The sequence below is a fragment of the Nicotiana attenuata genome, unplaced genomic scaffold (assembly GCF_001879085.1).
Source record: "Nicotiana attenuata strain UT unplaced genomic scaffold, NIATTr2, whole genome shotgun sequence".
In the NCBI taxonomy this organism is placed as follows: Eukaryota; Viridiplantae; Streptophyta; class Magnoliopsida; order Solanales; family Solanaceae; genus Nicotiana; species Nicotiana attenuata.
In genome coordinates, this window is record NW_017671836.1 from 178327 (window position 1) to 240402 (window position 62076).

The 62076-nt window shown below is 39.8% G+C and overlaps 1 protein-coding gene and 1 pseudogene across 1 annotated transcript; both read right to left on the bottom strand.

Annotated features, from left to right (window-relative positions):
• Window positions 1–28354: 28354 nt before the first annotated feature.
• On the bottom strand, window positions 28355–31462 carry LOC109210480 (14-3-3-like protein GF14 iota). The gene is made up of 7 exons (XM_019373903.1): window positions 31298–31462; window positions 29913–30219; window positions 29729–29816; window positions 29404–29513; window positions 29158–29306; window positions 28789–28880; window positions 28355–28711 (listed from the first exon to the last, which is right to left on the bottom strand). The coding sequence occupies exons 1-7, from the start codon at window positions 31368–31370 to the stop codon at window positions 28706–28708; spliced, it is 825 nt and encodes a 274-aa protein (XP_019229448.1). The 5' UTR covers window positions 31371–31462; the 3' UTR covers window positions 28355–28705.
• A 4796-nt stretch (window positions 31463–36258) lies between these two features.
• LOC109210478 lies at window positions 36259–40672 on the bottom strand (annotated as a pseudogene).
• Between the last annotated feature and the right edge of the window lie 21404 nt (window positions 40673–62076).

The following is a 62076-nucleotide window of genomic DNA, read 5'->3' on the forward strand; positions in this document are numbered from 1 at the left end:
AAGACCCTATTCCTTGCAAAGAGTTCACACATTCCACAAAGCCATCCATCTCGTCATCATCAAAGTTGAGCAAGACGGCCTCCAACATATCACCAACATTTATCACATCATTTGTTTCTTCCATAATCACATCTGTCACCAAGTCCACGAAAGAGCACAACCTATTGCTATTGGGTTGCCTCATGGACTTACACACATGGAAAACCACTTTTTCATCACCAAACTGGAAAGTAAGTTCTCATGCTTCAACATCACAATGAGCCTTCCCCGTAGCAAGGAAAGGTCTACGAAGAATAATCGGCACCTCATAATCAACCACACAATCTAGAATGACAAAATCCGCTGGAAGAACGAATTTATCAACACGAACCAAGACATCCTCAATCACTCCCAAAGGTCTCTTCATAGTATGATCAGTCATTTGCAATCTCATAGATGTAGGCCTTGGTTGCCCAATTCCTAATGTCTTGAAATTCGAATAGGGCATCAAATTTATTCTTTCCCCAAGATCACAACGAGCTTTTGCAAACTTGGCACTTCCAATTGTACAAGGAATCGTGAAAGCACTGGGATCCTCCAACTTAGGAGTCATTGAATGCACAATTGCACTTACTTGATGAGTGACTTTTTTAGTTTCAAAATTCATCGATTGTTTCTTTGTCACAAGATCCTTCATGAACTTTGCATAACCGGGCATTTGCTCCAAGTCTTCAACTAATGGAACATTGATTGAGAGACTTTTCATCATTTGGATAAACTTCTTGAATTGGTTTTCACTATTTTCCTTTGCAAGTTTTGAGGGTATGGGTGGAGGCTTAGGCAATGGTGCCTTATCATTTTGCACTACCGGTTCCGGCATATCAATAATGTGATCCCTAGATGGGTTCACCTCCTCTTGAGTGTCTTCCACACTATCATCAATATCAATCTGAACCTCATCATTAGGTTGCTTAGCATTGTTCAGGATCTCCTCTTCTTGCACTACTTGATCTTCATCCACAAGTTGCCTTTGGCTTGAGGTGGGTGCATTCCCACCTTTTTCACTTCTTGTAGTAACAGCCATGGCATGCCCCGTGTTGTTTCCACCCTTTGGGCTCACCATCGTGTCACTTGGTAGTGCCCCCTTAGGATGAGTATTTAGAGCTTGAGAGATTTACCCCACTTGAACTTCCAAGTTACGAAGTGATGTATTGTGTGAGGCAAGTTGGGCATCAGCATCGGCATTCTTCTCCATCATTTGCTTGAACATATTTTCAATACGCCTCATTTCATTGTTGGAAGAACTAGGACCATGGGAAGGATAAGGAGGCGGGTTGCTCGGTTGTTGATACATCGAGGACCTTTAAAAACCCGAGCCCCAGTTGCCTTGATTATTGTTCAATCCCCCTTGATTGTTAACTCCCCAATTTCCTTGATTGTTGCCACTCCAATCACCTTGATTATTTCCACCACTCTAACATCCTTGATGATTGTTGTTATGCCAATTCCCTTTATTGTTGCCACCACCCCAATTACCTTGGTCGTTAGATTTCTATTTATCTTGATTGCTTTGAGGTCCCCATTATTGTTGATCCGGGCCTTGAGAGTTGTTTCTTTGCCCTTGGTAGTTGTTCACATGTTGCACCTCCTCCTCTTATTCATTGTAAAATTCATCTTGATCAAACCCACTATCTTCTTGTACATAATTTTCCACTCGGTTTTGCACTTGTGAACCCTTGGTCCTTCTTTTATTCACCATCATGCGTACTCCCTCCATGGAATTGACTTGGTTAGGACTTTGCACTTGTTGAAGTTGAGCATGTGCTAATTGATGCAAAATGGGGTCGATTCGGCAATGGCTTGCCATGGTCATGCAACTCTTTATGGAGGTGAATGACGTTCGGATCACCTTGTGGAACATTATCCCGGGATTGCCATTTCGATGATGTGTCCGCTATTTCATCCAAAATCTCACAAGCTTCCGCACAGGAGTTGTCATGAAATTTCCACCGGCAAGTTGATTCACCATGCATTGGTTGGTCGTATTAATCCCACGATAGAAAGTTTGTTGAATAATATTCTCCGTCGTGTTGTTATTGGGACACTCTTTGATCATTGTTCTATACCCCTCCCATATCTCATGTATCGGCTCATTATGCTCTTTCTTGAATGCTAGAATCGCATCTCTAAGAGTAGCCATATGCCTGTGAGAGAAGAACATGGCAATAAATTTCTCCGCCAACTCATCCCAAGTGCGAATGGAATGGTTTGGCAATCTTTCCAACCAATCTAACGCTTTCCCCCCTAGAGAGAGGGAAAACGCCTTAGCCGTAAAGCATCCTCGAAGAAGTTTATTTGTTTACTCCCCCAACAAGTGTCCACAAACCCCTTCAAGTGTTTGTATGCATTTTGACTTGGAGCCCCAGTGAAAAAACCTCGTTGCTCTAGCAAAGTGAGCATTACATTGGTGATTTGAAAGATGCCTGACCGAGTCCAAGCCTGCACTACTATTGAGTAGCGAGGATGGTCGGTGCAGTTTTACCCAACTAGGTCGGTATCGAATCGACGGGGAGTTAATTTGTTTGGATTAGATTTATATCCAAGTCTAGATGCGGGTTTTTCTCTTAATTACACTTCCACAAATGGTTGGTTTGTTTTCTACTTCTACTTCTATTCTGTAGCATGCAATATTTGAAACTAAGTATAATGTTTTTGTTGTTGATTTTCAAGGTTTTAAAGGGACTAGGGTAGTGACATCTACCTAGGTTGATATCTAACGGGTAGCAAGAATCTGGGGCAATTATGTGATAAATTGGGATCGTAATATAGCTATCACACCTGGGTACTCACTCTATACCTCTCGGTAGTTTGAGTGATTTTGCCCAATTTGACTTTCTCAAGTCCAAATGGTTATTCATGCAATTCAAGTGATTTTAGCTCAAGTCTGGTATTACTATCTCTAGGTTTAATCCTTTAATTGGGGCTATCAATTTCTTGAGTTCACCTAATTCTTTGTTAGCCTAGTTTTCCTAGACTTAGTCCCTTCTTCTCAAGTAGAGACTAAGTCATAAAGGCGTAAATCAGTGTTTGCAACCACTAATTCAATAGTTCTAGCAAGAACACGACTAAATATCGCTAACCCATACATATTCAAGCCCTAAAATTCAAGAATCAAATACCCACACTAGGGTTGGGTCACAACCTTAGCTATGGGTTTAGCTACTCATGGAAATAATAATAAATCAAAGATAAAATAAAGATAAAATCCATATTACTAGATTAAAAGATGAAAATCTAATGTTGAGAGATAATTCTAGTACAAAATTGCCCAAAAAGGAATTTATAGTCGTCTCAGGTGCTCAGCTAAAACATAACTTGACCTAAAAATGTCAAAAAGATATATTTATACTAAGCTGAAATTCCCGAACAAAAATACTCCTGCGGAGGTTTTGCGGTTGCGTAATTCTTACAGCGGCTGCACTCTTGCTTTCGCGTACGCGTAATACTGACCGCGGTCCGCGTTTTTAACTTTGGGATTTGGGCTGAGGTTTGTTATGCGGGCCGCATAATTTCTATCGCGGCCGCATAGTGGATTTTCGCGGCCGCGTAATTCTACTGCGGACCGAACTCCTTGTTTTGTTTGAAATTTGAACTCTGTGAACCTCGGCAACCGCGGTTTGCATAATTCCAGTCGCGGACGCGGTGAGACTTTCGCGGCCGCACATTTCTGGCGCGGACCTTGCTTAACATTTGGCCTGAAAATGCACTTCTCTGATTCTTCACTTCGAGTACCGCGTATTTGTGATCGCGGCCACTTTGTGGCTTCTGCGGCCGCACAATATTTGTGCGGACAGTATTTCAGGTCTCTTGGCCCAGTCTTTATTTTTGTTCCAGTTTTGACTCATTTATGAGTTGATTATGCCTCCTTTGGATCATTTTGATCAATTCCTGCAAGCAAGCATATTACATTAGTTTCTGGGAATACCTTCATGCATTTAAGGCCCAAAACGCAAGTAAAAGAGAGCAAATAATAGGTTAAATCCCCACTTATCAACTCCCCCAAACTTAAGCTTTTGCTTGTCCTTAAGCAAATAAGGTAATTCCTACCTCCACTAAAACAAAACAGAAGGATATTTCAGCTGCCCTAATATGAATCAATCATGCATCAATTGGGACTAACAATTACCTTCAACAAAAATGAATAATCAACAACACAATACCTTTTCAGTGCCATAGTTCTAATATGACATTAGAGCATCAAGAGTTGACTTAATTCACCAAGGAAGCTCGCTCTATTACGTAGGTCATTGTTGAACCCAAACTCTTTCTCCTCTACTCTTCATAAGCAAATTTTACTTTAGATTGTAGCCCTCAAAACAAGGATTGTGGAGAAGTACGCTCATCTCTCTCAAGGGAATGCCACAAGTTCGGCTCTAAGTACGATAAGCTCGCCCCTTATGCAAATCACTACTAATGTAAGCTTACTCAACTTGAAGTCATATAGGGATTTTGCGGGAATATAATGAAGGCTTTTGGATCAAGGTAGGACTTATTGGCATATGATGGTTTTATCTTTTCTTAAGCACTCTATTTTCTCATTTCGGCTCATACTTTCTTGACTCTTTGAGTCATTTTCTTCTTCCTTAGGGAACTAGAGAGACACACTATCACTCTTTCTTGCTCATGACAATCATTTTTTTTCCTTTTCTAATCATTCCATGCCTTTCATCATTGCTTTCTTTGAATCCCTTCACTTTTCTATCTTATTCACTTTCTTTTTGACATATTTCATTTTGGCTTTTCTTTCTTTTCTTTTTGCCTTTCCTTTTCTTCATTTCTTTTGTTCTCTTTACCTTTTATCACTTTCACATTCCTCGTCTCTCCCCCAAACTTATGCTTTTGCTACTTGTCTATCAAGAATCTCAAGGAAAGATCTGGTGCCAAGAGAGGGTCATTATAGAACGGATAAAGGCTTGTAACGTGGTTATTAAAAGAAAAAAGGCTTTGGCTCAAAGGGGTTGACTAGGGATATCATATTGGTAGGCTAAGAAAGCTTTCAAGTTTCAAATTGGATCAAGGAGAGCCTACAATCATTTCTCAAGTCGAGCTACACTTAGAATTTCGCCTAGAAAAATATTCAGGGCAAGTTATAGACTTATTGGCACGGAACTTGGACTTGCAATTCAATACCTCACCTCACAAGCTGTTGGATTGTTAAAGAGAACAAAGTCGAAGGCCCACAACAACCCTAGCTAAGATTGAGCATCACAAATGGCTCCAAGAAGCCACTCGATGATTGTTTTAGTTAACACAAGAGTGTAAAGGTCACGACTAGAGCTATTCTTTGCAAATCAACTTGTTTCTAACCATAAGGTCGAAGGTAAATGTGTTAGGCCCAAGTGAAGCCTGCCTGAGACACTTTTATTCATTACTACTATTTACACCAAAACATAAAGAAAACAGACTCAATCCCTTAAGAAGGTTGTCACGACATTCATCGTTGGGAAGAGCCACCCGGCTCACACAACATACACCTTTGGAAAGAACTGTGGCATTAAGAAAACCAAAGGCTTATTGTCAACATAAAACTTAAGAATAAACTACTAAAGGAAAGAATAAGCTATGAAGTAAAATTGCGAAATAAGTTATGAAGTAAACTACGCAAATCAAACTGAATATATTCAAACTTGAAGTAAAGAGAATATATACATAAATGAAAATGAATATATACATCAAATGGTAAAAATATATACATACCAAAATGTGAAAGTAACGAATATATACATACCAAAAGTGAAAATAAAGAGAAGTAAAGATAAAGAAAAATAGTATCACAGTTATTACAGACCAATGTCATCAAATCATCACCAAATCAAAATGGACCCACCCTCCCCCCCCCCCCCGAACTAAACGATAGCATTGTCCTCAATGCTAATAGCAAAATAAGATCAGGGAATTAGAGAGTAAAAAAACTCCCTATGTGGTCTTTGTCTGCATCGGGTGAGGCACATGAGTGAGGTCCTCAGACTGCATAGTATCGTCAGCTCCCTCCGGGTCCTCTAACTGGATCTCCAAATCCTCTGACTGGGGGACCACAAGTTGCGGAGCATATGGATCATCTCCTCAGCACTATGTGTAGTGGCAGCTGGCTCCTCAGATTGGCCAGCTGCTGGTGCCTCAAGCTGTGCTGTCTGTGCTGCTGGGGCTTGCCCCTCCATGAGCAAGTCTAGTGGGAGGTCTCCAGCAAATGTAAACTTCTTTACCTCCTCCTTCAGCAACTCCTCTGACTTCTTTGAAGCCTGAGTCTTCTTCATCTTCTTCACTTGCTTGCCCAGATCCTTGATAACCTTTCCATGTGTATCTAGAGTATCTGGGATCTTCTTCTGTTTGTCCAGGAGCTTCTTCTGGTTGTCCAGAAGCTCCTTCAATGAATCCTCCACTGATGGAGGTACCAGAAGTTGTGCTGGGGCTAACTGTGCTGCTACGGCACTGGAAAAGACAGACAACTTTGATGTAGCTGCTTGCATCCAATTGTTGATGCTGGATAATGTTTGAGAAACCCGCAGTGCAGTCTGAGGGTAAGTGAAAAATGAGGGCACAGATAATGGCACGGTGATGGATGGCCCGGATGAAGGAGGAGGTATGGCAGTTGAAGATCCCGCTGTAGTGGAAGGCTCTGACCCGGTGGCCACTACCCTTGGCTCTTCAGACTGGCCAGTGGAGGTGGTCAATTTACCCTCTGCTTTAGGGTTGCCCGGTCCTTGCAGGCTATACTAGGAGAAAGGCTTTTTTGGCTTCATCTTTGTGCCATAGTTCTTCTTCTCGACCCCTTGGTCCTTGAAATACATAGTGAGGAAGTTGGGGTAGGGGTAGGATTTTTCCTCTTTTCCAATTGCCTTGGAGATGTGGTAGTACATGAGGTTCCCCACATTGATTGGATACCCCGCCATTATGGAAGCTATTAAGATCTCCCGGGTGAGTGGGAGGACATTATCATGCTGGCACGGGTCCAGCCGGGTGCACACAAATGTGGACCACCCTTTGGCTTCAACACTAAGGGTGTTTCTGGCTATTGGGACTCCAGTTGTAAGCCATGCTGGTGTCGTCCATGGAATGGCTAATATCTCTGTTAGCCATGGACGGTCTGCTTCATCTAGGGACAGCTTCTCTAAGTATTGCATGGCTTCCACATCCTCAAAACTGGCATATTCGTTCAAAGTGTGGCCATCAAACGAGATCTTCAAGTTCCGGACCTTTGTCACAGTGGTGCCCTCTTTTATATGGGCAACATTTGTGTAGAACTCTTTGACAAGGTACTCATATGCATCCACCAGTTTGCTGGTGAAGAACTTCCATCATTTTCTCTCCTCAAACTGCCTCTTGACATTTGGATTGTGGGGAAGAAGGTCTCTCTCTATGAACTGTCATTCAAGGGTGAGCGACCTTTGGGGATACCATTCCCGGAATTTCAGATATGCTTTCTCGCTCACGAATCTATCAGCCCACACCTCGGGCTTTCTTTACCTGGCCTACCCCCCTACATTGATATCACCCCCTCTTCCGTCATCCGGAACCTCGTCATCATTATCAAGATTAATAGGAGCTGGGAAAGCATGTGCAGAAGAGGGTTCATAATTTGGACTACCCTCTCCCGAGCCTTCGGATGAACCTTCATAGGAGGTGGGCTCATCAACTAAATGCATTTTCCCGGGAATTGTGTGGGGATATGTGTTGGCACGGAGTCTCCTTCTAAAGCTTCCCGGGAAGGGACATACTCACTGGTGTCAGAATGGTCCGCGACTTTATCCGCAGCTTTGATGTAGGCTCTTAACTTGCCGATATACTTTTGCACTGCTAGAGGTAGCTTAGTGTTGCCTTTAGCCCTGCCTCGGAAGGGTTCTGCCCTCCCTTTAGACGTATCACCTCTACCTCGGGAATGGACCGTTATCTGTAACATTCAAGCAGTGAAGTATAGTCAGAATAGGGCATCAAGCGTATGTTAAAACAATACATATGAAATGCAATCATTGCTTTGCTGTACAGGGCACCGCGGACCGCGTAAAATTGAGCGCGGCCGCAAAATGACCATCGCGGACCGCGTAAAAGTGAACACATGGACGCGGCCATAAAGGTCCAACCGCGGACCACGAAAAAGTGACAGCGGCCGCGAAAGCTGAACAACCCTTAGTGCTTTGAAGTTAGGGTATCGCGGACTGCAAAATTTTGGACGCGGCCGCATACCCTATCACATACCGCAGAAAAATGACCGCGGCCACAAAATTCAATTGAAATCGGCACTAAAGAACACTGATACTAAGGTTTTCACTAATTGTGCAAATTATTGTAATTAAACATGAAAAGTTACTAACCCCAACTCTTATAAGGCATACAAACAATACCCACATGTATCTAAGCAACAATGAGGCATTAATTTTGCATTATGGCACGTATTTAACCCTAACTAAAAAGGAAAATTGAACAAAGAGAAAAAAAGAAACAAAATGAAATCAAACCATTAAATTGAACATACCAGTTGTAAAATCTATAGCTACACTTGAAATGAGTGAGATGAGAATGAAAGCAAGGAGAGATGAACAATTGTTTTTAGGTGTGGTGACAAATTGGGGTGTGTAAAGTGTAAATTATGCAGGAACTCATATTTATACCTAGGCCTAGGGGACCCACCGCCTTACCTGAGTGCGGCCACGAAATTTTGTCGCGGTCCGCACTCTGTTTGTAGATCACTGCAAATACAATTCCGCGGTCTGCGAAATATTGGCCGCGGCCACAGAATTTCCGCGGTCCGCAAAAATTTGAATGTGGCTGCGAAATGAAGGGATTTTTATAGGCTAACTTCAGAGAGTTGGCATTTTGCTCAATTCAACTATGCGACCATGCACAGAATTGTGCTGCCGCGAAGTGCTCACGCGGTCCGCGAAAATTTGGGCGCGGTCAGCGAACTTTTGTCACTTAGCCAAATTTCTTCCTTCTAAATTTCCTGCACTGCACAACCAATTCCTACATACACTTCACAACCAGTTAGTCCAAAACAATTCCTAATCTAAGAAAAAAATCAAAGGAAATAAAAACACATAGGTTGCCCCCCAAGAAATGCCTGATATACGTTCAAAGTGTGGCCATCAAACCGGATCTTCAAGTTCCAGACCTTTGTCACAGTGGTGCCTTTTTAGATGTGGGCAACATTTGCATAGAACTCTTTGACAAAGTACTAGTACTCATTTGCATCCACCAGTTTGCTGGTCAAGAACTTCCACCCTTTTCTCTCCTCAAATTGCCTCTTGACATTTGGATTGTGGGGAAGGAAGTCTCTCTCTATGAACTGCCGCTCAAGGGTGAGCGACCTTTTGGGCCACCATTCCCGGAATTTCAGATATGCTTTCTCGCTCACGAATCTATCGGCCAATACCTCGGGCTTTCTTGACCTGGCCAACACCCCCCCCCCCATTGGTATCACCCCCTCTCCCGTCATCCGGGACCTCGTCATCATTATCAAGATTAATAGGAGTTGGGGAAGCATGTGCAGAAGAGGGTTCAGAATTTGCACTACCCTCTCCCGAACCTTCGGATGAACCCTCAGAGGAGGTGGGCTCATCAACTAAATGCATTCTCCCCGGGAATTGTGTAGGGATATGTGTTGGCACGGAGTCTCCTTATGAAGCTTCCTGCGGAGGGACAAACTCACTGGTGTCAGAATGGTCCGCGGCTTTGATGGAGGCTCTTAACTTGCTGATAGACTTTTGCACTGAGGTAGCTTAGTCTTGCCTTTACCCCTGCCTCGGGAGGGTTCTGCCCTCCCTTTGGACGTATCACCTCTACCTCGAGAATGGACCATTGTTTGTAACATACAAGCAGTGTAGTATAGTCAGAATAGGGCATCAAGCATGCGTTAAAACAGTATATATGAAATGCAAACATTGCTTCTGAGAACATGGAATTGCGGATCACGTAAAAGTGAGTGCGGCCGCGAAATGCCCATCGCGGACCGCAAAAAATAGAACCCAGCCGCGAATGACCCATTGAGGACTGCGTAAAAGTAAACACCGCGGCGAAGGCAAAAGATAAGCTCTCTAATGTTTAAAAGCGCGGACCGCGAAAACATGGACGCGGCCGCGAGGGTCCAACTGCGGACCGCGGAAAAGTGACCACGGCCATGAAAGCTGAACAACCCTTAGTGCTTTGAAGTTAGGGTATCGCGGACCGCGATGTTTTGGACGTGGCAGCATACTCTATCGCCGACCACAGAAAAATGACCGTGGCCGCGAAATTCAATTGAAATCGGCACAGAAGAACACTGATACAGGAGTTTTCACTAATTGTGCAAATTTGTTTATTGGTTTATTGTACGGAATATCTCATTTCAAGATTCATTGATTGGAATCCGATTTTATTTTCATTATACTTATTTCCATTTTATTTAGTTAGTAGAACCTTCTAACTATATATTACTCTTATACAAATTCTCTTGTTTCTCTTATTTTCATCCAGGATTTTCTCTAAAGGCGGGGAATTCTAAATTAATTATTTATCTTACTTCTTCTTTAATTAGAAATTCTATAGTAATTAAACATGCAAACTTACAAGTATAAAATTAATCACCCATAAGGTTTAAACACTAGGGTTTGGTCACAACCCTAGTAAAAATCTAGCTACTCATAGTGGGTGTAGAAGAAAACAAAAAAGAAAGGATAATAAAACTCATATTGAAAGATTAAAATATAGAAATCCAATGTTAAATCATCAAAATACGCTAAAAAATTCCTAAAGAAGCAAAGAGAAATGGCTATAACACTTCAAATATTCAAAACTTGACCTAATTTCGTGAAACTCTTCTATTTATGCAAAGCTGATAATTTCAGACAAAAATACCCCTCGGGAGGTTCTACGGCCGCACAATTCCATGTGCGGCCCGCAGGTTTCTTAAAATGTTTCAGGAACTAGAGGTCTGCAGTCGCACAATTCTAAACTGCGGCCGCAAGATAATCTTTCTGCGGTCCGTAGATTTAGTACTACGGTCACAGGGCACTCTTTTGCAGTCCGCAATAGTATGATTGCGGTCGCAAGATGATCTTCTGCGGCCGCACAAATCTTGTGCGGACCGCAATTTGAGTAAGCTCTGGACTTGGCCTTTTTGTCATCTCTCTGATCTTTGATCCTAGCCTAGCTTTTGCAGCCGCACAATTCATGTGTGATCCACAATTTACTCCAAAGTCTGCTCAATTTTCCTTCCTTGATTGCGGCCGCTGATGGAATTCTGCGATCCGCACTTTGTAGCTTTTGTGCCTTTTATTGCCTTGGTTTAGATTACTCCTTTTTGAGTCGGATTTCATCGCGGAAGCTCAATTTCCATTGTTCCTGCAATTTTACACAATTTGATCAATTTTGGGGACACAATTCAATGCTTTTAGACTAAAATGAAAGCAAAAAGGCGCTAATAAGCAGTCAAAATCCACACTTCCCAAATTTGCGCTTAAGGTTAATTATGTGATGTGTTAAAATGCTTAGGAGGGCGAGCCACTATTCCAAAAATATATCCTACCCGACCCTTAGCTCACGTTACAACCATGAAAAAGTCCTACTTTATTTTAGACCTAGCGAGCCTACATTAGTGGAAGTTTACATAATGGGTAAGCCTATAGTACTTTGTGCATGAAAGTGACTTCTTTTGTGAGAGTGAGAATTTTTTTTGATATATGTGATTCCTTAAAATATATTTGAGCATTTTATTCGAATGTATGGATTTAACTTACTCTTGTATTCTTGTTGTGAGAGCACATAATTTTGCGAGGATAGGTGACATTATTAGATTTCTCTATGATGTTAAGTGTTTAAGCCATGAGTGCATTGTGATATTGAGTCAATTTTTGAGGCTAGGATTGTTATGAGCATGTTGTCTTTTTATTGAATAAATGCTTTTTGAAGTATGTCATTTGTTAAAGGGAAGTGTGTGTTGAAGGTATATGCTAATGTTTAATTGTTACTATCAACCATAGTCATAGGTGTGATGTGCTTCAGATATATTAAGAATAAAGTGCTCGAGCTTGGTGTGAATTGGTAGTTGACTCGAGGACGAGAAACGTTTAAGTGTGGGGTAGTGATGTTTGGCCATAATTATATATTTTTAGTACATTACTCGCCATACATTTTGTTATTTTAGTGATTAATTGTAAGATATTTGAGCTGATTATGTTGTCTTATGTGTAGGATCATCGGAAGATAAAGACGAGTTAAAGTTGCACAAAAAGATGATAAAAATACAAGAGAAGAGAATGAAAGCACGGAGAACCCATGTCTGACGCTAGACCAGGCATCGCCAGCTCCAAGGCCTGCTCCAGCTGCGCTACAAGCCTGGCCCCGCGAGTTCAGGCACCTAATGCCCCTGTGTGCGCGGTTTAAAAATACTCCGACCCGGATTCGGACGTACATACCTCGACCCTAACATATAGATACTCCATATACGAGTTGAGGAAGGGTTGAACATTATTTGAAAACGAAGAAAGGCTACAGAACACTTTGGAGCAAGGAATCAAAAGAGTTTTTCCCTCTATTCATCTTTAATCTGTACTTTAATGCTTTTGAATATTATTAAGATTGTTTATACAAATATGAGTAGATAAGCTTTCTCATCTAGGGTTTGATGGAACCTATTGGAGTATGATTTTTCACTATGTTTAATATAAATTTGCCATTTATTTTTCTCTACTAGTTCAACTACGTGTTCATTATTGTTGATTGAAGAGCTCACAATTAACTGTGCCTAGTTAGTGTGTATTGCTTGAAAAAGGGTACATATTTAGGTATTTTTTAAACAAAATCACTCCTAACGTATATGCGGAATCAATACAGAGGGTTTAAAGGTGGGATTAGGAATAGCAAAGACTTGGTGCGATCGAGTGAGTGGTTATCAATTAGTACCAACTAGGGTAGTTCGGAAGAATAAGTCTAGTAAATTGTAGTAGCTGCTTGGAAAAGAATTACAACACCCAAAGTACTCACGATCGCTAGAGAATACATAGGCGAATTTATAGGAAACATAGCAGGGAGGATTCCGACGATTGGGAAAATCATAACCCTAGACTTTTCCAATACTGTCTATAACATTTACTCTGTTAGTTATAAATTCACATCATTTTAATTACTTTGCTCTTAGTTAGTAATCACTCAAATCATTATTTAAAATTTTTGAGGGTTGATTACTTGAATTCTTGCGAAACTAGTTGTCGTGATTAGTAGGTTAATTCCCTGTGGGATTTGACTCCGGACTTATCAACCGGATTATATTTACAATGATCACTTAGTCCTTTTTATAAGGCATAGTTGGGCGTGATCAACCTATTTTAGCCATATCGGATAATAGAATTAGGTCTTCCTATCTATCCTATGGCCTTCTCTCGAGATGACGCATCAATACGACAACTACCAATTAGCCTTAATCTTTGATACAAATGTATGATTAACTGTCCACGAAAGAAGATAAAATGTGTGGCTTTTATAAGGACTAGACAGGGGGCGATGTGCACAAATAGCCACTAACAGCTCATGTCTTTATTTTAAAGCCAGTGTTTTAAATGTCTTTAGCCTTTAGCCACTAGTTTAATAAACTTTAACTGTCCGGACGAAAATACCCTTTTGCTCATGTCCTTAACTTCAGGACTTTAGGACTTCAGGACTACATGTCCTTAACTTTTGAACTTGAAACTCTAAGTTCAGGACTTCAAGACTACATGTCCTTAACTTTTTAACCTGTAACTCTAAGTTCAGGACTTCAGGACTACAAATCCTTAACTTTTGAACTTGGAACTCTAAGTTCAGGACTTCAAGGTTATATGTCCTTAACTTTTGAACTTGGAACTCAAACTTCAAGACCAAGCGTCCTTAACTTTTGAACTTGTAAGTGAAAGTTAAGGACCTATTGTCCTTAACTTTTGAACTTGCTTGTCCTTAACTTTTGAACGTGTAACTGTAAGTTAAGGACTGTCTGTCCTTAACTTTTGAATTTGTAAGTCAAAGTTAAGTACTTATTGTCCTTAACTTTTGAACTTGTAACTATAAGTTAAGGACTGCTTGTCCTTAACTTTTGAATGTGTAACTGTAAGTTAAGGACTGTCTGTCCTTAACTTTTGAACTTGGAAATCAAAGTTAAGACCTATTGTCCTTAACTTTTGAACTTGTAACTGTAAGTTAAAGACCTATTGTCCTTAACTTTTGAACGTGTAACTGTAAGTTAAGGACTGTCTGTCCTTAACTTTTGAACTTGAAAATCAAAGTTAAGGACCTATTTAAGTTAGAAAAAATAGAAAACGAATAAGAACAAGCAAAGAACAAAGAATTGAGAAGTACCTCAAAAATAGCAGAAATAAAAGCAGGTGAATTTTTTTTTTGGCGAACTGTTTTTTGAGGTTTATGTTGGCTTGGTACTATAATAAGAACAATTCCCAAGAAGTGAAATGGGAAAGATAATGGATCTAAGTCATAGAGTCTTAATATTATTCTGACGCAAGTCTTGGAAATATTTGTTGTTCACACTAATAATTCTAATAGCAATAATAATTGCAGACACGCTGCAGAAATAGTAGTACAACGATGAAGAAAAGACTTTTACTGGTCTCCTTTCTTATGTGGCTACGACGAAAGTGAAATAAGAACGTAAACATTCATTTTGGATTATGGAGAAGGCACGCAGAGAGAGAAGCGAGGGTTTGGGAAGAAAAGCAAGGGAAGAAAGGGTAAAAATGTCTTTTCACATTAATTTTAATAGGGTAGTGGATATTTTTGCTCAACATTAGAATTGCTGGATAAAAAATAAATACCACCTTAAATAGTGGTTACCCCATGCCATTTCTACCTAGACAGGGGAACTAACTGGAAATAAGAAAATCTAATAGGCCCTCAAAATTACGGGCTTCATTAGGTTAAGCTAGGGGTGGCAAATGGGCGGATCGAGTCGTATATGATTCGATGAAAATGGGTAATGAAAAAATGGATAAATTATCCGACCCGACCTATATTTAATACGGATAAAACCGGCAGATGATATGGGTAACCATATTATCTATGACTTCTTGCATATGATCACTTTTTGGAGAATTCTTATTCTCTCTAACTTGAGGAACCCCCAATTTGAGGCTTTACAAATGTAAAAGTTAGATTAATTGGTTATCCATTGATTACTCATTGGTTATCCATTTTCTAAATGCATAATATGATTTTTATCATATTTGACTCATTTTTAAAAAGTTCATTATCCAACCCATTTTTTAGTGAATAATATGGATGATTAACTGTTTCTTTTAATCATTTTGACACCCTAGGTTAAGCTTACAGCTCACTAGACTTCCTAAGCACATAACATACACGACTCACTAACCACATATCACACTAATAATGAGGTTCGCATTTATGGACTACTATCAAACACGAAATATATAGTTAAAACATAAATAAAAAATTTAAGACAATGCAAAATATTTCTCTAAATTCTCCCACTTCAACTACATTCGTGAAAAAAAATTTAAAACACAACAACTGTAGATTTTTTATAAAAATAATAAGAAAAAACTACGATCGATGAAGGAAAAAAATATATGGCCATAGTTTGGAGAAAATCAGCACAGAAACATCAATTGACTTTAAACTCAATCTTAAACACTGGACTATAGTGATCTAATATGTTATTCTTAGCACATGATCTTCAATAATCATAATTGTTTACCTCGAAAATATGAGTAACAATTAAACTTGATTTATGGTTTTAAAAATATGTGATTTAGTTCAATACTAATTAATAACCAAGAAAACTAACGTATAAATGAAGGAAATAAGTAAAATCAAACCAGTGTGCAAGCCAGTCTCGACCTCGAGCTAAGGTGGCCTCGAGGTTGGTTAAGAACAGTAAAGTAAGAACAATCAAGTTAGAGGACAATTCTGATGAACAATGAACAAGAAAGTAAGAGTATATTCTTTGCCAATGATTGATGATGGTTACAAATGATTTGGGTCCCCTTTATATAATAGGGGAACCCTAAATAAGGTACATTTCTATTTATAGTAAGGAATCTTATTGGGACAGCTGTCTAACTGCCTAGTACGGATTAGTACTAATTCGTACAAATCTATTCCGAAATTTATGCCATGATCTTGGGGACGTTGCATGAATTTTGCTCATTCTCTTACAAACTCATAACGGCTCCATCTCGGGGTTGGTCATACTTGGCTTCGGCACTCTTCGTGCACTCCGATCTTCGATCCTTATTTCTGCCCTCGAACTCGAACCCGATCCATACTGAGCTTATCCCTTGATGCGAGCCCTCTGTTCCTCGATTCGAGCCCTCGAGCCCACAAAATTGGGGACACATTATTTTTCCATATACAGATAGTCCTCGCGTTTCTTAGAGTAAGATGATAAGAAACGATTTGAACCTTGATTTTCCGGAGCCCTTGATAATAACGTCATTCTCGTGACGTAGGCGCCCGAAGTGACCGAAATGTCCCATTGGTTCGCTTACCTAAAACATTAAATGCTTGTCCAGTGGTTGTCGGCCACTAGCGTCGTTGAACCATCGCCGCTCATCTATAAATATAAGGTTTAGTTTCATAGAAGGCTTTACTTCAATTTCCAAACCTCCTTTAAACCTCTTCTATATCTCCTTCTCTCCATCTCTTTTCTCTCATCACCTGCTTCCACCATCTTTTTAGTATCAGAAAATGCCAAGCTCCGCTACCTTCCTCGTCTCTTAACTTAAAATCATGGAAAAGACCTCCAAAACAGTTGCTCAAAAGGAAATGGTTCTTCCTCTTCCTCTCATCCGGCCAGTGACAAAGCGATGGCCCTTCACGAGATCGTTCCCATCTCCTGCATCATAAAGAAAGATTTCGATATAGAAAACCTCCCTGCAGTTCCCGGCCGATGTGAGCATGCATCGAGGTATATCTGTTTGATAATGGAGAAACACTTTGAGGCAGTGAGAAAGGATTGTGGATGGGGGTATGAGGTCGTGGTACAGATCCTGACCCCCAAGGAGAGTGTCACCACCCACGTGGAGGGGTTCTTAAGTGTTTACACTTACCCTTTCATACTGGGTCTTCTTGATCCAGTCGTTATTGACTTCTGCAAAAGGTATCAAGTCACCCTCGGCCAGATCCACCCCTCCTTTTGGCGAATAGTGATCATGCTCCATTATTTCTCCAGCAAGGTCAAGGGACTGGAGTTTACCCTCAATCACCTCATCTGATTGTATCGGCCTCAGCTTTTTCAAGGACTGATCAAGCTCCAATGTCGATCGAGCAAAGCCTTCTTTGCTAGCAATGATGAAGCCAAAGACCGAGGCCGGATGAGCCGATTCATCCAAGTGAGGACCTCGGACATCATCCTCAAGGAAAAAATGCCATTCCTAGAGAAATGGAATCCCAATCATAACTGAAGTCCCTTTCCCAGTATCTTCTTACACTCCATTCCTGCCTTTTGTAATGCCTTTACCTTTATTGTAGCTGAAGCTTGGATGCCACATGCGATTCCCGACCTCGAAGACTAGGTTCGAAAGTTGGCCGCGACCTCCTCGTATGATGAGCGCAAATAGCTTGACTTGTCGAGGGGCAAATGGGAAGCCAAACACCATGGTGAGTTTTTTCTTTGTAAGACTTTTGACGCTTCCCTTCTTTAACGAAGTCATTTGTTTCCTCATAATCAATTTTTGATTTATGCAGGCCTCGGAGATTTTTCTGAGATAAGGTTGGCCCTCCTGGGGAAGATATCGGATCCCCAATTTTTAAATCGGGGAAAGATAATAAGAGAAAAAGGGTTTCGAAACCCGAAGAGCCCCAGGACAAAAAGGCTCCTCCTCGAAGACTTAGGAGGAACATCATTCATGTGGGCGTAGACTGGGCTCACCAGTTTTTGGGTGATGAAGGAAACGAGGGCGAGGAATCAATGCTGGTGACCCGAACTAGGAAAACAGTTGAGGCCGCCAAACCCTCCGAGTCGGAAACCCTTCCTCGTGAAGAGGAGGCTCTAAAGAAAAATATGGGCAAGGCCCCTGTGTCCCCTGAGATCGAAATTATTCCCCCACCTTCAACAAGTATACCGAAAGGGGAAAGAACCGAGAACCATGAGGCTAATCAGAATGTCTCGAGCTACGAGCTCGGAGCCATGACAATAGGTCACTCCCCTTCTCTACCATCTTATTCTGAGGAGGCAATAAAGGAAGCCCAATATCTGTGAACGCCCGACCCGAGCAGGGTCCTCGAGGAAGATCCTTTTTAGGATTGTTTTTACTGGGGTGGATGATGCCGCCGACCTCAACTACGCATCTACCCTCTTTGAAGAGGCTCATCGTCTCTTCTCTCGGGTAAGCACTAATTCTTCTTGTTGCAAAAATGTTTTTTTTTCTTCTCCTTTTACATTAACTGATATCTCCTTTTTCTGTGTAGTCCATTACTAAGTTCAGGGCCGAGATGAGCCAATGTGAGGCCGAGCTCAAGAAGTCTTTGGATGAGGAGAAAGCCATGAGGCTCCTTTGTATCCAAAAAGAGGAGGAGCTCAAGGACCTTCGGGCAGATTTGGCCAAAGCTCATAAGAACGAGGCCGAGCTAAACAAGCAGGTAGCCATGATTTTGAAAGAGTATGGTCCACTTGACCTTATCGTGGAGGCTAACACTTCAATGTCTCAGCTGCAGCAAAAATTGGAAATGATCAGGCAGCTTCGGGGCGAGGTCGATCAGGTTAAAGCCGACTGCAACCGATGGATAGAAAATATGGATTGTCTTGCTGCTGATAAAGAGGATGCTCTAGCCCAACGGGCCTCGGCTGAGACCCATATCCGAGGTTCTAAAGTGAAAATTTTGGCCCAGGCCAAGAAGATCGAGGAGCTCGAGGCCAAACTCACTGAAGTCGGGGCTGAGGTTACTGAGGCCAAGGCCGAAGTTAAGAAGACGATGGCCACGGCTGATAAAACCATCACCTACTTAAGGGATGCCGAGGTTGTTCAAGCGAAGCTGAGGGAGGCCTCTGACCGGGAAAAACAGAGTAATGATTTGGCCAAGTGCCAATCCCGGAGGGAGACCCTTGAAGAGATCCACACTCGAGGTTTTGACCTCACTGAAGAGATAGCTCAAGCAAGGGTGCTGGAAGCCGATGCCAGGTTCCTCGTTTCATCCGGTGATGAAGATTCCGCTAATGGTTCTGAGAGCGAGGGAGATGAGGATGGAGTCCCCGAGGAGGAGGTTCCCGAAGATGCGACCCCTGAAGGTGCGGCTCCCGAGGATGCGACTCCCAAAGTAGATTAGGCTTTTTGTTTCTTTGTTTTTATGTAAGGCCCCTCGAGGACACTGTAAATACCTTTTATACATATAAGGAATTCATTTTGCTTCATCTCCGCTTTGATTTGAATTTTGCTTCATCTTCATTTGTGAAAAATTTCGATGTTATAACTTCAATGAACATTGGGTCGGACTCAGAAAAGAACAAACCCTTAGGTTTTTTAGCGATCTTAAAACAGAATACCTCTTGGGATTTTTCATTAACCTTCGAGCTATGCTTAAGTCGATTTGATGCGAGCTCGGGGTGATGGGACTCTTGAGTCCGAGTGTGAGAACAAGGTCTCGAACTCTACATGCTTCGGCCCTTAGGCTCTTTTATATTGGCCCTTAGGATCTTTTTAGGTCGGCCCTTAGGCTCTATTATATCGGCCCTTGGGCTCTTTAAGCCGGATCAATTCGACCTCTAAAGTGGCTAATTTTTCCCTCTTTTCGGCTAAAAGACTTAGTGAAAAATTCTTTATGCCTTAGCATGTATTTTTTGTACCCATTGGGTTTTTCGAAGGTTTGATCGATCGGAACCTCATTTGTAATCCGTTTGTGTTACGATAATTAAATACCTCTTGAGGCTTTTTCGCATGCCGATTTTATTGAAGCCTTTAGATTTTTCAAGGGCTGATTTTGTCAAGCCTTTAAATTATTCGAGGGTTAATTTTATTGAAGCCCTTTTTGCTTTTCCCGAGGGTAGCCTAGTTTAACCGATTTTTTGAAGTAATTGAAGGCCTTTAATTTATGGCGGAAGTCGGACGTCTCCGAGCCGTATTATTTCAGTCGTAGCCTTTTATATAACCGTAGTCTTTAATATGACCGTAGTCATTAATATGGTCATAGCTTTTAATATGGCCATAGCCTTTAATATGGCCGCAGACTTCGGGTATGCCTCTTGGACTTGTTTCCCGATAACCTTCCGAACAAGTTCGAAAGGTAGTCCCCGAGTATGATGGCCTTGGCCTTTATGTCGAGGGGATGCCTCTTTGAGGTCTTATGATTTCAAGCTTAGATGACTCGTATACGTTGACTGTCGATGACAGTCCCCGAATATTCGAGGTGTATTCGTGTTTTGGCCCTTAAGCCTTTCTTGCAAAATCACAAGTATGATGTTCATATAGTAGCAAATTTCTTTGAGACACAGAGTGTTTTGATATAGAAGAAAAAAATGCTTCTTTGGGTAGTTAATACATGCGTACATGTTTTGCCGTCGCGGCTCAACTATTCTACATAGACACGGTTCACCTGACCATTTGGCCCATTACAAAGTTTCCCTATCGAGGCCCTCTTCGGCATAAAGTTTTTTCCTTGAAAATATAACCCCCGAGGGTGATGCCCCCCCCCCAGTATTCGAGGTTGATTGAAAAGAAGCCTTGGATACTGTTGAATTCTCCTTAGGTACCACATAGTTGTCGTCTCGTTAAAAACCTCGCCGGAAAAATCCATTTGGGATAAAACCCGATCTAAGGGAAAAAGAGTGCAACGCGTGCTTTAAAACCTAAGGTCTTCGTGTAGAAAGGTGCCTTCGATGTCTTCGATCAGATACCTGCAATGAGTTAGTTTTCAATTCAAATGGAAAAGGGAGGAGGTTATACCTTAGCAGTAATATCGTTTGAGTAGTGATACATTCCAATTGTTTGGCAATTGTTCGCGTTCCATCGTGCCGAGTTTGTAAGATCCTTTACCGACAACTCTGATGACTCGGTACGGTCCTTCCCATTTCGGGCCTAGTTTCCCTTCATTCGTGTCTCGAATATTGAGGGTGACTTTCCGTAGAACTAAGTCCCCGATTCTGAAGTGTTGAAGGTTGGTCCTTCTATTATAATATCTCTCGATTCTTTGCTTTTGCGCGGCAATCCGAACAAGTGCAGCCTCTCATTTTTCATCCAATAGCTCGAAGCTGGTATTCATAGCCTCGTGATTTGTCTCCTCCGGTGCATGTCAAAATCTGGCGCTGGGTTCCCTGACCTCGAACGGAATCAAGGCCTCTTGAACCATACACTAACGAGAACGGGGTCGCCCCCGTACTGTACTTCGATGTTGTTCTATACGCCCAAAGAACCTCGGGTAGAAATTCTCTCCATTTTCCTTTTGCATCGTCCAACCTTTTCTTTATGTTTTGAATGATAGTTTTGTTTTTTGACTCGCCCTGTCCGTTCCCGGTCGATGATATGGCGTTGATAAAATCCTTTTTATTTTGTGTGCTTCGAGGAACTCCATTACCTTGTTGCCGATGAATTTCTTGCCGTTGCCGCATACGATTTTGGTAGGTATCCCAAATCGACAGACGATGTGGTCCCAGATGAAGTCAATAAGTTCTTTTTCTCTACCCTTCTCGAAGGCATGTTCTTCCACCCATTCAGAAAAGTAGGCAATCATAAACAAAATGAATTTAACTTTACCTGGGGCCGTCAGTAGAGGGCCGAAGATGTCCGTTCCCCATTTCATGAAAGGCCACGGGGACAGGACTGAGTGAAGTTGCTCTCCAGGCTGATGGATCATCGGTGCAAACCTTTGACATTTATCACATTTTTTGACAAACTCCTTAGTGTCTTTTTCCATGCTATCCCAGTAATACCCTTCTCTAAAAATTTTGCAAATCAAAGACTCGGCGCCAGAGTGATTCCCACAAATGCCTTCGTGGACTTCTCGTAGAATATAATCGGTGTCCCCTGGCCCTAAACATACTGCCAATGGTCCATCGAACGTCCTCCTGTATAATGTTCCATTTTCTTCAAATGTGAATCTAGCAGCCTTGGTTCGTAGAGCCTTCGACTCTTTGTTATCCGATGGGAGCTTTCCATTTTTCAAATACTCGATATACTTATTCCTCCAATCCCAAGTCAAACTTGTAGAATTTATCTCGGCATGACCCTCTTCGACCACAGATCTCGATAATTGGACGATAGTCCCCGGGACATCATCATCTTCTTCAACTGATGACCCCAAGTTAGCAAGTGCATCGGCCTCACTGTTTTGTTCTCGAGGCACATGATCTATAGTCCACTCCTTGATGCGGAGCAAAGCTACCTGTAACTTGTCCAAATATCTTTGCATCCTATCCTCTCGAACTTCAAAACTTTTGTTTACTTGGTTTACTACGAACAGTGAATCGCACTTGGCTTCAATGACTTCTGCCCCCAAGCTTTTAGCTAGCTCGAGACCTGCAATCATGGCCTCATACTCGGCCTCATTATTAGTCAACCTGGAAGTTTTTATAGATTGTCTAATAGTACTACCTGTTGGTGGCTTCAAAGCAATGCCAAGTCTGGACCCTTCCACATTCGAGGTACTGTCCGTGAAAAGTGTTCATACCCCCGATGATGTACCCGATTTTAGCAGAAGTTCTTTCTTCACTTCGGGTACGAGGGTTGGCGTAAAATCGGCCATGAAGTCAACTAGAATTTGAGACTTGATAGTCGTTCGGGGTTGATACTCGATATCGACCCACCAAGTTCGATGGCTCATTTGGCCAACCAGCCCGACACTTGGGGCTTATGCAAAACATTTCGAAGTGGATAAGTAGTTAACACACATATTGGGTAACACTATAAATATGGCTTTAATTTTCTAGATGCGCTAATGCAAGTGCTAATTTTTCTATGTGGGTGTATCTAGTTTCAGCATCTCCTAAAGTTCGACTTACATAATAAACAGGGAATTGCACACCTTGATCTTCTCGAACTAGTACCCCACTTACTGCTATCTCAGACACTGCAAAATATAAGTAAAGCTTTTCATCTACCTTCGGGGTGTGAAGCAAAGTTGGGCTCGATAAATATCGCTTCAATTCCTATAAGGCTTGCTGGCATTCCGGGGTCCATGCGAAATCCTTTTTCTTTTTTTAGCAAGGAAAAGAACCTATGACTTCGATCTGATGACCTCGAAATGAATCGACCCAAGGCGTCTATTCGTCCTGTTAGCCTTTGCACGGCTTTCATACTATCCACGATTGTGATATCTTCGATGACCTTGATCTTATCGGGGTTGATCTCGATTCCCCGATTAGATACCATTAAGCCGAGGAACTTGCTCGAGCTGACTCCGAAGGCATATTTTTTCGGGTTAAGCTTCATGTTGTACTTTCTCAAGATTTTGAATGTTTCCTGCAAAGGAGTTAGATGGTCCGCTGCGTGTAGGGACTTAAGCAACATATCGTCAATGTAAACTTCCATCGATTTACCTATCTGTTCCTCGAACATCTCGTTAACTAGGCGTTGATATGTAGCTCCAACATTTTTTAGCCCGAAGGGCATTACATTGTAACAGTATGTTCCAAACTTAGTGATAAACGAGGTCTTTTCCTGGTCCTCCGGGTTCATCTGAATTTGATTGTACCCTGAGTAGGCGTCGAGAAAGGCTAGGATCTCGTGGCCGGCCGTGGCATCGATCATGCGATCGATGTTAGGCAGGGGAAAAGAGTCTTTAGGGCAAGCCTTGTTTAAATCCTTATAATCTACGGGCATTCTAAGTTTGTTTGCCTTTTTACGAACTACAACCACGTTGGTTAACCACTCGGGGTATTTTACCTCCCAAATAGACCCTATTTTAAGCAGTTTGGTTACCTCATCCTTTATGAATGCATGCTTCACCTCGGACTGGGCCTCCTTTATTGCTTTACTGGTTTGAATCTGGAGTCTAGGCTTAACCGGTGCGTTGTTATTTCTGGTGGGATCCCTGTCATGTCTAAATGGGACCAAGCAAAGCAATCCAAATTATCGATAAGAAATTGAATGAGTTTTTTCCTGAGTTCGGGGGTTAACCCTGTTCCCAAGTATACCTTTTCCTCGGGCATGTACTGGATTAGTATGACCTATTCCAGTTCCTCGACTGTTGATTTGGTTGCATCTGACTCTTCAGGAATGACGAAAGTTCGAGGAGTAAGGAAATCCTCTTCTTCTTCTTCGATTACATGTTCCTCCGGTTCGGTCGAGGCTGGGGTCGGAGATAGCTATTTGGCCGTCTGCTTATCCTTGGTGCTCGATTTTACTGAGGTCGAAGGAGCTGGTATTGGTATCACCTCATCGACTGCAAATATTTCCTTTGCAGCGTGTTGTTCTCCGTAAACCATTTTCACACCATCCATTATTGGGAATTTCATCATCTGATGAAGGGTTAAAGGTACTGCCCTCATGTTGTGGATCCATGGCCTCCCGAGTAGTGCATTATATCTCATTTCGCCTTCGATTACATGGAATTTCGTATCTTGGATGGTCCCGGCCACGTTTACTTGGTAGGATTATCTCCCCCTTAGTTGTTTCGCTTGACATGTTGAAGCCATTTAGGACTCGGGATACAGTTACAATTTGGTCCTATAGGCCGAGTTGCTCTACGACCCTCGATCTGATTATGTTTGCTGAACTACCTGGATCCACTAGAACACGCTTAACTTGAATTTTATTTAACAAACTAGGGCGTCATTGTGCGGCTGAGATATGCCTTCCACTTCCTCGTCATTGAATGATAAGATGCCCTCGGGCACATGGCTCCAAGTCCGTTTGTCTCTGGTAATCGACACCTTGGTGTGTTTGAATATAGGCCCTTGAGGAACATCGACACCAACAACGATCATATGAATCACATGTTGCGGTTCTTCCTGCTTGTTTTTTCTTTTTGCATCTCTTTCCCTGAAGTGGTTCTTAGCTCGATCATTGAGAAACTCTCGAAGATGACCCTCGTTGAACAATCGAGCTACTTCCTCTCTGAGCTGCTTGTAGTCTTCGGTCCTATGGCCATGTGTGCCATGATATTTACACATCAAGTATGGATTCCTCTGAGAAGGATCGATTTGTATAGGCTTGGGCCACCTGGTGTCTTTGATTCTTCCAATAGCTGACGCGATCCCTGATGCATCTACACTGAAACTATACTCCGATAATCGATGTGCTTTAACGGGGTCCGTATGTTTATCAAAACCATTCTTACTCATAAGTCCCCGAGAGCTTTGACCTTGATCATTTCTTCGATCGTTCCGAGGAATGTTACACCTCGAACCATTGTTTCTCCGATCGATATATGGCTGATACCGTTCTTTGTTTGATCTCGATTCCCTATCCCTATCCCTTGGGGCCTTAACTACCAATCTATTAGGATAAATTGAACCTGAGGGGGCTCCCAACTGGTCGTCCTCGACCCTGATCTTCGACTAGTAACGATTATGTATGTCTGACCAAGTTACAGCTGGGTACTCGATCGGATTTTGCTTCAATTGTCATGACGCGATCGAACTCCACTCGTTCAAACCCTGCATAAAAGCTTGTACTACCCAATCATTCGAGACTGGTGGTATTTCCATTCGCTCCATTTGAAATCGGGATACGAACTCCCTTAACATCTCATTGTTCCTTTGTCTTATCTTAAAAACGTCTGATTTCCATGTCACCACCTTTATGGCCCCGGCATGTGCTTTCACGAAGGCGTCTACTAACATAGAAAATGAATCGATAGAGTTCGGAGGCAAGTTGTGATACCAAATCATGGCTCCCTTTGACAAAGTTTCCCCAAATTTTTTCAACAATACTGATTCGATCTCATTATCATTCAAGTCGTTTCCTTTAATCCTGCAAGTATATGAGGTAATAGGTTCATTAGGATCGGTTGTTCCGTTGTATTTAGGTATATCGGGCATGCAAAACTTTTTAGGAATGGGCTTTAGAGCCGCACTCGGAGGGAATGGCTTTTGTATGAACTTTTTGGCATCCAAACCTTTCAAGACCGGGGGTGCCCCCGTTATTTGATCAACACGGGAGTTATAAGTTTCCACTTTTTTGTCATTATCCTCAATTTTCTTCTCTCCGGACTCGATCCTCTTGGTAATTTCCTCGAGCATCCTCATAATTGTGGGATCAGTCCCCGAGCCATTACTGTTTGATCTTTTCAATATCGACTTAGTACGGCGGGTGATTCCTAGTTCGACCACACTTGGAGTTTTTTGCTGACTTTGAATTTGGGCGATAGTAATCTTTTGGGCTTGTAATATATCGAATATTACTTGGAGGCTAACTCCCATGTCTTCTACACCCTGAGTTCCTTGGCCACCAGTTCGGCCTTCTCTGCGTACACTCCCTCCGGGATCCGCACCTAAATCTGCATTTAGAGAAATGTGCGAACTGACATCGACTGGGTCGGCAGCATGCACTTCCCCATAGTTAACCGGTGGCACCCCGACCCCTGGAGCAATTATATTAACATTTTCTCCGTGGAACCTAAGACCGTCATCACCATGTACGGGTGCATTCTATGGGTTTGACATGTTTTATCCTGAAAACAAAGAATCTTTGACAAGAACAAGTGTGAAAATAACGTGTGTTATCAGAATCAGTACTGAAATAACCACTATTATCTTTAGCCCCACGGTGGGCACCAAACTGTTTACCTCGAAAATACGAGTAACAATTAAACTGATTTATGGTTTTAAAGATATGTGATTTAGTTCAATACTAATTAATAACCAAAAAAACTAACGTATAAATGAAGGAAATAAGTAAAATAAAACCAGTGTGCGAGCCAGTCTCGACCTCGAGCTAAGATGGCCTCGAGGTGGGTTAAGAACAGTAAAGTAAGAACAATCAGGTTAAAGGACAATTCTGATGAACAATGAACAAGAAAGTAACAGAGTATATTCTTTGCCAATGATTGATGATGGTTACAAATGATTGGGGTCCCCTTTATATAATAGGGGAACCCTAAATAAGGTATATTTCTATTTACAGTAAGGAATCTTATTGGGACAGTTGTCTAACCGCCTAGTACGGATTAGTACTAATTCGTACAAATCTATTCCGGAATTTACGCCATGATCTTGGGGACGTAGCAGGAATCTTGCTCATTCTGTTACAAACTCATAGCAGCACCATCTCGGGGTTGGTCATACTTGGCTTCGGCACTCGTCGTGCACTCCGATCTTCGATTCTTATGTTCTGCCCTCGAACTCGAACACGATCCATACTAAGCTTATCCCTTGATGCGAGCCCTCTGTTCCACGATGCGAGCCCTCGAGCCCACAAAATCGGGAACACATGATTTTACCGTATACAATAATATTCTCATTTAAGCCACAAAATCATGGTCTAGCAGTGTAGTAAGAAGTACTGCCATTGTGTACTTGACAAAGATGTATATCATACGGACTTTATTGCCTTATCGGTCCTTGATGCTGCTTAAAATATATACTGTGATTTAGATATACATTCTTAGTCTAATTGCTTGATTCTTAAGTAATTTTTTACACTATTTGATATGGTTTGTCGTTACTTTGTGTTTTCAATAGTATTGGAGTTCGAAAGATGGAAAAAGCAACCAAAACTGAGCTTAAAAGGCAATAAGTGCAGCTGGTGCAAATATGCTTAGTTGTGCGAACGGTATGTTATAGGTTTGCCGAATTTGTTCAGCTTAGTATTGTTAGGTGTTGTCTTGATTTTCTTATCATATTTGGTTTTCATATCTCTTGAGGGAAAGGACAACATATTTACTATAATTGGGTTTTCTTTTTTGTATAAGGAAATTATAATTCTCCTATATTTGGCTGGTCCTTTTTCTTGTAGGAAAAGGTTTGGACTTCTATAAATTGAGGATCCTTCCTTCTTATTCAGCAGAATCCAAATTTAGTCATATAGGGTTTGAGAGTTGTGTTTAGGGGAAGAACTTTACAGGACAAGTGTTAGTGTGTCACTTGTGTTTGCCTCTTCGTGAGGTTGTTCTCTCGAAATTTTGTACTCTCTTTTTATACAGTGGATTGCTCATCTCCGTTGTGGACGTAGGTCAATTGATCGAACCACATTAAATGTTTGTGTCTCTTTTGGTATATTTCTCTTTTGTTGTCTTATTTATCGTCGTTGAAGGTTTGCTTTGTTAACTTCCGCATGACACTTATTTTTTCGGTCCCAACAAATATGTATCAGATTTATGCAGTGTACATGCCGTAAGAAAGTTCTGAAGTTGTACTCTATCTTATAATCTACTACTTTCTTGATGTTCTCAGTTTTAGAATCTAGAATCTACATCATATAGTCATTAGAGGAATTATTTTTAGCGGATCTCCAGAATGAGCATTATAATCTTAACAGAAATGTTTTTGCATAGGCTTTTCATTATCACAACTTTGTTCAATTACAATAAGTTAAAATATGGAGGGATTGGATCAATACCTTTCAGCAAATCCTCCTTTTTTCCTGAACAGAATCAAGGATTTAACAAAAGTTTGAAGACTCATTTGAAAAAAGATCATATTGAGTAACACTTTTCCACCAAAGAAGATAAATAAAGGGAAAAAAATGGGAAGTCGCGACCAAATTAAGAAGTGCATCTTCTTCTGATAGGGGCATTGCAAAATCATGCACGCTCTATAGTCTCAAAGACAGCTGAGGGAAAGGGCAGAAATTTCTCAAGCATACTGTCCCTTGTGCCTCCATTAATTCTGTCGAAGAACAAAAGTCGATTTTAGCAAGTGTATATTGATGATGACTTTAACTTAAGATCAAGTCAAAGACTCACTTGAGGCGGATCTTCTGTTTTTTGAGGTGGTTCTGCTGCTTTTTGAGGAGGTTCTGCTGCTTTCGGCTCATCAGCTTTCGAATTCTCTTCAGCTACAAAAACAGCAGTGTTCATCTAGATTTTAGAATCATTCACTTACTTTATTACTGGAGTATATATTTCCAGGTTTAGGTAAGGAGAAGTAGAATCCAAAGGAGTTACGTTCTTTTTGGTTCGTTTGACACGAATTAAAGAGAAGTCAGTTTTAGCAATTCAAAGGTGTCAAGTTCATGAAAACATTAAAATATTACGAAATGTATGATTTGAGTCTCCTCAACTAGAGCTACAAATGTGATGGAATCTATCCTAAAACAGTTAGATAATTATTACCTCCATCTTCGGGCAAATCAGAGGTCCACAGTGTGAGGTTGTCTCTCAACAGCTGCATGATTAAGGTACTGTCCTTGTATGACTCTTCACTTAAAGTGTCCAATTCTGCTATTGCCTCATCGAAAGCTTGTTTAGCCAAGTGACATGCCCTGTAAATTTGAATTGTCAATATAATCCACATCATCAAGAGGACAAGAAAATCACAAGAAACATATTCTAGAGGTATTCATTGGTCATGAATTGTACCTTTCAGGTGAGTTCATGATCTCATAGTAGAATACGGAGAAGTTCAATGCAAGACCAAGCCTGATCGGATGTGTTGAAGGCAGATCAGAGTTTGCAGTGGCCGTAGCAGCCTGAAAATAGAACAAATCAGTGCAACTCTCAAATATAACTCACTTTAATGTGCTCAATTGATCATATAAAAGGATGTAGGTTATATATACTGATAACATAGGAAGTGTAGATAACATTATAGTACCTTAGTTCATTAATGTTATCACAGATATTTACCTAGAATTACCTTACCAGTTACATAATTTTGATGTTAAAACTAATTGAAATAACTTGCCTCATAGCCCTTCAATGACTGTTCAGCAGCCTCTTTCCTTTCCTGATCAGTCTTGAACTCAGCAAGGTAACGATAATAATCACCTTTCCTGAACCAGACATAGAAAAGAAGGATTATAATACAAGGATTGTATGAATTATTTTGATTAAAACAGTTAGAAAGGGTTGTTATACATTTGCCTTACATTTTGTAATAAAAGACAGTAGCTTCTCCAGTGCCAGAAGATGGAATTAGATGTTTGTCTATGATTTCTAGAATATCATGACAAATCTTGGACAGCTCCTCTTCTACTTTCTGCCTATATCCCTTAATTAACTTCAAATTGTTCTCGTTTCCTTTCGACTCTTCTTTCTGCTCAATGGAGGACATAATACGCCAAGAAGCCCTTCGAGCTCCAATAACATTCTTGTAACCCACAGAAAGCAAGTTCCTTTCCTCCACTGTCAATTCAGCATCGAGTTTTGCAACTTTCTTCATACTCTCAACCATTTCTGAGAAGCAATATGAATCTGAAGTTACCAAACAGAACAATGGTGCAAAGACTTTTATATCTCATTCCACTTGATGAGATGAAAGTCACAGTTCTGGTTTTGCATCCTCACCAACCCAGTCTACGTACCCGGGCTAGAGGAGAATCCATGATCTCGAGTAAGTGGTTTTAGAATGAATATGATCGATATGTAAGCATTTAAATCTTTTTTGCATGCATGTACATAGTTTGAGTTGGAAGCAACGAGTTCAGTTGAACCCATTTAACTTGTCCTAGATTCTTATCTGACATAGGCAACTTACATGCCCTTCAACCCCAACAAAAGAACCAATCTGCAGATAAGGATTTCGGTGTAGAGTAATTAATGAACTAAGATCAATATGTTCCAACTGCAAAACCAAGTTGATGATAAATCCAATTCTAATCCAGAAAAGTTTTACCAGGAAAAGGCTCAAATGTTAGTTGTTCTAATTATTACTAGAAGCGAAGAAACTGGATAAAGATTGACAGTTAGCCTAGTTGTTTAACATCTTCTATAACTGGATTAGATAGCTTTGGAACTCACTATGGAACAATATCTTCTTCCTCAATACAAGTATTACAAATTCTTCATTGAAAAGGAAACACAATGCATTACACATATTGATTTTCTCGTAACCTAGAACATCTTGCTTATTGGATGTTAGAATGGCGAGAGGGGAGTCGTGTCCATTCTTTGTTCGGGCTCAAGTAGAAGCACAATGAAAAGGGGAAAAAAAAAGAGGAAAAACTGTATACATGATGTTATTCATTTAATAAATAAATCAAGGAAAAATTAATGATATTATACATGAACATATACGTACTTTAAATTTCTCAAATATTATATGCATAAGAAACCAATACAACTGCATGTTGATAAATCTATAATGGATCGCACACGCAAAAGCGTGGATGAATTCTTGATGCAGGTATAGAGAAAATGAAATGCTTAAATATAGGATTAGTCAGGCCAGAGGATTTGAATATCAAAATGCTTAAATTAAAAAAAATAAAAATAAAAAAGGAAGAGAAAAGATATGCAAAGAAATGAAATTAACCATCATAACGTTCAGCTTGTTCCGCGAGCTTGGCCGTGTAGACATGAGTTTCTCTTTCCTTTTCTTTCGACATGTTTTTTCAAGCAATAAAAAATATTGATGCTGTTGTCGTTAATTGCGAATGCCAATAAAGATAACTGTTCCAATCACAATTCTTCTTCGTAACACAGGGAGAATGGATAATAAGGAGGAGAGACAGTTACAGCGTGGAGAGAGTATTAGCAACAAGATTATATCTCTACCGTTCGATTGATTAATACTAGTATTGGTGAAGCGCCAAATTCGGGATTTAACAGACACTTTACTCACGTAGGCAACGGATCAAATATGCATTCAATCTTCTCTGTCGGACTGCTTGTTGCCCCGCTTATTAGGTCCACTATATGAATTTTCACTTCAATACAACTTTTTTATTTATTTCTTTTTTTAATTTTATCCTTTTTTCGTCTCTTAAAGTTGAGGTTAACGTTAATTAATTCTTTCCGACTATCAATTTGCATGGAGTCTCCTTTGTGTTTAATTCATAGCACATCACGCCCATCATATCCCATTTTCAATTCTCAGGGAACACTCAGTAGTAAATTTTACATAGTAGTAAACTCCTCGCATTGGAAAAGGTAAAGATGATTCAGGATCGACTTCGCACGGCTCAGTCTAGGCAGAAGAGCTATGCCGACCGGAAAATTTGTGATGTTGCATTCATGGTTAGAGAGAGGATATTGCTCCGGATTTCACCCATGAAGGGTGTGATGAGGTTCTGAAAGAATGGCAAGTTGAGCCCTAGGTATATCGGACCTTTTGAAATTCTTGAGAGACTGGGTGAGGTGGCCTGCAGGCTGAAATTGCCACCTAGTTTATCAGTTGTTCATCCGGTGTTCCATGTGTCCATGCTCCGAAAGTATCATGGTGATCCGTCCCATGTGTTCGATCTCAGTCTAGTTGGACAAGGATTTGGCTTATGAGGATGAGCCGGTGGCCATTCACCCGGCAGGTCCAGAAGTTAAGGTCTAAGAGTTATCCTTCAGTTCGAGTGTAGTGGAGAGGTCAGCCGGTCGAGTCAGCCACGTGGGAATCTGATTCCGACATGCGGAGTAGATATCCATAACTTTTCACCAATCCAGGTACCTCTCTATGTCCGTTCGAGGACGAAAGTTTGTTTTAGGGGTGGAGAATGTGATGACCTGATAGGTCATTTTTAGTTTTAACCTTCATTTCTGTGTTCCGAGACCTCGAATAGTTCCGTTTAGCCCTTCTCGATTTGAGTGCGCAGTCTGTGTCTTTTTCCCAAATTTTTTAATGTGAAAAATTGATGAAAATGTGAATTTTAATCTTAAAAATGATTTGAGTTGACTACGATCAATATTTTGTGTAAACGGACCCGGATCAGTGTTTTGACAGTTTTAGTGGGTCCGTAACGTGATTTGAATCTTGAGTGTATGCCCGGAATCAAATTTGGAAGTCCCTAACTTGGTTTAACGTGATTTGTTGAAAACTACTAATTTGAAGGTTTAAAGAATTCCTATGTTTGATCGTAGGTTGACTTTGTTGCTACCGAGTTCGGATTTCGGTTCCGGAGCTTGGTATAGGTTCATTTCACTATTTATAACATGTCTGCAAAATTTGGTACAAAACGGAGTTGATTTGACATGATTCGAACGTTCGATTGTAAAATTGAAAGTTCTTAAGCTTCTTTGAAAATTTCATTTGTTTTGATGTCCGATTCATAGTTCTAGGTGTTATTTTGGTATTTTGATCGCGTGAGCGAGTTCGTATGATATTATTACACTTGTGTGCATGTTTGGTTTGGAGCCCGAGAGGCTTGGGTGAGTTTCGGATAGGCTAAGGAGTGATTTTGGACTTCGAAATCTGCCGGTTTTGCTGTTGTTGGTGTCTGACCTTTTGTGCTTCGAGATCACGAAGGTACTCTCACGATCGTGAAGGGAAACTGGGTGGAAATTACTCATCGCGAATGCGAGGAGTTGGTCGCGAATGTGAAGCAGTGGGGGAGTCTACCCTTCGCGAAGGTGACCATTCCTTCGCAAACACGTAGTCTTAGGAGGGGGGATTGGGAAGTTGAACTTTTACTCTACACGAACGCGAAAGAAAGGGGACTAAGCCTAAGCAAATGCGGAGGGTTGATCGCGATCGCGATGGCCAATTGGACAGTGCTCTTCGCGAATGCGTTAGGTGCTTCGCGAACGCGATGATCACCTGATGCCCAGTCTTTTAAACTTCTCGAAATCTGGATTTTCTTAATTTTTCACCATCTCCACATAAGAGCTCGGCCTAGAGACGATTTTGTAGAAGAATTTCATCTCCACTTCATAAGTTAGTATATTTTAACTCATTTTCTTCCATTTCCATCAATACCCATTGATTCCTAACCTTAATCCATGTTCTTTCATGGTAGAAAATTAGGAATTTGGGTAGAATTGGAGATTTTTGTAAAATTGAGATTTAGACCTCAAATTGAGGTCGGATTTCAAAATAATTACATAATTGGATCCGGGGGCGAATGGATAATTGGATTTTGGTCGTAATCTCGAATTTGACCAAGCGGGCCCGGGGTTGACTTTTGTTGACTTTTTTCGAAATCATTAAAGATTGAATCTTTTTCACTATGGGTAGTTTCTAAAGCTTATTTTGAATTGTTTGAACAATATTTGGTTAGATCCGATTGGTTTGGAGGCGAATTTTAGATAAAAGGTCGCGATTGAGCTTTGATTTGATTGCGGGGCGAGGTAAGCGTCGTTGTTAACCTTGACTTGAGGGATTAGGACTTGTTTGCCTGTTTGCTACGTGTTTAATGTGTGGGTACAACGCATATGTGAGGTGATGAGTACTTATGCGTTATTGTTGGGTTAAAGCATGCGGGTGGAACGTGTATTCTTGTGATTTATTGCATTTTTAATTGTGATATCTATACTTAGGTTAGGTTATTACTTTTTTGATCATTCTTTCCGTATTTATTGCTTATTTAGTAATTGTGGAGTATTTTGGAAGTTGAAGTTTGGTATCTTGGCATCATATTTGAGGTGAAGTACATTCTCCGCATTATTTATTTTCCCGAATTCATATTATCTTCATTTCATGGTAAGGAAGAGTGTAAAAGCCCGAAGGGTGATGCCGGGCCATTGCATCTATCTTATTTATTGATTAATGCATAGTGAGAAAGAGGGTAAAAGCACGAAGGGTGATGTCGTGCCATTTATCTCATTTATTCATTATTATATGGTGAGGAAGAGAGTAAAAGCACGAAGGGTGATGCTGTGCCATTCATCTTATTTATTCATTGTTACATGGTGAGGTTGAGAGTAAAAGCAAGAAGGGTGATGCCGTTCTATTTCATTTTTACTTACTCATCATTTCATGGTAAGGACGAGAGTAAAAGTACGAAGGATGAAGCCATGCCATTTTTATATCATTGGTTATCTGATTTCATTGATTGAAGATTTATTTGACTATTACGTGATTTCATAGTTGTCGTTGTTATCACATCTTTCCCGTTTTGCATGCCCCCTCCCGGTTTGTACGTTGTTATTCTCTCTTATTGTTACTGCTTCGTATATATACTTGTACAGGTTTATTTACGTAGGTGTCCTGTCATAGCCTCGTCGCTACCTCGTCGAGGTTAGGCTCGACACTTATAGAGTATATTGGGTCGGTTAAACTCATACTATACTTCTGCACTTCTTGTGCAGATTATGGTTTTGGTCCCAGCGGTGCGTGAGGTACGTCAACTCGAATCATTACATACAGAAACTTGAGGTAGATCTGCTAGCTTCCGCAGACCTTGAAGTCCCCTTCCTCTTCCTCTTCCCTCTTTTTCTGTTCATTTCCTTCAAAACAATTGTATTTATTTTAGACTCTGTTTGTAGAAGTTTTAGTTGCTCGTGTACTCGTGACTCCGGATCTTTGGGAGTATATATTATCACATAACTTATGTTGGTACTGTATTAGATTGGGTTTCTACTTCTCGTTATTTATCATCATATTGTTTAAACTGTTAAAAATTGGCTATTTAATTATCTCATGTCGGCTTGCTTAGCAAGTGAATGTTAGGCGTCAACACGATCCCGAGGTTGGGACTCCGGGAATGCCAATTAATAAAGAATTTTGGAAGCACTATGTTAATGATTGATACTTACATCTTGTGGCCAAGAGTTAAAACCTTGGCACTCAATAATGGTGGCTCTCGAGTACAAACACAATAGAATTACAAAATTAACAAAAATATTATTTAAAAAACAGGAAAAGGAGAAGAAAAGGATATGAATGAATTGCAGCATAAACTTTTGAAAGGAAAAGAAAGAATTTTGCAGCTGCTGTCACTACTTTATGCAACAGAGCTTTTTCTAATCTACGGTTCTGAATAAATTGTATTTCTATCTCTGAAGTCCGCCATTTGATCTATTCACAAGAACTCCGAGATTCAGACCTCTTTAGGCAGCTTGTGGCCTGGTAAGATCAACTAAATTCCACTTCATGACAAATGGCATATCGCAATGGACACTTCTCTGACACTTCAACATGTCATGTTTATTCCTCTTTTCTAGTGGAATTTAGGATAGTAAAGCCATGTTAAAAAAACTGGACAATCATAGGATTGGTGAAAGCGTTCATCTCAAATTTCTCTGGCTCTAACATCTATCGTCTTGACCGCCCATTTTAGTTACCAAAGCACATTGTGCTTTCTAATGCCATCAATCATCAATTCAAAGGATGGAGATGTAAGCAAACCGAAAATACAATAATTCATGCAACTTGAACAAGAAGAAAAACAAGAATTTTGGAACAGGGGTTACATTACAGCATTGTAAACCCACTTAAATATTCTACATATTATGTATGTGATTTGCAAACACATGCATTACGAAAAATATATCATTGTTATTTATTTGGAGAATATGCGTAATTTTCTTCCACTAATAATCTGACCGAAAAGCTGATTGATAAGAAAATACACCAGAATATTTCACTATCAATTAAGAAGAGGTAGAGGAAATATCTATATTGCCCTATTTTAGTTGAATTATTGCATATATGTCGTACAAGTCTTAAAAATATAAAAGACAATGGCTTTACCAGTCATGCAGAATACCAGCAAAACCTCGATCAAGTATGAGAGGAAGTGTATTACGCGCCCCGAGAGGCACAACATTCATCACCCATACTGATTTACTTGCCTCCAACAACGCAGCACTTAAACCCCCATAATGTGCATTCATGTCCATGACATTCCGCACCATATTATATGGAGGCAATGGATCCTCTTCACCTGGCCTCTTTGGATGATCAGAGAATATCAAGGGCGACAGCAAAGACCAATAATTTCTCAAAGCTGATTTCCAGAATTCTGAATCCTCAAAGAAATCATCAGGATGGACTCCTGACCAAAGAGAAAAACACAGGCAATGAGTGATTGCTACAAGAAAGTGTACAAATTGCCAAAAGTGGGAGAATGAAAAAAAAAAAAAAAAAAAAAAAAAAAAAAAAAAGAAAAAAAAAAAAAAAAAAAAAAAAAAAAGTGGCACAAACATTATAAACAGAAATGAAAATACTTGCCATGAATTTCAATATTAGTTGAGTTCAGAGGACCAGATCTTTCGTGAATTGGAACCCACCGGTTACTGCCTGTCCCAGTTATACAGCGTGCAAGCAGTTGGTAGTACAGTTGCATGTCCCCTTCTTTACAAATAGGTATATCAAACTGCTTGCTACACCAAAATGTAAAAGATCACTATTGGAGGTTAAGAGGAAGAAATAATGAAAAGGTATAACTATATCTTCAAAAGAAGGAGAACGAAAATGGAAGACAAGTATATGATAGTTTCAGCACAAGAAGATTTTTTATTTTTACTTTTTCTTTTAATTTCTTTTTTCCTTTTTTTTTTTTGGGGGGGGGGGGGGGGGGTATGATGATTAATTTACGACTGCAGATCTGTGAATCATTTCAAAGCTATTTAGAACAAGTTTGTTTATAGGAAATTTCTTGTATCTGCTTTGCAAAAAAGACAGTTGGGAAGAAAAAGCATTTTTTCCTAAGATCATATATTCTAATAGGTATTTTGTTTACTGATTCAAGCTCTGCAAGGGATAGTGCCTTTTCATCTTGATTACTATTCTTGACATAGACTTTTTTTGAGTTAATGAACTGAAAGAAAAAACAGTTCAATGAAGCTACGAACAGAATTTGGAGGGAGGAGTACATGACCTCCTCAGGCTAGTGCTCTCATTGGCCTTACCTAGCTGTAAAGCATTGAGAATTTACTGTCTTCTGCCAGATGAAAGTCTCTTCTTGCTGTCCCAAAAGAGACCAACAAAGCTTTTTAGTGAACTCTTCCAATGGAGTAGACATGCTTCCCGTCATTGCACTAGTAGAACTACCCTGCTGCTGCCGGGTTGTGGGTGAGGTTAGAACAAAGTAACCTCCAGGCTTGAGTACGCGGTCTATTTCAATTAAAAATAGTCCATCTGTTTTGTCATATCACTATTAGTTTCATGTTCTTGAATTAACAGAAGCTCAGACATAACACAATGAGAGTTGTTGAGGGATCCAAAAAGAATAACCAGTCTAATCTTTTTCCTTAACAGGATAGAAAACAAAATTCAACCAGCACCATCCTACAGTGCATTCCAATATTAGGAATGGTGAAGGTGTTCCTAAACGGGAAGATCTATTTACACTCCAACCTAATAATAAAGGTTAATCATCCCGCATCCAAGAGATGGTTTTACCTTCAGGGCAGCTGCAATTGACAATTCTGCTTTGGAGGGATCAAGCTCATGGCAGAATTTTGAAACAAAAGGATAATAACAATCACCAAATAGAATCGAGCAATATAGGTAGTATTACCTAACTTGTTAACTGTTATATTTGAAAAGAAAAAAGAAAAAAACAAGATGGTTCAACATTAATACGAGGTTTATTTTAAAATAGGCAGCTTTAGCGGATGAAAACTCGACTGGAAATAGCCTACAAACTAGAGTGAAAATCAAAGTTAGTTGCAAGTACCTAATGAAACCCACTGTTTCTCAAAATAAACAGCAAAGACAATACCTTTGCTGTCCCAAACGATTTCACATTGAGCACAATGAACCATATCATAAGACAATGATGGAAATGGAAGCTGCTTCGAAATAAAGTTGCCTATGACTGCCGGAAGTCCTCTCTCAAGTACTAACTGAACTTGACTACCAGATGACTCATATGGTGCCACGCAAAGAGCCATCAACTTCAGCGAGAGTAGATGAGCACTGAAGTTACCAAAGCCGCAACCAATATCTAGTACAGTGTGCACCTGTTATTCAAACGAGAAGAAAACTCTTACATTCTAAAAGTGAAAGAATGGTTCCACACCCTAGTTCCAACAATATGAAACGAACATGCATACTAGGTGCATATCTGTTGATTCTTAAGAAACCAGCAAGGGAATGAAAAGTAGAAAGCGAGAATATGTTTATGGAAAGAATAACAAAGATTAACTTACACCAGCTTGAAGAAATTCTGCATCACTTTCAAGCCCAATCATCTCAGCAATACGGTGAAAGTAATCTTTGACACTATCAACCATCATTCCAGCCTCTGAGTGGAAAGCAATTTGGTTCTCTTCCAGTAACATTAGTCTGGAAAAGGAAAGAAGAAAGCCTATTATAAACCAGGCAAAATTTTTATCGCAGCATCACCTAGTGGAGATCAAAGACTTAATACATAGGCTTTCATCCAACTAACATGTAAATACTCAATTTGACCTTTCAAATATTATCTCAGGGAAAGAAAAAGAAAAAAAATCATCCCAAGTTCATTTAATTAACTATACCTTTTTGTCACGCTTCCCGAAGAAATGAACTGATCTTTGGTTAGCCTCACATTTCCACTCCATATAATGTCCCTACCTGCTGGCCAAGTCAGAGGAATCTTATAGTCCTTAGGAGGACGAACCAAACAATGTGCATATTCGCGTGATAACTCGCAGTGCCTATCAAACTCCTCCCCATCTTTCAATCCAGCTAGCAAATTTGCAGATACATTATAACAAGGCACATAGTTCTCTCTTTCCTTGCCACAAAAGCCAATGTCCTTTAACCGATTGGCTCACAGAGAAAGGCTCTTTAGCTCTAAATAATCGCTGAGTGCTTTCTCCTTTAACTTCCTATAACTTGTATAAATACCAGGCGTTGCAAAGGAGGTCACAGTGCCAAAGGAACTTGAAGAAGATGATCCTAACAATGCTATTATCACAAATACACTGACAAGACAAAAGAGTAACCAGTTCAGCGGTGGTCTGCGGCCGAAAAGTACTGATAGTTTAGTGAGCAAAGGACTTCTCATGTCCAAGTTTCCGGCAGAACCACCTTAAAAGCAATTGTTGAGAAGATCAATAAGTGCTGGTTACTCTTAAAACTTGAATCTCCAAAAAATATGAAAGCTATAACCTATCATTAGGTAACATCTCCCATATGTATCATCTGAGTCCAAACAATCCCAATTAACATGAGTTAGACCACTATCCACCAAGCTTCCTCAAGAAAAAAAGGAAGTCCCAATTCGTGGCAAAATAATTACAGACAAAAGAGAACCACAGGATCAATACTATTTTGATCCCACAAGTATCCAATCCGCAACTAAAACAAGAAAATTCAGATCAGTAAAATCACTCCTTGAAATAGACTTGAGACGTCACAAATAACCAGTCGAGCAAATGACAACTCTGAAACAACTATCACAATTTACTTAAAATGAATCCCAATGCAGCAATTAGGCCCTTAGAGTAACCTGCAAATGAAAAACACCAAATCCCGCATAAAAAATCAACTACAAAAAAACAAAAGAAATAACAACAGTAGTAACAAGAAAAACAACAATAGCAACGCTTCAATAGCTAAGGTCGACTATATGAATCAGCTATATCTGTTTTTCTTTAATTAAACTTGTTTCAATACAATACTCAGTAATTTGTCTTTTAAGACAAATGGGGTCCTCTAAAACTAGTTCCTCAGCTCAACCTCCAATAAAACACCAAATTCCACAGAAAATATCAACACAAAAAAACAACAACAATAACAATGCTTGAGGCTAGGGTCAGCTATATAAATCCACTATAATCTATTCTATTTAGACCTATTTCATTTAAAAGCTCAACAATCTGTCTTTTAAGACAAATGGGGTTATGTAAAGCTAAAAGAATTTAAAAAAAAATACAACATGTAAATAAAGAAGAGAAAAATGGAGCAGAAAATGGCTCCAAAGTTTCAGCATTTCGAAATAAGATCTCGAATTCAGATCAGATCCATATGTAATTGCAAACAAAAGAAAATGACACTGCAACATATATAAGGTCCATTCGTGTTCTTATAATGATAATTAACTGAGCAAATGATAAGGGTTTTTGGAGTACCAGGTAAATGTCTGATAAGTTGCTTGTGTAAATTTTTGAGTGTCTATAATTCCGATATACTATGGCCCGTTTGGCCATAAGTTTTGCCAAAATAAATTTGGGATTTATTTTCAAAACTCATGTTTGGCCATAAATTTTGCCCATATTTTGGCCAAATCCCAAATCCCAAAGTTTAAATCCCAAAATCAGCTATTGAGCTGAATTTGGGCCAAAATCCCTAAACTTGGGAATTATATACATGTTTTTCCAAAATAAAGTTGAAAAATATATTTTGAAAATATATGTCCAAACACATTTTCATCTTCAAACCAAATTTCACCTAAATTAGATTTTTCAAAACAAATTTGGGATCTATGGCCAAACGCTAGCTATATACATATGGGTTGAAGATGACTATGCAGAATTTGGATTCGTCATTGACAATTAGAGAGAGAATGAAGGAGAGACAGCGGACAGCTTTTTCTATAATGTAGGAACAAATATTTCTTTATACCTTTTTGTGTTATTTCATTTGTTTATGGCCTTTGCTTATTAATGATCATGTTATGTTGTTTTATTTTTTCTTTGATTTCCCGTTTGGTGTCCCAACTAATTGGAATGCATGCCATATAATTTTTACACTTAAACCTGATATTTCTAATTACGAGGTGAAAGAATTGTATATATTATGTTATTTTATTTGTTTATTCATGCACTCCATTATCAATCTATATCACACTTTTTTTTTTCTTTTTTTTTTTTTGGAATAGCAGCGTTCAAGTTAACTTAGGTATACATTGACTAAGAAATATTTTATTATAGCCTTAGTTGAAATTAGAACATGTGTTTCTAAGTTGTCACTTTGGTTTTTTGAGCGTATGTGTGTTAGGATCGAAATAATCAGGTGTCATGCGAAAGCTAGTAAATAAACCTTGAACAACGATAAATCATACAACAAAAGAGAAATATACCAAAAGATACACAAACATTTAACGTGGTTCGGTCAATTTGACCTACATCCACGGGCGGAGATGAGCAATCCTATATAGAAGAGAGTATAAAACATCGAGAGAACAACCTCACGAAGAGGCAAACACAAGTGGCACACTAACACTTGTCCCGAAAAGTTCTCCCCCTAAACAAGACTCTCAAACCTTATATCGCTACATTGTGGATGATGCTGAATGAGAAGGAAGAATCCTCAATTAATAGAAGTCCAAACCTTTTCCTACAAGAGAAGGAACTAGCCAAATATGGAAGAATTATATTTTCCTTTTAGGAAAAGAAAAATCTAATTATGATAAACGTATTGCCTTTTCCTTCAAAAGTATGAAAACCTAACAATGTCATATTTTCATCTTGTTTGTTTTAAATGTATGATATCGTGTTATTTAAATAATTTGTAACATGAATTTGGAGTTATTTAACTATTTAACTTTAGAGTATTTATCAAACTCAATTTAAAACAAAAATTGCATTAATATGTTCTTCTGTCACTACAAGTATTAGGCTGCGGTAAATGAACTTTATTTTCAATCAAATACTATATGGAAAAATCGCGAGAGCAAGCTTTACACAAAAATTCAACAAAATATAGAGAGATTCAAGTCCAGAGAAATAATGTTTCCAACTTTTTTGTTTTATGAGGCTTATCCTTTATAATATTACCAAAAGAGTGAGTGTTTTAAATAACAAAATAGGACATGTGTTTCCCGGACTTTTAGAATAGAGACTGTTTTTAGTCTTGAGAGTTGTTCATGACGTTTCCTTCAAAACATGTCAACTCTTTTGAGTATTTCTTTTTCAATATTTCCAAAAGGTAAAATATTATAAAAAAATCTTTTTAAACTACACGTCATTGGAGAAAAGTTTTTTAAATTTTTGCAAATCTGAATGCTACTTCAGAGTTTCCTTTAAGGTTTTGCGAAAACTAAAATTAAAAAATTAAAAAAAAAAACTTTTCTTAATGGTGTTTGGTATGACATCTGTAAAAATTTAAAGTTTGAACGTGAATCCAAGTTCTTTTGGGGAAAAAAAAATAGGTACAAATTTTCAACCAAAAACGGAAGAGAATAAAAATATATTTTTAAATAAAATAAAGGTACGAATTTGTACAAAATTGCCATATGCATTCTATACAAATTAGTACCAATTTGACAAATAAATAGATTATCTGATACTAGTAATTAGTTACTTGTACTATTGCAACAGGTGGATCCATATATTTTATTCACAAACGGAAGAAAAGAAAGGTAGAAGATACGGCTAGTACAAGTACTAAATTTGAATGTAACAAGCTAGTGACGCCAATTGCCAAAGTGGACATTTGGATTTACCATGTCGTTGTCCACTAGTCATGTTGACAAAAACACAAAGAACAGAGATGAAATCGAGCTCGAATGAGCTCTAATGGTGGAAGAACGAGTAGCTCGAATAAGACGGGAGAGATATCTGAGAAGCTTCGAGTAACACAATTTTGGAGAATGAAAAACCCAACTCTCAGAGAATGTCCATGCAGCCTTTATGTACATATGTCCCACTCACTTGACAGCTGGCAACAGCTGTGCACTAACTAACAATACCTAATTAACTAACAATTAGCTAAGCAACTAAATAACTGCCAACTAAGCTAATTAAGAGAGGAAAAAAAGGATAAATACAATGTAATATGTAACTAATAGCTAATAATCTCAATACCCCCCCCCCCCAAGTTGGAGGGGAGGAATCCACTGCCAACTTGTTGAGTAGATGTGAATGTTTGATGCCAGTTAAGGACTTGGTGAAGATGTCTGCGAGCTGCTCATTGGTGGAAACATGGTGTAAAGAAATCAAGCCCTCTTGCAACTTGGTTCTGACAAAGTGGCAATCAACTTCTATGTGTTTTGTGCGCTCATGAAACACTGGATTCCTGGCTATTTGTAAGGCTGCTTGGCTGTCACAAAATACTGGAATAGGAAGATTCACAGGTACAGTCAGCTCCTCGAGCAGTGTAGCCAACCAAACTAGCTTACCCACAACCTGTCTAGCTGCTCGATATTCTGCTTCAGCTGAAGACAAAGAAATGGTGGACTGCTTCTTTGATTTCCAGCTGATGGGACTATTGCCAAGTAACACAATGTAACCACTGACTGATTTTCTAGTTTCAGGACATGCTTCCCAATCTAAGTCACAAAAAGCTTTTACTCCATAATCCTTGTTGTTAGAAAAGAAAATTCCCAGGCTTTGATCACCCTTTAGATACCTCAAGACATGGTAGACAGCTTTCAGATGACTCTCTCTTGGTGATTGCATGTATTGACTAAGGTGCTGGATACTGAAGGATATATCAAGCCTTGTATTTGTCAAGAAATTCAGCTTACCTACTAATTTTCTGTAGTTGGAAGGATCAGCTAACAAAGGACTTTCATCTGCCTTTAGCTTTGTGGAGGGATCAAGAGGTGAAGATAAGCTGGAATATTTGGTACATACAAACTCTTTCAGTAAATCCATAGTGAATTTTCTTTGAGATATCAACACTCCATCTCCTTTATAAAGCACTTCCATTCTCAGGAAGTAATGTAGCCTCCCTAAGTCTTTTATCTTGAAAGTTTCATGCAGAAAACTTTTTAGAGAATCAATCTCTTCTTGATGGGTTCCTGTTACAATAATATCATTTACATATACAGCTACAAAAACCACTAAAGTTCCCTTCTTTTTGTGAAACAAAGAGTAATCTAATAGGGAGTGTGTGTATCCTTTGGAACATAAGGCTTCAGTTAACTTCTCATACCATTACCTACTTGCTTGTTTGAGACCATATAGGGACTTGTTTAACTTGCATACTAAACCTGGTTTTTCAACTGCCAGGCCCTGAGGTATTTGCATGTACACTTCCTCATGGAGATCTCCATGAAGGAAGGCATTGTTGACATCTAATTGGAACATCTGCCAACCTTTCTTTACAGCAAGTCCTATTAGTGCTCTCACAGTTGTCATTTTCACAACAGGTGAGAATGTTTCTGTGTAATCTAACCCTGCTTTCTGTGTGTACCCTTTTACTACTAGCCTAGCTTTGAACCTCTCAATACTACCATCAGACTTGTATTTTATTTTATACACCCATTTACACCCTATTTCATTTTTACCAACTGGTAATGGCACTAGACTCCATGTATTATTGGCTATTAAGGCTTCAAACTCTTGATTCATGGCTGACTGCCATGCAGGGCTCACAACTGCCTCTCAAAAGAAATAGGTTCACATTCATGTAAAATGTTTCTTACCAATTGCTGACTATCAGAATTTAACACATTAAGAGAGATATAATGTGCATTAGGTACATAGGTGGTAAAAGAAAGAGAGGATTTACTGTCATTTGAGAGATCAGGCTGTGGCAAGGGCTGATTCTGCATGTCATGCAGTTTAGGAAGAGAATAGTTGTAGTCTTTTAGGTATGTGAGAATTTTGTGAGTTCTAGAAGGTCTAATTTGTGTGTGGCCCAAAGAAGGTTCTTGTTGGTTTACAGGACTTGGACTATTTTCATTAGGTGGAGATCCTTAGTGTTCATTATTAGGTAACATATTTTCACTATGATTGGACTCTGTAGACTGTGTTCTGTTAGAGCTGGATTGTGGTGACAACTGCCTATGTGAAGGTTCAGGTGATACTAGATTATGATGTTGACTTGATGCAATTGAATCTGCTCCTCTGGGGGTAAAGAAATTTGAAGCCAAGTCTTTGTTGACTTGAGGAAATGAGGGAAAAACTTTGTTTGACTTAGAAAGCAAAGTGAAAGGAAAAACATCCTCATGGAAAACTACATCTCTTGAAACATGGATCCTTTTTGTGACCAAATTTAACACTTTGTAGCCCTTTGTCCCAAAGAGGTACCCCACAAACACATGAGGTAGAGTTCTAGCTTCAAATTTGTCTCTATGAGTCTTAAGTGTAGTAGGGAAACACAGACACCCAAAACTCTTGAGATGTGAATAAGAGGGCTTTTTCTTGTAGAGTAGTTCAAAAGGGCATTTGCCTTTGAGATAAGATGAAGGCAGTCTATTTATTATGTAAGTGGAGGTAAGAATAAATTTTCCCCAATACTGCAAGGGTAGCTTTGATTGATACAGTAGTGCCCTTGCTATTTCCAGTAGGTACTTATGTTTTCTCTCTACCACCCCATTTTGTTGGGGTGTGTATGGACAGGTTCTTTGATGAATGACTCCCAAGGATTGAAAGAAGGAGGTAGTTTCCAAATTAATGAATTCATTCCCATTGTCTGTCCTTATGGTTTTGATAGAGGTGTTAAACTGAGTTTTCACCATGGCAAAGAAAGCTTTTATAGTATGCAGGGTATTGCTCTTGCAACTCAACATATGAGTCCATGTACACCTGCTGTAGTCATCTACAAAGGTGATGAAATATTTGTGTCTATCATGGGTTGCAATATGATATGGCCCCCATAAATCAACGTGTAGCATTTCAAAGATTTCAGTTGTGATGGTAGTTCTTTCAGGAAAAGGAAATCTACTTTGTCTGGCCATTGGGCATATAGGGCAAAGGAAAGGTTGAGTGGGTGCAAATTTAACTGGTATTTCATTAATCCCCTTCATCTTGGCTAATGGAACATGTCCTAGTCTATTGTGCCACAAAAATTCAACCATGTTTGCATCAGATGTAGATGTAAAAATAGAGATAGAAGCAGATGTATTTGACACAGGAATATTTTTTTTACTACTTGAAAATGAAGTATTAAGACTGGAGTGCTTATGTAAGTGAACACACTCCTTATTACAAGCATGATATGGGATAGGTAAACTAGATATAATGGAAGGAACAAGATGTGAATGAGAGTGTGCATTATTCTTATATGGTACACTAGATGGAGTTTGAGTAGGAGTTAGAGTAGATGACACACTCTTGCAGAGTTCTCAAATGTGATAGTATAGGCCATCAGAAGCCTTACCAATCTCCAGATGCCTCTTCAGTGAAGGGGCCTGCAGAAGGATACATGAAAATTTGGTAAAGATAACAAAGCAATCAAACTGAACTGTCAAGCAATGGATAGATATTAGGTTGAATTTAAAACTGGGTACAAAAAGAACTCTTTTGAGGGTGAATTTAGGACTCAAAATTACATCACCTACTAGTGTCACCTTCACTTTATATCCATTAGGCAGTGTTACTAGAAAGGGATACACTAAGGTTTTGACATTAGTTAGAATGGATTTGTTATATGTCATGTGATTTGTGGCCCCAGAATCTAGTATCCAAGAGAGCATTTGGCTTAAAACATTCATATGAAGGAACACTAGAATCAGAAGAAGTAGAACAAGCTGAAATCCCTGCAAAATTTACTGCTCCTGCCTTCATTTCAGAATTGTCTTCTGTGGTTCCAGTCTGAAAATTCTCCAGAATACTGATCAGCTGATTGTACTGTTCTTTAGTCAAGTTCTTCATCACTCGACCTTCTTCTTGAGTTTGTGGCCTTTCCCTATCTCCCATGCCTGTGACCCTGTCACCATAATCTCCAAAGACATTTGCAGCTACTCGCTTCCCCTTATTGAACTTAGGGTCTTGTGGGTAACCATGGAGTTTGTAGCATCTATCTTTGGTGTGCCCCGGCTTCTTACAATAATCACAAACTGGTCGTGGCCTATTTGTAGGGTAATTTCCTCTGAAGCCATTACCTCCAGTCCCACTTGACTGGTTATAGTTTGAATAGGAACTGCCTCTGGATCCATTTCCTGTTGACCATAAGTTATTCTAAAATTGTTGCTTGCTGCCCTGTTCACACTCAAGGCACTAGAGTCAATCATCAAATGATTGTTTGGCTTCATCTCCCTTTGTTTCTCCTCCTGAATGAGAATTGCAAACGATTGTGCTAAGGAAGGTAAGGGGTTCATCATTAGAATGCTTCCCCTAACTACAGTGTAAGCTTTATTTAATCCCATCAAAAACTGAATCAACCTCCTGTCCTGTTCAGCCTTGTGCATGCTTCTTGGCACCATATGTGCAGTGGCATTTACATTGAGCATGGGCATTCAGGGTATTCAACTCTTCCCATAGCTTCTTCATCTTAGTGTAGTATCCAGTAATGTCAAGTGTTCCTTGACTCAAATCGTTGATTTCTTTCTGTAGCTGATATAGCTTCGCCCCACTAGTTTGATCATATATGTCCTCTAACTCCTCCCACAGCTCTTTTGCATCATTCACATACTGTAAGCTATCTGCTAAATCCTTTGATAGAGAATTCAAAATCCACGAAGTCACTACATTGTCACATCTTTCCCATTGGTCAAATGTTGGATCCTTTGAGTCTGGTTTCCCATATTTGCCATTTATGAATCCTATGTTATTCTTTATAGAAAGAGCCCTAAGCACTCCACGCCTCCATGATCTGTACCCGGATCCATCAAAAACTACTGGTACAAGCATAGAACCTGCGTTCTCAGATTGATGCATGTAAAGTGGATTGGTTGAATCGAGCAGCGGATTGGTAGAATTCGAAGTGTTCTCTTCAATCGCCATAACTTTTGGTCGAAGTGTGTGTACATAAAAACCTCAATTCCTGAAATTCAACACCGATTTCAACTTTAGGGTTAACTTCCGATCTTAATTGAAGCAGTACTGAAAACAGATCTTCCCGGAACAAAGGGGAAAACAAAATTAAGCTAAGGATTAGACCCTGTGCTCTGATACCATGACAAAAACACAAAGAACAGAGATGAAATCGAGCTCGAATGAGCTCTAATGGCGGAAGAACGAGTAGCTCGAATAAGAGGGGAGAGATATCTGAGAAGCTTTGAGTAACACAATTTTGGAGAATGAAAAACTCAACTCTCAGAGAATGTCCATGCAGCCTTTATGTACATATGTCCCACTAACTTGACAGCTGGCAACAGCTGTGCACTAACTAACTGCAGCTAATTAACTAACAATTAGCTAAGCAACTAAATAACTGCCAACTAAGCTAATTAAGAGAGGAAAAAAGGATAAATACAATGTAATATGTAACTAATAGCTAATAATCTCAATACATGTATGTTTCATGTTTCAGCTTATGAGTCGTGTTTTTGAGATATGACGCCCCTTTTTCTTTTTCTTTTTTTTCTATTTGATTTTTCATATTACTGCTAATAAGTAGTACTCCGCTATTGGTATTTATATGGCTGAATCTAACTAAAAGTTTAGTAGATTAGTTAACATCGACTCATTGCATGCTCTAGTAACATTTTCAAGGGAAAAACAAGGAAAAGATCATATATGTTACTCCCTCCGTGTCATATTATGTGTCGTGTTTATATTTTACACGTCCCTTAAGAAATATTAATTAGGAAAGGAATTGGACTATTATACCCAAATTAATGTCATAAGATAGAATCTCTCTTTATTAAATATTTATTCTATTTATGTGCTATCTCCATCTTCAAGAACAAATATTACTAAAGGTAAAAGAGGAAAAAAATAATCAGTTTTGTCTTGAACTTCTAAAATGACAAATAATTTGAGACAACTGTTTTTAGTAACTACGACTGTTAATATTTGACGGAGGGAGTATATATTATTACTCCCTCCGGTCCAAAATAAGTGATTTTTTAGCTGTTTTCACACAGATTAAAAAATTCACCTTTCAACATTAATTAACAATGAAATTGACCATATTAACCTGTGAGGCTTGAATCACAGGTCATCCCGAGTAGAGGAAGCTTCAAGTACCTTGGGTCGGTTATCCAGGGGGGAGGGGAGATCGACGAGGATGTCACACATTGTATTGGGGTAGGATGGATGAAGTGGAGGTTAGCATCTGGAGTATTGTGTGACAAGAGGGTGCCACTGATACTCAAAGGTAAGTTCTATAAAGCAGTGTCTAGACCGGCCATGATGTTTGGGGCTGAGTGTTGGCCTGTTAAGAAATCTCATATCCAGAAGATGAAGGTAGCAGAAATGAGGATGTTGAGGTGGATGTGCGGGCATACTAGGATAGATAAGATTAGGAATGATGATATTCGGGAGAGGGTGTGCGTGGCTCCCATTGATGACAAGATGCGGGAAACGAGGCTTAGATGGTTCGGGCATGTTCAGAGGAGAAACCCAGATGCTCCGGTAAGGAGGTACAAACGGCTGGTTGTGGAGGGCATGAGAAGAGGTAGAGGGCGGCCTAAGAAATATTGGAGGGAGGTGATCAGGCAGGATATGGTGAGGCTTCAGATTTCCGAGGACATGGCACTTGATAGGAACATGTGGAGGTCGAGTATTAGGGTTGTAGGTTAGGAGGTAGTTGAGTGTTGCCTTATGTCATAACTTTGTGCAACTAGTTTGGTAGGGATACTATTTCGCTTTTGCTTTGTATCTTTCTTCTGGATTTCATGTTTTTCCTTTTTTTCTCTATTATTTCTGTGTTGTTACTGATATTGTCTCCTTTTGTCTTTTTGTCTTATTGAGCCGAGGGTCTTTCGGAAACAACCTCTCTACTCCTTCGGGGTAGGGGTAAGGTCTGCGTACACACTACCCTCCCCAGACCCCACTAGTGGGATTTCACTTGGTCGTTGTTGTTGTATTTACTCCAAGGGCAATGTACGAAAAACATAATTAATTCATTCTTGAAATCTGAAAAAATAACTTATTTTGGACCATAAAAAAAGGCAAAAAAATCACTTATTTTTGACCGGAGGGAATATATTTAGGAACTTTAAATGAAAAAAGTAACTAAAAACTATGTCTCTTTTTCCCAAAATTTGACCCGTGCAAGTATTTTTCTCGTCCCTCTCAGCTCCTTGTGCTTTTCTAATATTTACTCCCATAAATTTCATCAAAAGATCATCAGTTTCTGTGGTAAAAGTTCCATTGAGATATCTTAAGGGAACACAGGACCTGGTCCTGTATTATCCCTCAGGTGATAGTTTTAATCTCATTGGATATGCTGATGCTGACTATGCAAGTTATCTGGTGGACAGGAAAAGCACTTCTGGAATGGCTCACTTTCTAGGATCATGTCTCATCTCTTGGGGCACAAGGAAGTAAAACTCAGTGGCTCTTTCAACAGCTGAAGCAGAATATGTAGCTGCAGCATCCTGCTGTGCTCAACTCCTATGGATTAAGCAGCAACTGGAGGATTTTGGGTTATTTACTGAGTGTGTGCCTCTTCTATGTGATAACACCAGCGCACTCAACATGGCCAAGAATCCAGTTCAACACAAAAGAACCAAGCACATTGATGTGAGACATTATTTTCTGAGGGACAATGTGGAGAAAGGGCTGATCTGTATGAAGTTCTGCAGCACAGAAGACCAAATTGCAGATATCTTCACCAAAGCATTAAGTAGGGAACATTTTGAAAGAAACAGGGTGAAGCTGGGGCTATTGAAGCCCAACTGAGAACTTGATTCCTCATCAATTGGCTATGAAAACCACCTTCAGGTAAAACTAGCTAAAATGTTTTCTGGCCAAGTCTAACTCACTTCAATACCGTTGCAGGTAAACACGCATGATGAGTATAGAAGCTGTAGATGCATCGCATGGATGATAAAAGAGGATTGAAATTTTCAATAACAGGTCAAGAACCTGGTTCTTGTACCAAAGGTTAGTAGTTCTGTGCATTCTTTAATACACGTCTTGAAAAGGTACAAATATCAACTGCCATGTCATCCACCTTTTCAGACCCTGCTGTCACGTCCCTTCACTTCAAATCGATCCATCTCCCTCTGAAACGTTGCATCTCTCCAAGCACAACCGCCATTTCAGAACCAGTTCCTATCTCTCTCTTCATAATTGTCCACTTTCATTAAAACCCTTCTCCTTTCTTCACCAACCATAGTCCTCCATTAGAACTTCTCCAAAGAACTTTCTCTCTATCTCTTCAACGGCTGACACAAACTCCGAAATCCCTGCCTCAGTCGTCTCTAATACTGAAAAACCCATGGAGTCCTTTGTCTCCAATGAATCTTCTGTAACCACTCCAGTTCTTATCTCTGAAATCACTCCTAACCCAGATTCCCCATCTCACTCCAGTTCTAAGTTGACTATCCCTGAAACCCCTACAATTGTTGATCCTTCTTCTTTATCCTCTGAGTTTCCCATTGATCAAGGAGAAAGTGGAGAACAGGGTAAAAGTCCTGAGGTCGCAGAGGTTTCCGCCATTATTGCTTTAGATTCCATGGTGGCCATGGAGCATATTGAGGAAGAAAATATCGCGACCATCTTTGTGGTATCTGCTGATGGCGTCTTACATGAGATAATTTCTCAAAGGAACGAGATACAGGGTATGGGGGAAGAAGGAGCCATGGTGGCTATTAAGGGCTCTGCACTAGCAGAAATTACTGCGCCCTCTCGTGAGGAACCTGACCCCTCTCCAGAGGAGACAGGTCAGGGTTCTCACTCCCAGGCCAATTATGTTCCTGCATTTGCTGTTGCGCCCCTGGACATTCAAGTCCTTGAAATGAGGTCTAGTGATGAGGAGGATCTAGACAACATTGCTCTTGATACCTTCATAGTTAAGCGAAGGGTAGTGTCCACTCCCGAGTCTTCTACTAAGCGACCTACTACCAGGTTGCAAGCAAAGGTAGCCTATGACTCTGCCCTTCAAAAGAGCAAAAAAAGCAGTAAAAAGAAAAGGAGGAGATTGGTGAAAGACAATGTTATCGTGTGTGATAAGGCTGTTCCAGTGGTGGAGGTTGAAGAGGAAACAACCGAGGAACCTAGTTCCCTAGTGAGAAGGTCCCAGAAGAAGAAGGAATCTGCTTCCATAGAGAATATTACAACCCCTAGTTCCAAGTTGAAGGATGTTGTGAGTGAGCTCTCCGTGTCTGATGAGGATGTGTTAGTCAAGTCTAAGGGAAAGGCAAAATCCAAGTGGTGTGAAGTCTGGCAAACGAAAGTCTAAAACCGTTAAGGAACTTGGTTCTGTGAAAAAGCTTAGGAGTGAAACTAGTTCTGCTTCAGAACGATTAAGGCACCAAAAGCTTTAGCTGGGTCGTACTTTTGACCCAACAATTTTTGATATGGCTGGTATGCGCCAAGTTCTTGCAATGGTTGAGTTTCAACGATGTGGGCATCTGTTCCAAATGGATGCACCCAAAGTGTATGAGAATGAGGTTCAAAGCTTCTATGCCAGCCTCTTCCCCGTTGATACCGCCCATATCTGTGCCTTGGTGAATCATGTGGATATTGTGTTTGACATGAGTTTGCTTGGAGATATTCTAAAGGTCCTACGGTTGGTGTGTCTAGTGTGAAAGATGCATGTCAGTATAATTTCCAGAATGTTGTGGTAAAGGATAATGTGAACCAAAAGGGGGACCAGATTCATAAGAAGGCATTACTCCTTGTTTATCAGTTGCTCTTCGAGTTGGTGAACAAAGTTCTGTTGCCTCGTGCTGAGAGGAGGCCCATGACTTCTAAGTCTGACCTATTTTTAATGGAGCAACTGGATGGCTTTACCCCTGTCAACCTTCCTGCTATCATGATTGAAAACATACAAAAAGTGGCAACCTTTAAGGATGGTAATCATGGTCTTCCATATGGGTTTCTGCTTACGCAAGTGTTTAAGTTTTTCAAGGTTCCGCTGGGGCAAGGCAAGGTAGGAACCAAGAAGCAGACCTTCTCACAAACAACGTTGGAAGAATGTGAGTGCATAGAGAATAATGGGGGTTAGTTAGTACATCAACTATCTTACAGCTCATTAATGCTCAAAATAGTGCAAATGAAGAGATTCGAAGGTTGAAGGCTAGGAATGCTATGCTGGAAGGTCAGCAGGCCTAAGGGGCTCTGGAGTCAAATGAGGAAGTGACTCGTCTGACAAAAGAGAATGCTGATCTCAGGGCACAAGTGGAGAACCTCAAAGCAGAACTGCTCAATGAGCAAAAGTCGGCCAACGCCCGAATAGACCTATTTCTCCAAACTCTTGCTGCAGCTTCCAAGCCCTCTACTCTTAGTGCCCCCTAAGTAACCCTTTCAGTGACCAGTTTCTGGATTGTCTCTTGTTGTTTTAATGACTTGGTAGTTGTGTTTGTTTTCTTTTGTTTTGATGTGGTTGGAATGTATCAGTACTGCTCCCGTTTTGAACAGTCCAATTCTGCCTTTGTTTCTCAAGCAAAGGCATATGTTTTATCTATAAAATCTATCCTCTTTTGTTATCTTAATGCTTGTAGTCTCTATTTATCTTCTCTATCATGTTGTGTGCACATATGTGGCATGAGTTAGCTAGGCTAGACTTTTGCTGTTTGCCTGCTTGTGTATTTTTAATGATGCCTAAAGGGGGAAGTATAATTGAAACAGGGATCTGATTAAGGGGAAGCATAAAGTCAGGGGGAACTTCTGAAGTTCCTGTTACTTCATCTAGTTATTTTTCGCTCTAAATACATGTTATCAATATCTAAGTTTATCATCATCAAAAAAGGGGAAATTGATGGGTTTTCAATGTCTTTGCCTTATGTTTTGATGATCTAACAAACTTACTGTCAAGAACCAGATAGGGAACCTGACACACTTGGTACACATTACAAATGAACGAATTCCAGCCAGGACTCGAGCTAATGTGAACTGCTGCAAGTGTAGAAAATAGAGAAACAAGTCAAGGACCTGATTCCTTGTGTGCCCCTGACAGCAGTACGAAAGTCAATTGTGCACAACTGGAAAGTGGCTGCCTCAGAAATAGTGCACACAGTGCAGCAGTTCTGCAGTCACTTGCCTTTGACCTACCAAGTGCTTACATCATTCAAGTGGAAATCAAGGGTGTATGAACAAGAGCATTATAACAGAAACATCACTTGAGCACTTGGGCATTCACTTCAAGCATTCAAGTCTTCTGCAAACAGTGAACTTATCTCTCAAGAGCTTGAAGAACAAAGTTAAAAGCTACTACGGACCAGTTCCTAAATCGAGTATTTTGTTGTCCTTAGTTGAGTTGTAACTTTGTGATTGTTCTTATTGTAATTCCTAAATTGCTTAGCTAGAAGCGTTGCTTAGGAACCCCTTTGTAAAACCATAAACTTTCTGAGTTTGTGTTGTGACTAGAGTTAGTCATAAGTAAAGTCTTTGTAACTAGTGAGTGACAAAGTGGCTTGTGGTAAATGTATCACAAGTTAGTTGAGTTGAAGTCTTTGTAACTAGTGAGTGACAAAGTGGCTTGTGGTAAGTGTATCACAAGTTAGTTGAGTTGAAGTCTTTGTAATAGAGTCATTACAAAGTGGCTTGTAATAGTGTGATTGCAAGTTAGTGAAGTTGAAAGCCTACAAGTGTAGGTCGTGGTTTTTGTCCCCTTAAGTGGGATTTTCCACGTAAAAATCCCGTGTCTCATTTACTTACTGCTTCATTAGTATTCTCAGTGGAAACTCATAGAGGACCATGTACTCTATAGTTTGGTGGATCCATATAAACTAATAGCCTCAAAATTGGATTCCACAGTGTCCTGGGGTGAACCTTAGGCTAGGTTCCCCTATTTCAAGCGGTATCAGCGCTTCTGCACTGTAGATGAGAGAAAAGAGTGTCCCTCCGATGCTGGCTTTTGTTGTGGTCTAGTAAGGCCATAATACTCTGTGTAGCTCCTCCAATCATTTCCGTTAGCCTGTTCTAGCTTCTTCTTGATATTTTGTATTAGAGTTTTGTTTGTTAACTCGGCTTGCCCATTTGCACTAGGAGGATATAGAGTTGCTGTGGTTCTTTTGATTCAATCCTTCGAAGTATTGGGTTACCTTGGAGCCAACGAATTGAGGTCTGTTATCACACGCTATTTCTTTTGGGACCCCGAATCTGCTTATGATATGGTCCAAAATAAAGTCGATCACCTCTCATTCTCGGATATACTTGTAGGCTCCTGCTTCAACCCTTTTTAAGAAATAGTTAGTCAAAACTAATAGAAATTTTACCTGATTAGGTACTCGAGGCAATGGGGCTACTATATCTATTCCCCATTTCATAAAGGGCCATGCGGAGATAGCCGAGTGAAGAGGTTCCGCTGGTTGATGGACCATTTGGGCGTGCCACTAGCACTTGTCATATTTTTTTTACAAAAGTCTTAGCGTCTTGTTCCATCCTAGACCAATAATAGTTGGCCCTTATTAATTTTTGAACTAGCGATTCGTATCCCGAGTAGTCGCCACAGCTACCTTTGTGTACTTTCCTCATCACGTAATTAGATTCCCCCGGACCTAGGCACTTGGCCAACGGCCAATGAAAAGACCTTAGGTATAACTGACCACTGACGAAATAGTACCGACTGCTTTGGTTCAAAGGTCCCGTGAAGATTCTTTATCCCCGCGTAAGCTACCGACATGCCGTAATGCAAACAGCCATAATATCATTACACCAGTCCCAAGTTAGACTTGTGAAGCATACCTCATTTTGGTTTGATTCTAGGGCGGAATGAGGAGAATCACGATTGAGTTCGGTACCACTTCTATGATGTCGGATGATGACCCTAGGTTGGCCAAAGCATCCTACTCTATGTTCTCTTCTTGTGGGATCTGCATTATCTTCCATTCTTTAAAACATGATAATAGAGCCAAGATACTGCTTAAGTATTTCCGCACTGCTTCTCTTAGGCTTTGTAAATACCAAGGACTTGGTTGACCACTAGTTGCGAGTCACTTCTCAATTCCACATTCTTAGAGTAAAGTCCCCAAACTAATTCAAGACTTGCAATTACGGTCTCATACTCGGTATCATTCTTTGTTAAACATATTTTGTGGCTTGCCTAATGGTCTCTCTGGGTTGTGTGTTCAGGATTATGCCAAGATCGGTTCCCTTCATATTAGAGGCATCATCTGTATATAGGGTCCATATCCTATGCAGAGTCCTGGGGGCAAGCATTGACTCCTTAATCGCATCAGGCGTCATGCCTAGATTGAAGTTAGCTACGAAGTCTTCCAAGACCTAGAACATAATGGCAGTGTGATACTTTATGTCGTACTCACTTATAATTTCGACCGACAACTTGGATAGTCGTCCCGAGAGCTCTGGCTTATGTAGGATTCTCCACAGCGTGAAAGTTGAGACGACATAAATCAAATAACATTGAAAATAAGGCCTAAGTTTACGAGCAGCTTTCATAAGCTTTAAGGCTGATTTCTCTAAATATGGATACCTAGTCTAGACATCTAGCAAGGTTTTGCTGACATATAAGTAGGAGACTACCTTTCTCTTCCCGAATCAAGACTGCGCTTACCACTACTTCGGACACGCCCAGGTACATGAGCAACAGTTCTGTTGGCCCAAGTTCAGGTGAAGTTTTGAAGAATGACAAATGAACTCAGTCATGGACCAGGTCCATCATGTGAGACACAGTGTTTATCAACCTATACATGTGAGATACACGTGAAGGAGATAAGTCTCAAGGATAAAGCAGCAATATCTCCTGAACTGATCAAAAAGGTTGCATATTGGATGAGGAAAGAAAGTATCCTCATGGGAAGAGGACACAATCCGGNCCAATTAGACCCCAATCCTAAAACCCAATTACCCCAGCCCAAATCCCTAATCTACCCAACCCACGACCCTTTTAAAATAACCTGCCCGGATCCCCATTCAATCCAGGCCGTTAATCAAAATGATCAACGGCCACCTTTTAACCTTTCTTTTTTAATTCCCCATTACCCCCAAACCCTAATCACTTCTCACTGGTAGCCGCCCTTGAATCCCCCCTTCTCCCAAATTGTCTCTCAAACCTAGCCGCCGCCTTCTAACACCACCCTAAAATCGCCTGAATCAATGGCTTCCAAAGTCATTAAAGGCCTGTATCTGCCTCCTGTGACTCCAACATGCTCGATTATTATGGTTTCAAGACCAGACTTTGAAGAATCTTGGTCCAGACCTCGGATGCTTTCAATTCTATGGCTGTTTCCGGCCATCTTTGACCTTGTCCCGGCCAGCCATGGCTATTCAAGCCTGACTCTTGGCTTTTCCTGCTCTGATCAATGACCTTCCAAGCTTTTCTCACCATCTGGGTTCTTCTTAAACCCTAACCTTCGAGGTTCTTCTGATTCTTTTAGATCCATTGTAGATCTGTGTTTTCTCTAAGCTTTTAAACGTTTTCTCAAAGTTTCTTTCAAAACTTTACCTTCAGAACCTTTATCTTTTCCGATTTAGGATTTTGTTAAGTTATTTAGAAGTTTCTCTGATCTTTAGCATGTTCTAATGTGTTTCATTATGTTGTTCTTCTACTGGTGTGTGCATGTTAAAATCTTAGTTATTTCTTAAGGTTTCTGATTTTATTTTCTTTGTTGATATTTTTGCCTGATTCTCTTGTCATTCATCTCTATACTCGATTGATGGTAGAAACCCTAAAATTTGGGGGTTCATTCGAGTTTTGAGACTATTTGCTATGTGATTTGCTTGTTCCTCATCTCTGAACTTGTTTGGTTTCGAAACCCTAATTTCTTTGGACCTATTCGAGTTTCTGAAGTTGTTTCATCTACTGCTCGACTGAGTTTCGAAATCTTTGTTTCAACTTTTGTTTCTTTGTATGATTCTGACTTCCTGCTAAACTCTGTAAGATCTTTTACTTGACCCCTTTTTGCATGCTATTGGATACTCCCTCTTCTCTGTTACTGAGGTGACTACCATGTTTCTATAATCCACTACTTACTGATTTTGTGATTGCATGACACTTCTCTTTGTCATAGATTCAGCCTTGCATGCTTAATATTTATGCACTCTTTATAGGCTAAATTTCCCTCTCAAAATAACCCTTAATTGTGGACTGATTTCAGACCTCCTCGTGTAAGTTTGATTGATTCTTTCCTTGTTTACTGATTTCCATGTTTCTTGGGTTGATTTGAAAGCTTTCCTTAGCCTTTCGGTTCTCCTATTTCTGACTTGGTTTATTTGTTTATTGATGAATCAGTAATTTCGAATCCCTGACTCCTTGATTTACTATGCACTGATTGCCTCTATATTCTGCAGCTTTACTTTGTTTTCTTACCTTATTTGGTTAACCGAGTCTTTCAAAGATGCTTATTTGATTTCTTTCCTTAAAAGTTTTCTGTCCACTACCATTTGGTTTTAACCCCTTGATTAAAGGAAGTCTTTGATACTGATTGATTTTTATTTGATACACAGTTCCATAATTATTTTCTTGCCTTACATTCTACCTATTTTCAAACTATAAATACCCAGCTTTTTCGTTAACAAACAGACACGAACACTCTTAGTTTCTGAACTCACACTCACACTCAAAATTACTCTCTCTTGTTACTTCTACTATGGCCTGCTCTCAAGCCCTGCTACTTGCTTTTACTGTATTTTGCTCTTTGAAACTGGTATGTCCTGATTAAGATTTTCAGCAATCACAACAATGTGTTTATTTAATACTTTTACCCTCTCGTCTTCCTACTGCTTGTGTTTAGTTCAGTACTTATTTTAGCATGTTGCAATTTCCTTTTGCCTGTTCTGCACTTACTATGCATCCTAAATATATTTGATGCTAATGGTTTGTTTGAGGCATGACAGTATTAAGTATTACTGTTTATGATTCAAACTTGATTCCCCTGGAATCATAACCTCTATGTCACCATCATATGTTGTGTATTCTTGTTGATTTCGCAAGCATAACAGCACTCTCTATTGCTGTGTATGCCCAGAATTAGCTAATGCCTAAGTACATAGGCTCTTTGCAATCCCCAATCCCTGAACCCCTTTGTGTGAAATCCTCAATCCTGCAATTGTTTCCCAGCCCATCTTCCCCTCTTCTGTGCTTTCTTAGTTCTTTAAAACTTTGTTTCTTCACTTGCACTCTCTCTTAGACTTAAGTTCTGCTCCCCTTCTTGTAAGCCTTACCTTGGGACCCTTTGAGCTCCCTCTGAACTTGGACACTTGAGGGCTGGCACTTCCACACTGCACTTGTCCCTATTCTGGTAATACAATTTGGGTGTTGAGCACTGCCCGGAGTCCTATTGAGGCTCTTAGGGAACTCTGACACACTCAAATTGGAGAAAGGCTTTGGATCGATGGTCTTTGAGTTGGTCTATCTCATAATTCAGGCAGGAAGTCAAGAATCAGGCCTTTTAGGGTTGTACTTATTTTCTTTGTATTTTTCTGATGTATTTGTTACTCTGGTTTGTAATAATTTGTAAAGAATACTCGGGACTGGCTAGTGAAACAGGGTTGGGGTAACTATGCATGCAAAGGGTAGAAATCATGCCTATAGGACTGTTCTAATTCTGCATACATATAGAATCCATGCCTATAGGATTTTTACAATTCTGCATATTCAACTCCGCCTAAAAATCATGCCTATAGGATTGTTCCAACGCCATTCTGCATAATTCAAACTGCATTTAGAAACCATGTCTATAAGGTTCAATTCCTGCATTTAGATACCATGCTTTAAAACAAGTTCTGCATTTAGAAACCATGTTTATAAGGTTCAATTTCTGCATTTAGATGCCATGTTTATAAGATTTAAAACAAGTTCTGCATCTAGAAACCATGTCTATAGGGTTCAATTTCTGCATTTAGATACCATGTTTTAAAAAAAGTTCTGTATCTAGAAACCACGTCTATAAGTGTATAAATCAGCAACGTCTAGAAAACATGCCTATAGGAGTTTCTAAATGAATCTGATTCGCTTCACCCATTGCTAGACGTAAAATCAATAATAATACATACTACCACCTATAGAGCCTGTAATCAATTTGTTAATTCCGCATCTCTTTTGGATAATCTAAGTCCCCCAATGTTAACAAGCATGCACTTTTATGATTTCAAACAATTCATTTTTTTGAGCTTTACTGTCTTACCACCTTCTGAGTTCAATAGATACCATGCCTATAGGATCCCGTCTGAGCACTTAGGCAAACCTTAGAGTAATGATAAAACTGAATCCGCTTCTGTTGATTATTAAAACCAGCAGGCAGTCCTGATTCGGGCTTCTTGTCTGAACTATGTAATAAACCAATCTGCCCTAATCCTTTAGACTCCTTCATATTTAATTCTAATCAGACCTAAGCAGTACGTGCAAGACATGCTATTATGTGTTTTTTTTCTGTGTAAGGAGGTATAATTGTGCTTTATATGTTTATATGTCTCCCCAAATATGCAGTATGTGTTTTGTATGTCGCCTTAGAATTTTACCTTTGAAACTCCAAATAAGCCTAATATCCTTCCCTTTTAGGATTAGTAGTCCTAAGTGCCTCCGGGACTGATAGGATTGGGACGGGTAATAGCATGCATTAAGTAATCGATACCAATCCGCGCTTTAAATACCTTAACGGGGTGGGATGGGTAGATATGGATATGATGACCACGCGATAATGTCACGTGTAGCCCCTCATTGAGGGGTGATTACCGGACATTGTGTGGGGTGATCTATATTATTAATAAACCTAGGACCCCTCTCCCTTCATTCTTTATTTCTTTTCCTTAGCATTTTAACTCTTTATTTTTAAAATCAGCTCTTCTAATTGCTCTTGCAAACCTTGTTTACTTTCAAACCATTATGTGCTGAAATCCCCTCTTATTTGAGCCTTATTTGTTTATATGTTAATTGTACCCAAATTCACAATAATTGTTTGGCTGGGAACTACACTAGTGGATTCTGAGGGGTGCCTAACACCTTCCCCTTAGAATAATTTCAAGCCCTTTCCCTATCTCTGGTTATTCAAATCGAATTCTTTTGATGTCCTATTGCACCCTAATCATTAGGTGGCGACTCTTCAAACCCAGTTCCCAAAAGGAATGAGTTGTCCCTCCAAATGTCATAAACCCGATTTCGTGAGAAAAAGGGGGCGCGACAGCATGGCGACTCTGCTGAGGATTTTTAGGCTTTTACCATTTCAGACTATTATTGTGAATTTATGCTTCTTTACGCGCAATTATTTATTTATTTCTTTTAAGCATTCAATTTCCTTTTCGATTGCAAAACTGACTTGTCTTTTTGTTTCTTTCCTTTACTGCTTTCCTTCATTGCCGCTTTAAATTAGGAAACTGTTGTATTTACTGCTTTCTTAAATGTGCAAATACGTGACAACGTGCCTTTAATTGTTGCATGATCATGCTCAACATCATATTCCACTTGTGCCAAACAAATCCTATAGCAACGCTTATAATGAGTGGTTGCGCTCTTCCGATATTATCACCCCCTAAATCCGGAAAAGGCATATTTTCGGTAATACCAGTCGATCAACGATGTAGTCGATGGTTCCGTGCCTTTTCCCCCTTGAGTTGTCCGCTCAAGGGTACCAGTCTAAACCCCATAGAAACCTTACTCTGTTTAACTGTGCATGCATCATGGTCAAACCTAGCCGGATCAGTTATGTTGTCCAATAATGATCCTTTAAGATAGCCTTGTCCAAAGTCCACTGGGTTTCCCTAAACCCAAACGGACATCATCACGTTCTGTGGAATTATTTGGAGAACTAAATGCTTTTATGCCAATTATTGATGTTAAATAATCGAGTCCGGTGGGGTAGGATCTAACCCTTCTGTCTTGCAGAT

Coding starts and splice junctions, on each gene's coding strand:
- LOC109210480 (XM_019373903.1), bottom strand. CDS start 31,370: ATGTCGAAAGAAAAGGAAAGAGAAACTCATGTCTACACGGCCAAGCTC. Junction 29,817..29,912: donor ACTGTCTTTTATTACAAAAT/GTAAGGCAAATG, acceptor TGTCTGGTTCAG/GAAAGGTGATTATTATCGTT. Junction 29,514..29,728: donor AGTCATTGAAGGGCTATGAG/GCAAGTTATTTC, acceptor TTCTATTTTCAG/GCTGCTACGGCCACTGCAAA.